Source organism: Rattus norvegicus, chromosome 16, assembly GCF_021556685.1.
Source record: "Rattus norvegicus strain SHRSP/BbbUtx chromosome 16, alternate assembly SHRSP_T2T, whole genome shotgun sequence".
NCBI classification, from domain to species: Eukaryota; Metazoa; Chordata; class Mammalia; order Rodentia; family Muridae; genus Rattus; species Rattus norvegicus.
This window is the reverse complement of record NC_141549.1, coordinates 15,958,562-16,030,650: the sequence shown is the minus strand read 5'-3', so window position 1 is coordinate 16,030,650 and position 72,089 is coordinate 15,958,562. Positions and strand designations below refer to the sequence as shown.

At 37.8% G+C, this 72,089-nt stretch overlaps 1 long non-coding RNA gene across 1 annotated transcript; it reads right to left on the bottom strand.

Annotated features, from left to right (window-relative positions):
- Positions 1 to 29,108: 29,108 nt before the first annotated feature.
- LOC120097391 (uncharacterized) lies at positions 29,109 to 64,840 on the bottom strand. The gene is made up of 5 exons (XR_015639712.1): positions 64,674 to 64,840; positions 63,491 to 63,581; positions 42,994 to 43,062; positions 30,666 to 30,759; positions 29,109 to 29,576 (listed from the first exon to the last, which is right to left on the bottom strand). It is a non-coding gene; the product is annotated as an uncharacterized LOC120097391 (long non-coding RNA).
- Positions 64,841 to 72,089: the final 7,249 nt, after the last annotated feature.

The window sequence follows — 72,089 nt, the reverse complement described above, 5'->3', positions numbered from 1 at the left end:
GGGAGATCTTTCCATCTTCTGAGGTCTTCTTCAATTTCTTTCTTCAGTGTCTTGAAGTTCTTATTGTACAGATCTTTTACTTGCTTGGTTAAAGTCACACCGAGGTACTTTATATTATTTGGGTCTATTATGAAGGGTGTCGTTTCCCTAATTTCTTTCTCGGCTTGTTTCTCTTTTGTATAGAGGAAGGCAACTGATTTATTTGAGTTAATTTTATACCCAGCCACTTTGCTGAAGTTGTTTATCAGCTTTAGTAGTTCTCTGGTGGAACTTTTGGGATCACTTAAATATACTATCATATCATCTGCAAATAGTGATATTTTGACCTCTTCTTTTCCGATCTGTATCCCTTTGATCTCCTTTTGTTGTCTGATTGCTCTGGCTAGAACTTCAAGAACTATATTGAATAAGTAGGGAGAGAGTGGGCAGCCTTGTCTAGTCCCTGATTTTAGTGGGATTGCTTCAAGTTTCTCTCCATTTATTTTAATGTTAGCAACTGGTTTGCTGTATATGGCTTTTACTATGTTTAGGTATGGGCCTTGAATTCCTATTCTTTCCAGGACTTTTATCATGAAGGGGTGTTGAATTTTGTCAAATGCTTTCTCAGCATCTAATGAAATGATCATGTGGTTCTGTTCTTTCAGTTTGTTTATATAATGGATCACGTTGATGGTTTTCCGTATATTAAACCATCCCTGCATGCCTGGGATGAAGCCTACTTGATCATGGTGGATGATTGTTTTGATGTGCTCTTGAATTCGGTTTGCCAGAATTTTATTGAGTATTTTTGCGTCGATATTCATAAGGGAAATTGGTCTGAAGTTCTCTTTCTTTGTTGTGTCTTTGTGTGGTTTAGGTATAAGAGTAATTGTAGATTCGTAGAAGGAATTCGGTAGGGCTCCATCTGTTTCAATTTTGTGGAATAGTTTGGATAATATTGGTATGAGGTCTTCTATGAAGGTTTGATAGAATTCTGCACTAAACCCATCTGGACCTGGGCTCTTTTTGGTTGGGAGACCTTTAATGACTGCTTCTATTTCCTTAGGAGTTATGGGGTTGTTTAACTGGTTTATCTGTTCCTGATTTAACTTTGATACCTGGTATCTGTCTAGGAAATAGTCCATTTCCTGAAGATTTTCAAATTTTGTTGAATATAGGTTTTTATAGTAAGATCTGATGATTTTTTGAATTTCCTCTGAATCTGTAGTTATGTCTCCCTTTTCATTTCTGATTTTGTTAATTTGGATGCACTCTCTGTGTCCTCTCGTTAGTCTGGCTAAGGGTTTATCTATCTTGTTGATTTTCTCAAAGAACCAACTTTTGGTCCTGTTGATTCTTTCTATGGTCCTTTTTGTTTCTACTTGGTTGATTTCAGCTCTGAGTTTGATTATTTCCTGCCTTGTACTCCTCCTGGGTGTATTTGCTTCTTTTTGTTCTAGAGCTTTTAGGTGTGCTGTCAAGCTGCTGACATATGCTCTTTCCTGTTTCTTTCTGCAGGCACTCAGCGCTATGAGTTTTCCTCTTAGCACAGCTTTCATTGTGTCCCATAAGTTTGAGTATGTTGTATCTTCATTTTCATTAAATTCTAAAAAGTTTTTAATTTCTTTCTTTATTTCTTCCTTGACCAGGTTATCATTGAGTAGAGCATTGTTCAATTTCCACGTATATGTGGGCATTCTTCCCTTATTGTTATTGAAGACCAGTTTTAGGCCGTGGTGGTCCGATAGCACGCATGGGATTATTTCTATCTTTCTGTACCTGTTGAGGCCCGTTTTTTGACCAATTATATGGTCAATTTTGGAGAAAGTACCATGAGGAGCTGAGAAGAAGGTATATCCTTTTGCTTTAGGATAGAATGTTCTATAAATATCCGTTAAGTCCATTTGGCTCATGACTTCTCTTAGTCTGTCGACATCACTGTTTAATTTCTGTTTCCATGATCTGTCCATTGATGAGAGTGGGGTTTTGAAATCTCCCACTATTATTGTGTGAGGTGCAATGTGTGTTTTGAGCTTTAGTAAGGTTTCTTTTACGTATGTAGGTGCCCTTGTATTTGGGGCATAGATATTTAGGATTGAGAGTTCATCTTGGTGGATTTTTCCTTTGATGAATATGAAGTGTCCTTCCTTATCTTTTTTGATGACTTTTAGTTGGAAATTGATTTTATTTGATATTAGAATGGCTACTCCAGCTTGCTTCTTCTGACCATTTGCTTGGAAAGTTGTTTTCCAGCCTTTCACTCTGAGGTAGTGTCTGTCTTTGTCTCTGAGGTGTGTTTCCTGTAGGCAGCAGAAAGCAGGGTCCTCGTTGCGTATCCAGTTTGTTAATCTATGTCTTTTTATTGGGGAGTTGAGGCCATTGATATTGAGAGATATTAAGGAATAGTGATTATTGTTTCCCTTTATATTCATATTTGGATGTGAGGTTATGTTTGTGTGCTTTCATTCTCTTTGTTTTGTTGCCAAGACGATTAGTTTCTTGCTTCTTCTAGGGTATAGCTTGCCTCCTTATGTTGGGCTTTACCATTTATTATCCTTTGTAGTGCTGGATTTGTAGAAAGATATTGTGTAAATTTGGTTTTGTCATGGAATATCTTGGTTTCTCCATCAATGTTAATTGAGAGTTTTGCTGGATACAGTAACCTGGGCTGGCATTTGTGTTCTCTTAGGGTCTGTATGACATCAGTCCAGGATCTTCTGGCCTTCATAGTTTCTGGCGAGAAGTCTGGTGTGATTCTGATAGGTCTCCCTTTATATGTTACTTGACCTTTTTCCCTTACTGCTTTTAATATTCTTTCTTTATTTTGTGCGTTTGGTGTTTTGACAATTATGTGACGGGAGGTGTTTCTTTTCTGGTCCAATCTATTTGGAGTTCTGTAGGCTTCTTGTATGCCTATGGGTATCTCTTTTTTTAGGTTAGGGAAGTTTTCTTCTATGATTTTGTTGAAGATATTTACTGGTCCTTTGAGCTGGGAGTCTTCACTCTCTTCTATACCTATTATCCTTAGGTTTGATCTTCTCATTGAGTCCTGGATTTCCTGTATGTTTTGGACCAGTAGCTTTTTCCGCTTTACATTATCTTTGACAGTTGAGTCAATGATTTCTATGGAATCTTCTGCTCCCGAGATTCTCTCTTCCATCTCTTGAATTCTGTTGGTGAAGCTTGTATCTACAGCTCCTTGTCTTTTCTTTTGATTTTCTATGTCCAGGGTTGTTTCCATGTGTTCTTTCTTGATTGCTTCTATTTCCATTTTTAATTCCTTCATCTGTTTGATTGTGTTTTCCTGGAATTCTTTCAGGGATTTTTGCCATTCCTCTCTGTAGGCCTCTACTTGTTTATTAATGATTTCCTGTGTTTCCCTAAGTGTGTTCATGTCTTTCTTGAAGTCCTCCAGCATCATGATCAAATATGATTTTGAAACTAGATCTTGCTTTTCTGGTGTGTTTGGATATTCCATGTTTGTTTTGGCGGGAGAATTGGGCTCCGATGATGGCATGCAGTCTTGGTTTCTGTTGCTTGGGTTCCTGCGCTTGCCTCTCGCCATCAGATTATCTCTAGTGTTACTTTGTTCTGCTATTTCTGACAGTGGCTAGACTGACCTATAAGCCTGTGTGTCAGGAGTGCTGTAGACCTGTTTTCCTCTCTTTCAGTCAGTTATGGGGACAGTGTGTTCTGCTTTCCGGCGTGTAGTTTTTCCTCTCTACAGGTCTTCAGCTGTTCTTGTGGGCCTGTGTCTTGAGTTCACCAGGCAGCTTTCTTGCAGCAGAAAATTTGGTCTTACCTGTGGTCCCGAGGCTCAGGTTCGCTCGTGGGGTGCTGCCCAGGGGCTCTCTGCAGCGGCAGCAACCAGGAAGACCTGTGCCGCCCCTTCCGGGAGCTTCAGTGCACCAGGGTTCCAGATGGTCTTTGGCTTTTTCCTCTGGCGTCCGAGATGTGTGTGCAGGGAGCAGTCTCTTCTGGTTTCCCAGGCCTGTCTGCCTCTCTGAAAGTTTAGCTCTCCCTCCCACGGGATTTGGGTGCAGAGAACTGTTTATCCGGTCTGTTTCTTTCAGGTTCCGGCGGTGTCTCAGGCGCAGAAGTCCTGCCGCTCCTGCGCCCTCCCCCACGGGAGCCCAGAGGCCTTATACAGTTTCCTCTTGGGCCAGGGATGTGGGCAGGGGTGAGCAGTGTTGGTGGTCTCTTCCGCTCTGCAGCCTCAGGAGTGCCCACCTGACCAGGCGGTTGGGTCTCTCTCTCACCGGGTCTGGGAGCAGAGAGCTGCTGCGGGCCGGGATCCGCGGGTGTGGGACTTCCGGTAAACACAGACCGTGCCTCCTAGAGAAATTCTGCTTCCGTGTCCCAAGCTCACCAGGCAGCTTTCTTGCAGCAGAAAATTTGGTCTTACCTGTGGTCCCGAGGCTCAGGTTCGCTCGTGGGGTGCTGCCCAGGGGCTCTCTGCAGCGGCAGCAACCAGGGAGACCTGTGCCGCCGATCCTGTAGCTTTATAACACATTACTGGAAGCAGAAATTGTTTTCTATTTGGTGGTAAACAACTTTATGATAAATAATCCTCCATTTTCCTAAATGCATTTCGGTGAGGTCAATAAAATTTGAGCTGCTGGCAATAGCTGTGTATAGAAGATAAGGTGTAAACTAATTAGAGTGACAAACCTATCAAGAACAGTGACTTTCCAGCTGTGCTGCGGCACTCTCTGCTCACTGGACACACCACATCCATTTTCCAAGTCCTACTTCAAAGTGATGCAGCCCGTGATCTAAAATCTCCTAATCACTCCCCTCTGTTTTTCTTTTCTAAGTGTCCTATAGGCTAAGGGAGTACTACAGCGGCAGAGTGCTTACCTATCATACACTACAAAAAATAATATTTTATTATGTGTATTTAAGGCAGGAGATATGGTAATTTAATATGTGTATGCACAGTAAAGTGATTCTTAATGTCATAAAAGTCAAACTCCACTATCTCAGAACTGCTTTTCTTTTCTACTTTAAAGAGAACCTAAAATCTACTCTCATCTCATTTATACTGTAAAATGTAGTGTTTGATGTTACTATCTATAATGCCAGTGTCTATGTTTACTATGTAAACATACTGACTTCAGGTACCACACTTGTGCTTTTTTATTACAACACAGAAACCGCAATGAAAAGTTGTATTACATATAGGAATGTTTATAACATACATACAAAATTATGGAGAAAATTATAAATCTCTACTGTGTAATCTTAAATTTTCAACATCTTTCTTTATATGAGACTTCCCTACTCTTAAAGACAGAATAAGACCCCACATATGATTCATTTGACTCTGGAGTCCAGGAAGATATGTTTATAGTCAACAACTCCTGTATAGTACAAAATAAAACCATGGAGGGGGAGGGGAATTCATTGATTTTTGACTCCCAAACCTTTCTCTAGAAGGGAATGGGATGAAAAGAAGACAACATGTGCTTCAGTTTGCTCACTTTATGCAAATACCAACAGATAAATCTTAGGAGACAGACCTCAAGTTTTTACACAGAGTGAGTGGTATGTGAAAAGATACAGAGTGATATAGGCCTAGTGGTGAAAGGTCTAAGATTAATACCATATCATATTTTAATTCTGAAATGTTTCATGACAATGACCATGATAAGGATTATCATAATACTATGCTGTTATGAACATCATTCTTATTTGTTTGTTGGATGAGATTTTTGACAGTATATTTAAAGATGTAACAACTGAACAATTCTAAATAGTATGTAAGCATAACTATTTGACAGGTGTAAAACAGGCACTACACATAGTGTATACAGAAGCAAGGTCCTGTACATAACCAACCACGTATATCACAAAATAGCTACTCTATAAAATATTTAAAATGGTAAAAATCAATATAACATATTATGTTGGTATTTTGAATATACAAACATAACAAGGAAACAAAAAAGCACACTGAATATACAATGCCATGCTCATCAGTATTTAAATTAAACGATTCAAAATAATAGACAGTTGGTTAAATGGTAAGAATACAAATTAGATTCTCAAATAACGTTCAGAATCATATTGTTTAACTCATCAGAAAAATTTTTGTTGTGATCAGAAAAAGGTTTACACAGAAATTCTAGTAGGGTATTAAAGTTTATGTCTTATGATAGGTTATTGTTCAGACATGTTCATTGTAATACTTTTTCTAAAGTAGTTTGCATATATTAACACTAGAAAAAGAAATATATTTTATCTTTAAACTTTCATCCAGAATCAATGTCATAATTCTAACACTTTGTCAGAACTTTGGGATTGTTTCTGCTATCTTCTCTGTAATGATAGTAGTGCTTTTTGTTCTTACTGTATTTCAAACTCTAAACCTCTTATTTTTTCATTTTCTGTAATAGCTTGCTACATGGATAATAGTATTAGACAAGCCTGTCTATTCCTGATATTAATAAAAATGTCCATTCTATCTTTCACCACGGGTTATGAGATGTATTTCAGTTTAATGTGGAAAATACTTACTCTAGAATTATATCATGCAATTTTATAAAATGTATATGTTAATTTCAGCAAATAGATACAGAGATATATAGTAAAAAAGGTACCCTGACCAATGATGAGGACAAAATAACCATCTTTCTATTCGTGTAAATTTAGCACTCAAGATTCTTCTAACATTGAAATGTTTTTCCTTATCTATGTAGTTTTTACAATTAGACATATTATTAGATGTTCTTAAATTTTGTAAGTAAGATGAATCAATAGTATTCAAATTATACCTTTTAAGTTAGGCATAAGCTTCCTACTAACATTATACTTTTTTCCAGTACAATTTTTTTTTGTTCATTGAAAGAGCATGCACCCATAGCAATTATTTATACTTTAATTTACTCAGATTTGTGCATAAAGCCATCTAGTGGTCTCAGGGCTATGTCTCATGCAAATATTACAACTTTTGATTTTCCAATTTTTGGAAAATCCAGTGTGAGTTTCCAATTTTTGAGTTTGTTTTAATGACATGTCTTTAAAGTGGATTGGCAAAAACTTCTCTTATCATCTCATCTGTCTGTACTCATGTACCTTGAATTGATGAAATATTTCTCTGTCATTTTATTCTATCAAAAGCTTTGTTGAATGTGGACTTGGAGGTAGAAGTCAGAGACATGGATTGGTTCAAAGAATAATTCTTTTGGCTTTATTCACCTCTCTATCTCTCTTCCTGTTTCTCTCTTGATTTTTGATTTCTTGGGCTTGTTATGCCATTCTTTGTATAAAATTTTCTATTAAGTCATATATTTTAAAATCTTAAAATTGCTTTTCTGTACTTCACCTGCTGCTGTCTTTACACTCTGTGCTTTCTGTATTCAGGGTGATAATTGGCACTATTACTTTGCTTATATACTTCAATGTTCTATTTTTTTCTTCTTGTATATAGACACCTCTGTGTCCAATGCTAGGCTTGCCTTAACTTCTTTACTGTTCATGAGAAGTCTATTGACAGTTACTTGCAATGATTTGGTAATTAACTCTATTGTTCTTAACTCCTTTTTGCATTTGTGGGTCATTATACTCGCAGTTTTTCTGAAACTTGGATAAGAGATGGAATTACTATTTTTTCAAGTTTTGTTGGTTTTCAATGACAACTTGTAATAAAAAAAATGAATGACTTTAAGTCTTTTTTAAAAAAAATTTCAAATTTTTCTCTTTACACATTACTTTTCCATTATTTTCTATATTATGTTTTGACAGAAATTTGTAAATATTTAATTGAGCTTTTTGCTGCATATCCATAACGCTATCACTACTAAAACAAAACAAGAAAACTTTTCTCTCATTTTTGTTGTATTATGATAGCTCAGCTTCTCTTAAAATAAGGTTGCCTAAATGTAAAATTAGAAAAGTAATAGCAAAGTCCATGTTTCAAATAAATGACTCTGTCAGACTTCTCAATTTTCTCATTTCCCTAAAAGTATTGCTATAGGAATAAAGCCAGAAAATAATAAGAATATCTGATGGGCAAACAGAATGATACTAACTTCAGCTCAACCATATCAGGAAAAGTAAAACAATGCCTGGTTTGGAATAAACTAGGAGATGCTAAACAATTTTTCAGTGAAATTAACTTTTTTTTCTGTATTCCTGTGTAGCAAAAGATAGGGTTGTGAAACATTAGGCACTTACTTTCAGGAAACTAATTGTTCATATGATGGTTTTAAAAGTTAACTGTCAACAACTTAGAATATCCCATATACCTTATCCTGTTCTTTTTCCAATTCGTGGCCTTTTTTCCCCACTAACACGAATATATGTATATATGTATATTTGCATGTATATATGTGCATATATGTGTATAAAAGTGTATATTCATATGTGTGATGGATATTTGTATGCTTGATATGATGTATATATTTGTGTATTGTATATATGTAAACATATTTGATGTATATATTTATATATGCTGTATTTATGTAGCTATGTGTGTATGTATATATATAACCTGTTCAGTCTTTATAATGTCACTGGTATGCCAACGTAGCAGCTGATCATTTGCTACTGGACAAACGATCATGTTCTCTTCTCTGCAGTAATTCTAGAATGCTTAATTATGTTTGGAAATGAAATGATAATGATTTTCATTGAATATAGTAGGACTATGCTCAGGGAAAGTAAATTTAAAAAAGGGAATAAGTATTTGTAAGGAAAGTATTGAAACTTTTGATTAAGGAATATAATCTGTAGAGAGCCACCAGTGCAGAAAGATGTGGTATAATTAATGAGTGGATGAGATTAATGGGGCTAAAAATGGTACGGTATCATGGAATTTGAAATGTTGGAAAAAAGTTACTAGAGTCAGAGAAGATTGTTCGAGTCTAAACCTCCAAAAATGTATATGTTTTAGCAAATGCAAATTTAGTTTAGAGTAAGGTGTGGCAATATAAATTCTCAAATGTCTGTGGAAGTAAAGATGTCAGCAGTGGAAAGACAATGAGTAGACAGAGTAGGAAATGCAGAAAGTTTTGGTAACATGTCAGGGTTTCCAAATAAAGGTTATTAATTTTTTCCATGTAAATGTTTTAAGAGCTCTGGTTGCAGTCTTGGCTTTCTGATCTGCCAGTATATGAGTGACCAAAAGTAACAAGTTGTTGCTACCTCAGACATGGTCGTGCCTTACTGCCATGTTTTTCTGCCATGTTGGCCTAACCTGCTAAACTTCTTCCCCATTACATCCTTCTATACTAGGACTTGTGAGAGAATATACTAAAAGTGGAAGACACCAGTTAACACACTAAAAGCAAAGCAGGGACTAAAAAAAGGTGTAGCTGGACAGATTTGAACTTAGAGAAACATAGAAGAAAGGCCGTTATATCATTATACAAATGGTTATTAAGTTCTACAATATTTCATACATATAATATATGTACATTTAGTTAAATGTAACTAAAGAAAATATAAGTTGTTTCTAATAGGGAATAAATATAATTCAATTTAAATGTAACAGAAATTCAATAGTGTTTCTTGCCAAAAATATGATATGATCAATAAATTTTAATGATAATTTCAGACAAGCAATCAAGGACAGAATGATCAATCAATTTTGTTTCATGTAGCATGAGAAAATGGAAAAGACATATTGGAGATATCTGGGGATAAGTGATTTCTTCGAGACAAACAAGAAGGTGGTAAAAGGACCACCAAATCAAGTGTAATTTGAATAGAAAAGATCTTCAAAGAAGGGTGAAAAGAACTCAAAAAGCATGATGTTGACGTAGAGGGTAGAGATTTGCTATTCATACAAGTCATGCAGCCTAGAAATGAAGAGCCTGGGGTGGTCTCTGTATTGGACTGAGCCCAAGGACCTCAATGGAAAACCTAGGGGAAGGACTGAAGAAGACGAAGGGGATTGCAACCCCATCAGAAGAACAACATCAACTCACTGGACAATCCAGGGCTCCTAGAGAGTAAACCAACAACCAAAGAGTATTCATGGAGGGAGCCAGACTCCAGATACATAGATAGCAGAGGATGGTCTTAACTGACATTAATGGGAGGGGAGGGAGGCTTTGATGCCTCACCGTAAGGGGATGCTAGAGGGTTGAGGCAGGTGTGGGTGAATGGGTGGAGGAGCACCCTCATAGAGGCATAGGGGAGGGGGATGAGAGGAGATGGGCTGGGGGTGTTGGTGGAGGGGTAACTTGGAAGGAGGATATAATTTAAAATGTAAATGAATAAAATGATTAATAATAATAATAATAATAATAGAAGAAAAGAAATGAAGAGTCTGTCAGATGTCCCCAACAGGTAAGATGTGGGGTAAAAGATTAGCAGTCAGTATGAACTCCACACATTTATCGACATTGTAATTCCTACAGCCAGGCTTTTTTTTTTTTTTTAAAGACTTTAAATAGGTCATATGATTTTTTGGGAAAAACCTAAGTTATAGGTAAGTGGAGATGCATCATGATCTGAAAAGTTTATGAAGAAGGTAGAAGTGGTTAATAATATCTCATTCTTAAGATATTCTAAAACATCTATGTCAAGTGAGACCCTGTATAAGTAGCCGCAATAAAATCATAAATGAAACCAAAAGGAAATAACTGTGGGGTGTTTTATCCACAGAGGAAAGAATCAAAATATATTATGAAATTGATATAAAGATTGAATTGTGTTCTATTAAAAATAACAAAGAAAGGAATGGATGGATTTCTTGAAAACTCAGTATGTTTTATGATGGGCTCAGGAGAACATGTCCCCAACTTTGATCTCTCACCATCATGTGTATGCCCAGAAACACAAAGAGAGTTGTAAAATAAATGAGAGTTATCTCTCAATGATACAGAGAAGCATGGAAAATGGCAAGTTCCACTTTCTGCAAGTCTAAAAACGGACAAAGTATTTATTTATTTATTTATTTATTTATTTATTTATTTATTTATTTATTTATTTTTTCCATCTTTATTAACTTGAGTATTTCTTATTTACATTTCGATTGTTATTCCCCTTCCCGGTTTCCGGGCCAACATCCCCCTAGACCCTCCCCCTCCTGTGGTGTTCCCCTCCCCATCCTCCCCCAATTACTGCCCTCCCCCCAACAATCACGTTCACTGGGGGTTCAGTCTTAGCAGGACCCAGGGCTTCCCCTTCCACTGGTGCTCTTACTAGCCTATTCATTGCTACCTATGGGGTCAGAGTCCAGGGTCAGTCCATGTATAGTCTTTGGGTAGTGGCTTAGTCCCTGGAAGGTCTGGTTGCTTGGCATTGTTGTACATATGGGGTCTCGAGCCCCTTCAAGCTCTTCCAGTTCTTTCTCTGATTCCTTCAACGGGGGTCCTGTTCTCAGTTCAGTGGTTTGCTGCTGGCATTCGCTTATGTATTTGTTGTATTCTGTGTCTCTCAGGAGAGATCTACGTCCGGTTCCTGTCGGCCTGCACTTCTTTGCTTCATCCATCTTATCTAGTTTGGTGGCTGTATATGTATGGGCCACATGTGGGGCAGGCTCTGAATGGGTGTTCCTTCTATTTATGAACTGAGTCCTGTGTAGTCGACACAGAGTGAAGGGACAGTTAGGAACTGACATCAGAGAAGGCCAATAATAAAGGATGTTAGAACTATATAGGTGCTTCAGCTTCACCCCTGGGGTATTTTGATAAGGCTAATGACCCTTTTGTCATGGAGGTGCTGGTCTCAGGGGACTTTGGATTTGGAGAGGAAAGGCAAGAAATAGACAATAATATTTATAAAGATGTGAGATAGTGGGCACATACCAAGGTGGAATAGTGACGTTGATAGAAGTAGAAACGCCTGTGAGCTATGAAGGTAAGCCTGTAGAATATGCTGAGTAAATACAGAGGAAGAAAACAGAGGACATGAGGAATAACTTCACTCGAAGACTTTGCCCTAAGCAACTGTACAAAATGCTAACAGTATGTGAGACATGGAATCTTTTCTGTGTAGATTTGTGTGGGTTGAAATGCGCATTATTTTGTTTTGTGTTGTGTTTTCTTTTTCTTTTGGGATGACTTCTGTTTTCATATTGACCTGGATTTCCTTAGCACTAAGGAGTCATTGTTCATTATCTTCATTTTCATTAAAAACAATTATTACTAAAAGAAAGAATTTTTTTTATTTAGCTCGTAAAAGAAAACTCAATTTGAGGAAGAGTTTGTTTTGGGTTAATGATTTAAATTCTTTGAAGATTTAAAGATTAGATGCAATGCTTTCATTTCACTAGCAGGGGATTATAAGCGATGAAATTACTGGTAAAGACATGTTGCTGGTACCAAGCACAGCTGTTACAATCGTGATGTCGTGTGCTATTTTTAGCCCCATGAGCCTTCCTTCACATTTTTCTTCATGTGCTATAGAACACTGTTTTACTAAAGCTACAGCCATTTTCAAACTGCGTATTTTTTTTAATTCATTTTCCCCATCGACTTGTTCTCTCTATTGCTTATATAAAGACTAGAGTTGACAGACTTATAAGACAAGAATTTAAAGTTTTCAAGGAATTTTGTCATCTGATCCCAGTCTTTGACTCTAGATCTTCATACCTTCTCAATATCATGAAGAGCTTTCACAAATCTAAAAGATGACTTGATGGGTCACTTTATTGAAAGTTGATCGCTCCTGAGAGACACAGCCAGAATACAGCAAATACAGAGGCGAATGCCAGCAGCAAACCACTGAACTGAGAATAGGACCCCCATTGAAGGAATCAGAGAAAGAACTGGAAGAGCTTGAAGGGGCTTGAGACCCCATATGAACAACAATGCCAAGCAACCAGAGCTTCCAGGGACTAAGCCACTACCTAAAGACTATACATGGACTGACCCTGGACTCTGACCTCATAGGTAGCAATGAATATCCTAGTAAGAGCACCAGTGGAAGGGGAAGCCCTGGGTCCTGCTAAGACTGAACCCCCAGTGAACTAGATTGTTGGAGGGAGGGCGGAAATGGGGGGAGGATGGGGAGGGGAACACCCATAAAGGAGGGGAGGGGGAGGGATTAGGGGGATGTTTGCCCGGAAACCGGGAAGGGAATAGCACTCGAAATGTAAATAAGAAATACTCAAGTTAATAAAAAAAAAATAAAAAAAAAAGAAAGTTATCACATGTTGTTGTGGCTGAACAATGTCAACAATGATTGTCAAAAGGCATTGGTCCTCAGTCACCTATGCTAACAGGTGCTCTGAAGTGTTTCTCAGTATTCAAGAATTAAAGGAATTCTGTATATTTTAATGAGCAAACATCGGGATTTTAGGTAAAACTGCCTCATTTTCTCTGACTCATAATTTAAATCGGCGCCAAATGCTGGAGACTTACATCTTCCTGGGAACTTTGAGAACCAGCAGGGGGAAATACTATGTCAGAGTCAACTCTTCTGGGTCATAGCTAGGAATTCCTTTTAGCCGTGAATAGCTTTAGAGGCTATGAGAAAAGAAAAAGATCAGAGTTCCTAGCTGCTGCATGGCTCTGAGACACTGCCACCTTGCTAGGATTAGTCCAGGCAAAATAATTTGCAAATGAGCCTGTCTGTTTCCCTTCTGGCATTTCTCTCTTATTTAATATAATGGTTCAAAGTCCCCAAATACTTTTGTCAGAACTGTGGTTACGATGGCATTTTGATTTTCACTCAGCTCAGTGAACTTTGATTGGCAAAGCAAACATACACAAGTCACACATGCACTCATGCACACACACACACACACACACACACAGATTCACATATACACATACACATGCACATACATTCACGTAGCACTCACACCCACTCAATACACACACACAAAGGCATATAATACATACTGATTTGCTATATGTATATAGCTAAGTGATTATCAAATTAAGCCAATCAACACAGGTATCCTAGCTAGCATTAACTATCACACTTGACAACCTGGAATCATCTGCTAGGACAGCCTTGATTAAGAATTATTTAAATCTGATTGTCCCATGGATATGTCTTTATGAGATGCTCCTGCTTATTAATTAGTGCAGCAGGACCCATCCCTCTGTGGGTGGCACCGGTCTTGACTTTTGCTTTATAAGGATAACTAGGCCTGAGCCTGTGGATTACCTAAACCAAGTCAGTGAGCAGTGTTCCTCCATGGTTTCTATTTCTTTTCTACTTTACTGCCCTACATTAGTGGTGAGCTGTGACCTGGAAGTACAAGTCAAATAACCTTCTTTCTCCTAAGCTGCTTTTAGTCAGTGTAATTTTTTTTATAATTGGATATTTTGTTTATTTACATTTCAAATGTTATCCCCTTTCCTGGTTTCCCCTCTGCAAACCCCCTATCCCATCCCCCCTTACCCTTCTTCTATGAGGGCGCTCCCCTACCCACCCACCCACTCCCACCTCACTGCCCTAGCATTCTTCTACACGGAGGCATCAAGCCTTCATAGGACCAAGGGCCTCCCTTTCCATTGATGCCAGATAAGGCCCCTTTAGCTCCTTCAGTCTATCCCCTAACTCCTCCATTGGGATCCCTGTGATCAGTCCGATGGTTGTCTTTGAGCATGCGCATCTGTTTTGGTCAGGGTCTGGCAGAGCCTCTCAGAAGACAGCTGTATCGGGCTCCTGTCAGCCAGCACTTCTTGGCATCAGCAATAGTGTCTTGGTTTGGTGTCTGCATGTGGGATGGATCCCCAGGTGTGCCAGTCTCTGGATGGCCTTTCCTTCAGTTTCTGCTCCACAATTTTTCCCTCTACTTCCTTTAGAGAGGAGCAATTCTGGGTTAAAATTTTGGAGATGGGTGCATGGCCCCATGCCTCAACCAGGGGCGGGGGTATGCCTAACCTCCAGATATGGTCTCAACAGGTTCTAGCTCCCCTTTGTGAGGAGTTTCAGCTATTCATCCCCGTGAGATCCTGGGAAGCTTTGCTTTCCTGGCATCTGGGACTTTGTGGCTGCTACCCCCAGGTCCCCATCCCCCATTGCTACACACCTCTGTTAATTTCCTGACCCTCTGTACATTTCCTCCGCTCCTCCCATACCTGATTCTGCCTCTCTTTTCCTCCTCCCCTCCTCATTTCCTCCCAAATCCCTCTCACTCACCTTGATTATTTTGTTCCACTTTCCAAGTAGGACTGAAGCATCCACTCTTTGGTCTTCCTTCCTCTTAAGCTTCATATGATATGTGAGTTGCATGGTGGGTATTCCAAGCTCTTTGCCTAATACCTACTTATTAGTGAGTGCATAAAATGTATGTTCTTTTGTGACTAAGTTACCTCACTTATGAAGATATTTTCTAGTTCCATCCATTTGCCTGCAAATTTCATGAAGTCATTGTTTTTAATAGCTGAGTAGTATTCCATTGTGTAAATGTATCACATTTTCTGTATCCATTCCTCTGTTGAAGGACATTTGGGTTCTTTCTAGCCTCTGGCTATTATAAATAAGGCTGCTATGAACATAGTGGAGCATGTGACCTGGAAATATGTTGGAATACCTTTTAGATATATGATCAGGAGTGGTATAGCTGGGCTCTCAGGTCATACTATGTCCAATTTTCTGAGGAACCTCCAGACTGATTTCCAGAATGGTTGTACCAGTCTGCAATCCCACCAGCAATGGAGGAGTGTTCCTCTTTCTCCACATCCTCGCCAGCATCTGCTGTCCCCTGAGTTTTTGATCTTAGACATTCTGAGTGGTGTGAGGTGGAATCTCAGGGTCATTTTGATTTACATTTCCTGTTGACTAAGGATGTTGAACTTTTTTTAGGTGTTTCTCGGCCATTTGAGTTTCTTCAGTTGAGAATTCTCTGTTTATCTCTCTTCCCCATTTTTAATAGGGTTATTTGGTTCTTTGGAATCTAACTTCTTGAGTTCTTTGTATATATCAAATATGAGCCTTCTATTTGATGTAGGATTAGAAAAGGTCTTTTCCAAATCTGTTGGTTGCTGTTTTGCCCTATTGACAGTGACCTTTGCCTTACAGAAGCTTTGCAATTTTATGAGGTCTCATTTGTTGATTCTTTATTTTAAGTCATAACAATTGGTGTTCTGTTCAGGAAATTTTCCCCTACACCCCTGTGTTTGAGGATTTTCCCCACTTTCTCTTCTGTTATATTCAGTATGTGTATATGGTTTCATGTGGAGGTCTTTGATCCACTTGAACTTGAGCTCTGTACAGAGATATAAGAATGGGTCAATTTGCATTCTTCTACATGCTGACAGAAAGTTGAACCAGCACCAGCAGCATTTGAAAATGCTGGTTTTTTTCCCACTACGTGGTTTTAGCTACTTTGTCAAACAAGTGACCAAAGGTGTATGAGTTCACTTTTGGGTCTTCCATTCTATTCCATTGGTCTATCTGTCTAGCTCTGTACCGATACCATATAGTTTTTATGAATATTGCTCTGTAGTACAGCTTGAGGCCAAGGATGGTGATTTCCCCAGATAAACTTTTATTGTTGAAAATAGTTTTCACTCTCCTGGGTTTTTGTTATTCTAAATGAATTTGAGAATTTCTCTTTCTAACGCTATGAAGAATTGAGTTGGAATTTTGATGGGCATTGCATTGAATGTATAGATTGTTTTCGGCAAGATGACCATTTTTACTATATTAATCCTGTCAATCCATGAGCCTGGAAGATCTTTCCATCTTCTGAGGTCTTCTTCTATTTCTTTCCTCAGAGACTTGAAGTTCTTGTCATACAGATCTTTCACTTGTTTGGTTAAAGTCACCCCAAGGTATTTTATATTATTTTAGATTATTTGTGACTATTGTGTTGTTTCCCTATTTTCATTCTCAACTTGTTTATCCTTTGAGTAGAGGAAGACTACTGATTTGTTTGAGTTAATTTTATATCCAGTCATGTTGCTGAAGTTGTTTATCAGCTGTAGGAGTACTCTGGTAGAAATTTTTGAGGTTACTTAAGTGTATTATCATATCATCTGCAAATAGTGATATTTTGACTTCTTTCTTTCCAATTTGTATCCCCTTGACTTCCTTTTATTGTCTAATTGCCCTAACTATAACTTCAAATTCTATATTGAATAGATAGAGAAAGAGTCTATCTATTCTTTAGCATTGTCTAGTCCCTGATATTAGTGGGATTGCTTCAAGTTTCTCTCCATTTAGTTTGATGTTGGCTAGTGTATTTCACCAAAGCAACAGAGAGTAAACTAAAGAGCCATTGCTCACAGAAAAGTTGGATGATGTTGTAATGATCATGACTTAGGGTTTTTTTGTTTGTTTGTTTGTTTTTTATGCCTTTGTACTGTTGGGTTCCATACTGTGGAAGGTTTTGGAATTTCATAATTTGGAAAATGGTTGTGTGCTTAGAGCTTAATGAGCTGCTACAATAGAGGCTTGGAAGAAGAGAAAGCTGCAAGAAATGTCGAGGATAGAGGCCTGAATTGTGAGGCTTCATAGAGATGCAAAAACTTAAATCAGGTTATTGATATGATATTTTGGATTAAGGTTTCTGTTCAGCTGGAGCTGAATAATCAGCTGTGAGTAATATGTGATCAGTCTTGTTGATGTAAAAAGTCCTTGCCTTTTTGGGACTATTGAAATATTTCCTCTGTGTCCGCACTAAGGACAGAGGACATGATACTGTTGGGAAGGCATAGGGGTTCAAGATTGAGGGAGTTGCAGAGATCAACTGAGATCAGAGTCCCTTTAGAGACACAAGAGAGGCCATTAGGAAAGGTGAGCTTCAGATGCCCTGGGGATTCTAGGATTTGGAGATGCCAGCAGTCTTAAGTCTGCTAAAAACAGCAAAGGTTTGGAAGGGAGACAGCTTGAGTCTGAGGCAAGATGCATATGCTATGGATGGTAGACATAGAGAACTGGGACTGTCTGAACCATCAGTCAGACTCCTAAATATCACTCACTGAATTATTTACCTTGTTGACTTTGGGGTTTTACTTTTATCTCAACTCAATGCCCCATTGTCTCATTCTTTCAATTTTAAATAGCAAAGTGTTTTACTTTATTTCCATTACTATTATGTAAGAACCTGGAGTCAAGAGACTTAGGTCTTTAATACGACTTTGGACTTTTAAAGTGTTGAAATTTTATAAAAGATGATGGGTATTTAAAAACTTCCGTTTTTGCATTATGATATTAACATATGATCTTGGGAATGAGTAATGAAATGTTATGGTTTAAATTTAAGTGTTTTGTGTCAAGCTGACAAAGAGTGGGTTGTCCTAGTTAACACCAACTTGGATTTGACACAGCATAGTGTCATCTGAGAAGAAAGTCTTGGGTGAGGAGTTGCCTGGATCAGATTGGTCTGTCAACATGACACTTGGAGATTCTTCTGATCATTAACTGATACAGGATGGCCCAGTTCATCATCTGATGCACCCCTAGGCAGAGGACTCTCAGCTCTAGAAGTGTAACTAAGCATGAGACTATTACTAAGCCTGACAGTGTACCATCAAGCAACATTTCTCCATGAAAATTCTTTAAGCTCCTGCCTTGAGTTACTGTTTGGAGTTTAGACCTGGAAGTATAGGCTAAACAAATCCTTTCTTCATTTAAGTTGCTTGTGGTCATGGCGTTTGTTGTGACAGCAGAAAATATGTTATACTAATATAATCTCAGAAGTTAACATTTGTGTATTGAGATGAGAACACTGCAGTTCTACCCCAAGTAAATTTTAAGCATAAAGCTTATTATGAATAATTCTACCCCCTATATTTTATTAGGTCTTGAAAACTGATTTACATAATAATTGAAAATTTGTCCTCCTTGACCAGCACCTTCTGTTTTACATTAAATTGGCCACTAAACCTATGGCATGTAACACCTGAAGGATACACACTACATGTGCTTTTCTAAAGTTAAAGGGAAATGGATTTTGTAGAATATTGTTGAAACACTATGTGGTTTTTCAGAACATATACTTAATACTACATTAGAGTATAGCTTCTATTTATATGAAAAATATTTATTGAGTCATCTATATTTATATTTTGTTATAATGAATTATAACAGGTAAACACACACATGCATTTATAGACACATACACACTCTGTTTTTAAAACATGGTTTACAATTTCGTTCTTATACCATATTAATTACAACAAAATAACTAAATCTCATTGATTAGTTATTTAATTACCTACTACATTATCTTAATTTTTTGACTACTTCATTAAGAACCTTTTCCTCATGATAAAATTGTGTGTTGTCCTTTCATTTTATTATTAAAAATTAGTAATAGTGGCTGAGCTGAATGGAATCGGTAACCAACCTGGAAACATTCATATGCCATCATCTCCAAATTCCAAACGCTTTGTAACATGAATGTTCTTGGAGAACTCTAAAGAGAGTTGACCTCTTTTCCTGATAAATTACTGTATTTTGTAATATTTTTCCTATATTTTAATATCAAAGTACTATAACCCAACTAAGACATTTATGGTCCACAGCTTAATAATTTTTAGGGACAAGTACTATGTTGATTTATTGCATCACTTAATTCTTTTAATTTTTCTTTTATGTTTTACTTTTATGTTTTGTGTTTGAGCTGTAGGATTCTTCTGAAATTTGATAGTCCTGAGCTCTCACACTTTGTGTGTTGTCTCCTCACTGGTCTCAGTTGCTACTGACTTTTATAGTCATTTTGAGTATTACATCATTTTTTATTACTATAATTCAGTTTTCAATGGGATCTCTCCAGAATGAGAAGGAGGAGATGGCTCAGTGTGTAAAGCATTTGCCATGCAAGCATGAGGACCTGAGTTTTAACCCCCAGAAGTCACATAAAGGATAGACACAGTAGTAAGTGTCTATAACTTCAGTGATCCTACATGTAGATTAGGGTCAGAGAGAAGAGGATTCCGGGATGCTCTGGAGATACTCAAGCAGGTGTACCCAGTGGGAAACAAGAATCATTACGTCAAAGAAGGTACAAGGCAAGAACAAATACCTAACACTGCTCTCTGACCTGCACCTGGGTACCATAGCACATACTCTCCTACACAGCTTGACACAAGTAATACCTACACTTGAGACATATAAACTAATTAAATAATACCACCATAATTATCTTTTTTGTTCATTATTTCTGTATAATTTTTTCTTCCTATGTTTTGAAACTTTTTCAATGATTTTCTTTTTATTGGTTCTCATTTTTTCTTGTTCTGGTCCTTTTTGTTTTGGGATTATTCATTTTTTAAATGACCTTTTCGTGCTACCTTTTATGTAGGCACCTAAGCCTCACAGAAGAAAATCTTTCTCTCCTTTTATATAAAGCTAGTTTTAGCCAGATACCAGGCACCCTATAACTACCACTCTTCATGCTCAGACTGCTTTCCAGTGTCTGCCATGACAGGAGTGATCATAGTACAGCAGTCACCCCTACCTTCCCCACCCCTTGCCTTGACATTATTAAAAATAAACCACTTAATTCAGTGACTTGTTTCCCAAATGACTTGAGCACCATAACTACGTAGTACTGTTTGTGTTCATAATTATTGCCTTAGATTCCACATCAGTATAAGAAAATGTACAATTTATTGTTTGAGTTGATGTATTTTTATGTCAACCTGCTAAAAACTGAAGTCTGAGAGAATGGAACCTTAGCTGAAAAACTAATGCATATACAAAATTGGAATTGGGCTATAAGCAAGCCTTTCGAACTTTTTTAAAATTAGTTATTGATGTAGGAGGATATAGGTCATAGGAGGTGGGGATACCCTTAGGACCTTAGGTCCTGAGTTCTCTAAAAATATAATCTGAGCAAGTCTTAAGTAGAAAGCCAATAATGAGTATTCCTCTATGATATTTGTGTCAGCTTGTGCTTCTAGGTTTCTTCTCTATTTGAGCTCCTGCCCTACTTGCCTTAGATAATGAACTATGATAGAGAAATACAAATGAAATAAACCCTTTCCTTTCCAAGTTGTTTTTGTTCAGGGTATTTTATAACAATAGTAGACATTTTAAGTCCGAGTTGTATTCATGAAGCCTTTTCATCACGGCGACCAACATAGCAGAGGACAACTTAAAAGAGGAGCGATTTATTTAACTTATAATTTCAGGCTGTTCAGTTTGTTTCTTGGCCCTGCTAGCTTGCACAGAATGTCCTGGTACTAGGGGCTTGTGGGTGAAGGGATTGCTTACTTCAGAGAGACAGAAAGTTGTATGAGGAATGGACTGGCAATAGAAGGATACCTATACATGGAAGGATATCTTAAAATTACAATATTGTCTGAGTTAGGGTTTTACTGCTGTGAACAGACACTATGACCAAGACAAGTCTTATAAAGGACAACATTTGGTTGGGGCTGGCTTACAGGTTCCGAGGTTCAGTCCAGTATCATCAAGGCAGGAACATGACAGAATCCAGGCAGGCATGGTACAGGAGGAGCTGAGAGTTCTATCTCTTCATCTGAAGGCTGCTAGCAGAATACTGACTTCCAGGCAGTTAGGAATAGGGTGTTACAGTCCATGCCCACAGTGACATACCTACTCTAACAAGGTCATACCTTCTAACCGCGCCACTCCCTCGCCAAAGCATATACAAACCATCACAAATATATATTTTTCAAGTTATTGTTTTACAGCAACCAAATATAGGTGAGTATAGATAATTAATATTATAAAACTATAAACCTGACAAACTTCTTAATTTTAATATTTTTTTCAAATAAAATTTATCTAAAATTTATCACAAACCTAAAGGACATAATGAGTCAATAGCTTTAAATTTTATCTAGAATAATGAAAATGCAAAATAAAACTTAGGAAAGTTCTTAGGAGATTTTCCCAGGCAAATGAAAAGTGAATATTTTAAAGGTAAAGCATGGGGCTGAAGAGATGGCTCAGTGGTTAAGAGCACTGACTGCTCTTCCAGAGGTCCTGAGTTCAATTCCAAGCAACCACATGGTGGCTCACAACCATCTGTAATGGGATCTGATGCCCTCTCCTGGTGTGTCTGAAGACAGCTACAGCATAGTTATAGATAATAAATAAATAAATCATTAAAAAATAAAAAGAGATGTAAATCACGACAATTAAAAGTGGCGATATAACTAAGGCTCTCTCTCTTTCTCTCTCATCAGTCTTGTAACTGATGTAACTGTAACACCTATAGTCAAATATATGTAGCAGAAAAATTAATTTGTATCCTGGGGAAAAAATATAAGTAAGTCTCACAAACACAGTACATATAAGACATAAGAATGTTTGCCTCACATGTCTAAAGTTCAATTTTTTCACTTAAAAATAAAAATAAAAATGGAAAGAAATATTACAAACAAAATGACACACACAGGAAAAACTTGAGATGATACATAGAAAATGTTTTAATAAAATATGAATATCTTAATAAATTTAATAGTATTTACATTAAATTTTTCTAAAAAGGGGGAATAAAGGGTATTTGGAAATTATGACTTAACTGGCAATAGCTTGCCTAACAGGTACAATGTCCTGGGTTTGAATCCCAGGAAGCCCTTACCCAAAACGAAATAAAAATAGCTACTTAACATAAAGTCTACAATGTAGAGGGTGGTTCCGATTTTAAGGTCCTCTTCCCCAAATAGTTCATGATTGATCAATAAAGATGCTATGGGCTGATTACTGGGACAAAGGAAAGAGGTGGACTTCTGGGTCCCCAGAGGCAATGATAAACGGAAGAGAAAGAGAAATTTTGCCATGCTTCAAAGGGAGAAAAGGTGTCCAGTGAGATCTTGAGTGAGTGACCATAGGCCAGTTCCCCAGGTGGGAGATTAGGAACATAATTGAACGGAGGGCAGATTTAGAGGCTGAACAAGAAGAAGGTAACTGAGCAGCTAAACCTGAGGGCAGATTTAGGTGCTGAGCTAGAGTGGTGGGAAAGGCACTCTAAGGGCAGGAGATTAGAAGTGTCCAGCAGTTGAGGCAATAAGGCAGATTGAAAAATAAACTAATGTGTATGTCTTTCATCTTGGGATCTGAGGAAACTTGGGCAGGGCTAGTAGTAGCATGGCCTGCCCAGAGCTTAAAGCAGTGGAGAAAAAACTACACACTACAGACGGCAAACAAAGTGTAAGAGGAGAATAGACTATTGTTTTAGAAATTATCAGATGGATCATACACACACAATGACATAGTTTAATGGGAAGGGGAGACCTGAATGTGAGAAAACTAAAAGGAATACAGCCACCAGCAGTGACAGAGATTAAGCAAAGAGCTGGGAACTCCTGCTGTTCAGTCAGGCTGCTACTAGGAGAAAGGCAGTGAAAGACAAACCATGAATGCTGCCTAAATCCTATAAGCAGGTAAGCAAAGGATAGATTTTTAAAATTTGATTTAATTGTTTTGAAGAAGAGAAGAGAATATGGATTTTGCCCAAGCCATGTGGGGGATTCCTTTCTGGGATTCAGAAAAGATACAAAAAGCTTAAGATGAGAGGCAGAGAGCCAGTTGTTAGACACAGTAAATATTAAGGTCCACAAAATATTTATAGAATAGAGAAGTCAGGGAAAATAAATATACAAATTCCTTAAAGGGATGTAAAAAGTCTTGCCAGGACAATTTCTCAGGATCTTTGAACATGGTCTACTCATTGGATTTCTGGGATTTCTTTGCTTGGTAAAACATAAAGAGAACCTGGAAATAGGGTCATGTACAAAGTAGATAGAAATTTAAATAAATATTTTAGGCTTTGATCTCATGAAGGTCATAAGACAGGAGAAGCACTGTCTCAGTGGTTGATATTTGCTTAGATTGTTTTATTCAATTTGAATTGTTTTATTTATTGTGTGGTTTTGAGGTTGGTGGTCATATTAAAATTCCTCTGGGAAAGAGGTCAAGCTAAACATTTAATGATTTCTGGTTACTGGACAAAGGACTTGTTGCTTTTAAAGAGTGGCTCTGTATTTGTGTTGACAGAAAAGGAAAGGAGGGTTTGGACCCCATCCAGAGTCATATGGATCAGATATGACAGGGGCATACACTCTGAAGAACTAGACAAAATCAGCAGAATCAAACAGGACAGGTAAAGTTTCATCATGCCATCCTTCACATGGCATGAATGAAGACTTATTACAAGTGGTTGTTGATAAAATGAATTCATAAAAAGACAGTGGTCTTTTACCTACTCAAAAGAAGAGAAGATTTTCATCCTTAACTGATCTGTGCACCCTGCAAAATCCATACAAAAATCTTAATAGTGCTAAAATTTTGGTTGTGAGATTCATATATAGCTCTGACCAGACTCATCCACTGGGATGCTGAACTGACCTGCTGTTCCAGACCCCTGATTTTTTGATGCTGTTCAAAGACTTGCTTCCAGAACAGCTTTAGGATTTCTGCTGATTCCAAGCCTTCCAAATATTCACAGACTGGATGCTAAAGCTAGTTTTCTTAAGTCAACTCAGTTTTTCTAATTTTCCTTTCCCTCTACACCCCTTTAGAAAATTTTTTCATTACCCATACTCAGCAAGAAATAGCTATCGAGAGTTGTCAGCCCAACTCCCTAGATTTGGATGTCTGGTTATGGTTATTTTACAAATTATAAATAGGTTGTCACTTTAAGGGATAATTTGGAAATGGGAGAAAATAGGTGGGATGCATTACTAAAGTTTGTTCTTTAATAAATCATTGTGGAGACATAATCTTAGTTGATAGAAATCTTTATAATTGATACAAATTGAAGTTGTAATTTCTTTCATTGGTACAGAAATTATATTCATACAGATTTAAGATTTTCATTAGTATGAATTTCTTCTATTGATACAAAACTTGAAATTAATATTATTACTCTTAGATAGGCATTGTGCCTATGCAACTCATTTAAGAATATGAAACTCAGACCCAGTCCTTCTAATAGTTGCTTTATAAACTCATGGTTAAGTAATACAAGTTAAGGACCAGATAACAAACTCATGGTTATGTTAGATTCTGATTAAATTATAATAAAGTTCCTTCAATTTATTCAAATAGAAATGGCTAAATTTGCTAAGGATTAACAGTTCAAGATACTTAGGTATTCTTTAAAAGTATCAGAAATCCACAGAATGTGACATTTAATGTTATTTCATTATTAAGAATCCTTTGACAATGAGACACGTCTGCTCCAGACAGTTCTCCATTCTCCTTCAAAGAAAAATTGAGCATCTTCATCTCCGGGCAAGGTTACTCATTGTGCCAAGGTAGCTACAGGGCAGAAATTGCCTCATTCATCTGCAGACAATATAACGTCCAGGAAAAGGACACACTGTGCAGAATAGTCAACTGATATCTCTGCCAGTACAGGGTAAAGAGTACTTTATAATCCTGCTTTGCAAAGATCTGTTAGATGTTCCTGGGCCAAAAGGCGGAAGACAAATATTCCAATGTTAAAATGTTCCAATGTTAACAGAAATTAGGGTGCTGTCAAGCTAGTCAGCTGTCTCTATAATTGTTTAAGTTTGAGAAGCTGTGTTTGGTGCTTCCTATATACCCAGGTAATGTTTAAATCATTCTCAGATTTCTGACAGGGTTAAAAACTAGTTATGGTATCATAATCAAATTCAAGTTGTTTAACATTGAGAGAGAGGTTATAGAGTAGAAGACATGGCTTTCAGGTTAAAATCTAAACAAAATCCAGGGATAGAATCATAATTCTTCTAGTTAGGAATATGATGGTAGAGTACTGTAATTGACAAATATGATGGACTGTATGTTAGTTATACATCATACTTTGTAATGTACATGATTGTTATGGTTTTGTTCAATTTATGTCTGGGAGAAGAGTTTTTTCTTTATTGGACAGAAAAGGTGAGATGTGGAGGATGGTTCTGATGCTAAGGTTCTGCTCCCCATTTGGTTTGTGATCAATCAATAAATATACCAGGAAGTAATTGCTAGGCAAAAGGAAAGAGTCAATACTTCTGTGTCCCTGGCTAGACAGAGGAAGAGAAAGGGAAATTTCCCCATGCTTTGGAGGGAGAAAAGGTAACCAGCAAGGTGAGATCTCAGGCAGAGTGGCCATAGGAGAGTTCTCTAGGTGGGACATTAGAAACATAATTAAGTTGAGGGCAGATTTAGAGGCTTGAACAAGGAGACTTTCTAACTGAGCAACTAAACCTGAGAGTAGACTTAGGTGCTGAGCTAAGAGTGTTGGGAAAGGCACACTAGGGGCAGGAGATCAGAAATGCCCAGCAGTTGAGGCGATAAGGCAGACTGAAAAATGATAATGTGTGTGTGTCTTTCATCTGTGCATCCAAGGGTACCTGGACAGAGCTAGTAGCAGGGTCTACACAGAGCTTAAAGCAGGGTAGGAAGAACAACATGCTTACCTTACAATTCAGTGGTAACCTTGGAGTTGTTTCTATGCGTATTATCTGAGCACTTGTGACATGGAGGCAGTAGGATCACCATGAGTTCAATACTACCTCAGCAATCTGTCAATTCTGAACCTATCTTTAGCTGCATAAAACTCTGCCACAAAATGGGGGAACAACACCAGCAATAAATGTAATGAGAAGGAACAATTTTTCTTCTAAAATTAGCAAATAATGACAATATGCAGTGGCGATTTGAATATGAATGAACTAGTGGGGATAGATTCTGCCAAATGTTATGTAAATGTCTAGGAAAAATTAGTTCGTCTCCAAAGTTTAATTATGAAAAAATTGAACTGATATCTCACTTATTCCAGAAGTTTCCCAATCAGTAATTAAGAACCCAAATATGCGTGTTCATGCATGTTTGCATGCGAGAAAAAGAAAGACATACACACACACACACACACACACACAGAGAGAGAGAGAGAGAGAGAGAGAGAGAGAGAGAGAGAGAGAGAGAGAAAGTGTGTGTTCATGGAGCATGACTTACGTGTGGCACGATCTGATGATGAAACTCAGATTCTTACAGTCTTGGGGGCAAATGCCTTTATATAGTTATTCAGAATAAAGTTTAATATATTGCTTTAAATGACTGTTAACAGCCCCATGCTATATTTATATTTGCAAAATAACAGACTCATAAATTTATATTCCTAACTCAGTTGTGGTGCTAGACTCTGACCTACACTCAGTTTTAATTTGTACGGAAGGATATTTTCTTTTCAATAACAAAAAGAAAAGGTGATTTCATGCTCCATTTTTTTTCAACTCAAATTTTGGGCTTTCAAAATATTCTTCTGATATAACTTAGATAGTGTTCATCTGTGTCTCTCTTGGAATACAGGCTTTTGCACATGGGCTTATTTGGCGTTTAACACCACATCTGTCAATATGACAATTCACTAAATTTATTGCTCCACTATTCTCTGAAATAGACTGAAATAAAATCATATCAGTGGTAATAATTGGAATGATGGGGTTCTAAGACAACTTCATGTTTTTATACAGGTTAAGATTTGGATTATTTGATTTGTTTTGCAGTGTATTTGTTAGGTAGCTGTGTCGAGCAGACACCATTTTTCTGCTGCAGTTTTTCATGTTAAGGGTGCAGACAAAATTAGTCTGGAGCACTTTGCAACAATCTTCCTTAAGCAGCTGCTTTCCAGGCTCCTCAGTCTCCATTAATACCCTCTGTCTCATCAGAAGCAAACCATTTTCCTTTTGTCGCTTAATATTTTTTTTCTAAATACACACTAACATTATGCCACAAAAGCGTTTTGTAATGAATAGCTCATGTTTTACAAGGTTTAGCATTTTTCTTCTGTTGTGTGTTTACAATGGCCACAGTCATTTATAAAGATTCCTCCAAGACATCTGTGGGAAACTGCTTTGCGATGTATACCCACACTGCCAGCAATTAACTTGCTATTAAGGCAGCATTGTTGGGAACACGTGTTAGAGGTTGGCGCTGCGGTCAACTCACTCACTTGGGGAGGAAAATACTTACCATGACTGTGAGTCCAGAATGAAAGAAGGACTCCAATTGGCCTCTATAGGAAAAATAGCTTACAGTTTGTTCTTTTTTTTTAAGTTAAGAGAATTCTACTAAACCGTTTCCTGAAGCGGCTACTTGCTTTTCTAATACCGCCAGCAATGCCAGTGTGTTCAACTTCTTTACATCTTCTCTGACATTCAGTGCCTTTTGTTTTTATTTTGCTCTTTTTCTTAGGGTAGATTGCAAATGCAGTCCCCAATTACCACAAACTACATAGTCAAATATCCTCGAATTTGGGGAAATTGCAGGGCTCAGTTACATTCGGAGTGCAGGAACTAAGCCTCCCGTGAGAAAACCACCTTCAGGGTCATGGCACCTATCTCCCCTGCATGGCTTCTGGATTAGGCACGCTTAGGAGGTTTCTTATCCAACTAAAAACATTATACCCAGCTCCCACATTCTTAGCCACTTATCACAGAGAATTAGAAGTGTGAAACCCCATAGCATCTGATCATGAACGTGCACAGCAGCTTTCTCTGTGAGAGACAAAGCCAGCATCAACCCAGATATCCTCAACTGGTAATGACTGCTCTGATGCACGCTGTGCACGGGAGCAGTACTTCCAATAAGCCTCAACTTCTTTGCGTCCTTCCTTTATATTATTCCTGTCCCCCACCCCTCTCATTCTGTTTTCACCCCAGCTTTCCTTTTAACCATTTTCTCTGTTCTTCCACTTCTCCCTTCTATCCCTGTTTTTCAGTGCTGGAGCTCTTACCCAGGGCCTCACACATGCCTAGAGTATATGCTCTACAATTGTGCTACACTTAACATTCCTTAGAAGAGTTAGCTGCCAACAGGATCATGTCTTCATTATTACATTTAAAGAAGGCTTTGAAATGACAACAGTATTATTAGAGATAACAGATTAGTTGTTGCCAGAGTTTCTGAATGAGATGGGCATGGGCAAGAAAGAGATAACAGCATGAAAAAGAAATCAGAAATTTACTCCATGGCGATGCCACTTGACTGTGTTATTTGTTAGATATATGAAGTAGCATAGGTAATGAACTGTCTTAGAACTAAATGCTTGTGCATATCTATATCTATATCTATATCTATATCTATATCTATATCTATATCTATATCTATATCTATATATATATATTTGCCACACAAAATCAAGAGCTGTGCTAATACCCATATCCTGATTATACTTCTGGTCTACAATACAATAAGCTAGTATAGTTAGGAGAGACTAGATAAAATGTAGGTTAAATCTATATTGCCTTGCAACCTTACAAAACTCTGTAGTTCTACACAAACAATTCAGTTATTCAAAAGTCAAGAAGATGACACGGGCAACTATGAGGAGGTAGCTCATCTATTCTTTAATGGCTGGTAGAGTGGGTGACAAAGCATGTGACAAAGTGGGTGACTCACACATGATTGTGAGAGTCAGTGTTACAAGAATGGTCCACCTGAATTCTCAAAAAGCTAAAGGTAAAATAGATCCTTGAGTCCTTCTTCAGTTTACTCCTTTTCTTACTTAGCAGCAAGCATGTTTGCTTCTTAGTTTTATGTTCCTATATTAGCCAATATCCAATTTGGAAAAAATGTTCTGGATTTTTTTTTAATTAAGAAGATGAATTTATTTCCAGTTGATGATATCACTGGAAAAGGCCAGAAGTACCTGAGAAGAAACGAAAATGGAAACCAAATTGCTGATACCTAAAGATGAGGCTGTCTTTCAGAGAGTAGATGGAGAGATGTTATAGGCCGGGCACGGCATGGTAGTGTTCTTGCTAGCATGCAGCAACTCCCAAGATTTAACCCTACACAGAAAATATCAAAGTAAATTCTGAGAAAACAAGGAGGATGGAGATGGCGTTCAAATGCACTTGTCATCTGGTTCTAGTTCTAGGATTGATGGAGTGGAGGATCCCATAGGTTTCAGTCATACAGAAGTGCAACCACTTTGTTTATTTGTTTTGTTTTCAATATATATCAAACACAAATTCCCTGCCCTCCAAAACTTCCATTCCCTATCCTTTCTGGAGAGGAAACTGGGAAAGGGGATAGATAACATTTGAAATGTAAATTTAAAAAGTATCCAATAAAAGAAAAAATGTATATCACAAAACAAGTAAATTTATAAATGAAGGAATAATTTATTCCTGCACATTCATTCTACAAATTTGTAAGTTTCACTTTGGTACCCTTTCCTGGGTGACAAAATTTTTAATTTTTTTAGATGAAACTTTTAGATATTTATTATTTATTTATTTGAATGACATTATTTTTATATTTATTATTTGGATGAAAGTTTTTAATTCACTTCAAATTCTTGGTCAAATATATGTTTGAATTATTTCAAAGTACTTTCTACATTAATAAAAAATGTATCAAGATATTATTATAAAAGACACATTTAAAAACATGGAATTGGTGAGAGATCTGAGATTGTAGAGTGCTTACTGAGTAAGCATGAGTATGGATCACATCATACCCCATGTGAAAATCATGATTGTGCTTACCTGTAGCCCCAGCACTGTAGCACCAAAGAAAGAAGGATCCCTAAAGCTTACAAGTTTTGCCAAGCAGTGAGTTTCAGGTTCAGTGAGAGATCCTGTCTCCAAAACTAAGATGAAGGGCAACTGAGGAAGACACTCAATGTTCACTTCTGGCCTCCGTGTGTGTGTGTGTGTGTGTGTGTGTGTGTGTGTGTGTGTGTGTGTGTATGTATGTGTGTGTGTGTGTTTGTACCTGCCAAGATTTAAACATATATACCCTACAATACACACGTGTGCATACACATGCACACATGTGTGTGCACTCACACAACACACACACACACAATTAAAAATTTAATCACTATTGATACACTTCACCAAGGCCCATACTAATGACATCAACTTACTGACCTTTTAACTAATTCATGCAAATAAGTTTCTAGCATGAAAACATCCAGCATTTCAGAGCACTTCACACATGCCATCTGGAATCGATCACCTGTTGCTTTGGAACAAATTTACATATTTTTAGGATTAAGTTACAAAGGGCTTTTAGTGTGATAAGCACATTATTCCAATCATAAAACATACAATGTAATTATTATTAGATACCACACCTTAGTATTACCATTTTTGTTTGTTTCTTTGTTAGCATTTGATAAAAACACTTCTAAATTCCAAAATATTGAACTTGGCAGAAAGTACAAAATTCCAATTTTATATGGTTATGCTGTATTAAATTTCACCAAATTTAATATTATTTATGAAGTCACTGAAGATAAAATAATGTCTTCTGTTAAATCTTGCCTAAGCCATGTTGTATAAATTTTAGGAACTGAGAAAATGATTGCTTTCTAATGGTGACAAATATTTCTGTAAGATTTGAAATCGGTAATATATTGCTTTCTACAAATCTACAACCACAGTAGTCAGTAGTCAGAGAATATGTAATTATCTGCAAATTGTACAATTTTTTCAATCACTGATCATTCTTTAATGTGGCTGATGATTCAGAAGAAGTTATGAAAATTTAGTAACATTTTTGCCTTATGCTATCTAAATCTAACCATGATTACAAAATTTCAGTTAAAATGTATTTTGACAAGACAAAAATAATGAAATGGAGTTGAGATACTTTTTTATTTTCAAATAATGTATTATCACAAAAAATAGTTATTGACTATGATCCTTTGGTATTTTAGGGAATTTTCGATTTTAAAATACTTTGTTGAGGGCTGGAGAGATGGGTTAGGGTTAAGCATGCTACTGGCTTTCCCAAAGGACCCACGATCTGTTCCCAAAACCCATATTATCCCGTACAACTGTCGGAAACTCTAGTTGTTAGGGATCTAATATCCACCTCTGGTCTCATCAGACAGCACACATGTAGTTTGCATACATACACAAAGGCAAAATGCTCACCTACATAAAAATAAATTGTCAAAATATCTTGCTGGAGAGGGTTTCTTGTTGTGGTAAGAATTTTACATAATGGAAACACAATATAGATTCCTGTGGCAAGATCATCTAAGCAGGTAGTTTAGCAGAATCATAGTTTTTGTGTGTTCATTATTATTTTAATCCTGTTACTTATTACTATAACTATAAATAGTGGGTAGCTGTATGCGTTTGGTCTCCGTAATTGTTCCCACTGTTTTCTGAAGCAATCACCCCATTTTACATTTCTACAACAAACGTATGATATATTCTCTTACTGAACATTGTCATTCGAGCATATCTTCTTTCTGGATATATAGCCATACTAGTGGGTATAATGTTGTTTCTTATTTTTGATATAATGCAGTTACTCTGATACCTAATGATATTGATAATGATATTGAATACATTTTTATGTGCCCATTGCCCTTTTTTATAGGGCTTTTTGTGGGATAACTTGTCTATTTTTCCCAGTTAAATTATGTTTGTCTTTCTACTATTAAACAGAATTTCTTAAATATTCTGGAGAAAATTTTATCAATTTGCAATGTTTTTTCCTACTATATGTAGTGTTTAGCTTATGGAAGTACAAGCCCCTTCAGCTCCTTCAACCCTTTCTCTAACCCCTCCAATGGGGATCCCATTCTCAGTTCAATGTTTTGCTGCTAGCATTTGCCTCTGTATTTGTCATGCTCTGGTTGAGCCTCTCGGGAGACAGCTACATCAGGCTCCTATCAGCATGCATCTCTTGGCTTCATCAATATTTTCTAGGTTTTGTGACTGTATATATATAGACTTGATCCCTAGGTGGGGCAGGCTCTGAATGGCCATTCCTTCAGTCTCTGCTCCAAACTTTGTCTCCATATCTCCTCCTATGAATATTTTTGTTCCCCCTTTTAAGAAGGCCTGGAGAATCTATAAATTGGTCACCTTCTTCTTGAGCTTCATGTGGTCTGTGGTTTATATCTTGGGTAATTTGAGCTTTTGGGCTAATATTCACTTATCAGTGAGTGATACCGTGTGTTTGTTTGTGACTGGGTCACCTCACTCAGGATGACATTTTCTAATTCCATCCATTTGCTTTTTTGGTTGTGAGACTTTTAATAGCTGCTTCTATTTCTTTAGATGTTATGAGACTGTTTAGATGGTTTATCTGATCATGGTATAATTTTGGTACCTAGGATCTATCTAGAAAATTGTCCATTTCCTCTAGATTTTCAAGTTTTGTTGAGTATAGGCTTTTATAGTAGGATTTGATAATTTTTTTTAATTTCTTCCTTTTCATTTCTGATTTTGTTAATTTGGATACTCTCTCTGTGGAAAGGGTTGCTCATACCATACAAGAAGAGTACAGAACCCCAAATAGATTAGACAAGAAAAGAAATTCCTTCTGTCAGATAATAATAAAAACACCAAATGCACAAAACAAAGAAATTTAAAGAATATTAAAAGCAATCAAGTTGCTTATAAAGAGAGACCTATCAGAATTACACCAGAATTCTCAACAGTCTCTAAAAGTCAAAAGATCCTGGATAGATGTCATACAGACCCTAAGAAAATACAGTGCCAGCCCAGACTATTATATCCAGCAAAACCCTCAATTACCATAGATGGAGAAACCAAGATATTCCTTGAAAAAGCCAATTAAAACAATATCTTTCCACCAACTCAGCCCTAAACAGGATAATAGAAGGAAAACTCCAAAACAAGAAGGCAAATTACACCCCAGTAAAGCAATAAACCAATCTTATAACAAACCTAAATGAAGAGAACTCCAAAAGCATAAGCCCAACTCTAAATACAGAAATAATAGCAAGGAACAATAATCCGTCCTTAATATCTGAGGAAATTAAATTATCATTAGATCTACTACAGAAGCCTATATTCAACAAAACTGTAAAATCTGGAGGAAATAGAAAATTTTCTAGACAGGTCTCAGATACCAAAATTAAATCATGATCAGGTAAAATATCTAAACAATCCTATAACTCCTGAAGAAATTATTAAAAGTCTCACATAAAAAAAAAAAGCCCAGGACCAGATGGGTTCAGTAGAGAAATCTATCAGACTTTCATAGAAGACCTTTTAAAAATACTGCCCAACTATTAGCTTATACCTAAACCACACAAAGAACCAAAATGAAAGAGTACATCAGACCAATTTCCCTTATGAATACTGACACAAAAATACTCAATAAAAATTCTCACAAACCAATTCCAAGAACTCATTGAACTTATCTTCCATCATGATCAAGTAGGCTTCATTCCAGGGATGCAGGGATGGTTCAATATATGGAAATCCATCAACATAATTCTCTATATAAACAAACACAAAGAACAAAACCACATTATCATCTCATTAGATGCTGAGAAAGCATTTGACAAAATTCAACACCACATTATGTTAAAAGTTTTGGAAGGATTAGGAATTCAAGGCCCATTTAAAAACATAATAAAGGCAATATACAGCAAACCATTAGCCAACATCAAACTAAACAGAAAGAAACCTGAAGCAATTCCACTAAAATCAGGGACTAGAGAAGGTTGCCTACTCTCTTCCTCCTTATTCAATATATTACTTGAAGTACTAGCCAGACCAATCAGACAACAAAAGGAGGTCAAAAAGAATACAAATTGGAAAGGAAGAAGTCAAAATATCGCTATTTGCAGATGATATGATAGTATACTTAAGTGACCCCAAAAGTTCCACCAGTGAACTCCTAAGCCTGATAAACAACTTCAACAAAGTGGTTGGATATAAAATTAATTCAAACAAATCAGTAGCCTTCCTCTGATGACGCCTGTGTCATCAGGACACTGAGAACTGGGCGTAGGCCTGCAAGATTTAAGAAGAAACATGAACTCTGGTCATTCATGTTAAAAGAATGCCGTCCAGACTTTCCTGAGATCTCCTTCCTGAGATCAGATACCAGAGGCCAAAGCCATGGAAAAGCAACAAAACAGGTGAAAATCTCCAAACAGGAAAACAAGAGAAGAGGAAAAATCTGTGTCGTGGAAAGTCCCGGGCCCAAATCAGGGGCATAAACAATTTCTTTCTTTCTTTCTTTCTTTCTTTCTTTCTTTCTTTCTTTCTTTCTTTCTTTCTTTCTTTCTCTCTCTCTCTCTCTCTCTCTCTCTCTTTCTTTCCTTCTTTCTTTCTTTTTCTTTCTTTCTTTCTTTCTTTCTTTCTTTCTTTCTTTCTTTCTTTCTTCTTTTCTTTTTCTTTTTCTTTTTCTTTTTTTTTGTGACAAAGGCGTCTTGTTTATTCTTATCAGCATCCCTGACTCTCAGGGTTCACATTTCCCAGCACCGCTCCTCTCTGTACAGTAGTTAATATGCAATGTCACTTGTGGGCCTGGGGAGGGTGGGGGCTTGGCTCTGGGTGGGGAGGACATTGGCATTTCACATGGGCCAGTGGGTGATGGCTTGTCCCCATGAGAGGCATGGATAGGCGGGAGGGAGGTTAACCACTGGGTTTGCCCCTACTTGTCTTTCCTGCTAAGTGTGTCTCTTTTTCACTCTCCTGGGTGCTTAGGGTAGGGGCCATGCAGCTCTTAGGAGGGCAGGGCAAGCAGCTGACTGCCAGAGGAGGGGCGCAGGAATGGCTCCTGAGGTAAGGCACAACCCTGTCTTTGGCTCTCCTAGTGAGTACTTTTCTCCCCTGCACCCTGGCTATATACTTCTCTCACCTCAAGCCTCTTGAGTGAGTCAGGGCTACCTCCTGAGGTGCTTGGAACCAATGGGCTCTGCTGCCCAGATTCTCAGTTCCATGGAGCTGCCCCCTTACTCAGCCTGGGCAGGAGCACAGCCTGCTCTTACCATGGACAGGCTCAGCAGCTTCCACACAGACACCACCCCCCAGCAGAGGTCCTCCAGTACCTGTCCAGGACCCTCCCATGGATGTCACACTCCCCCACTGTCTGTCCCTCCCCAGAACCTGCAGGGCTGTCTGTCCCTCCCCAGAACCTGCAGGGGGTGCTGCATGCTCCCAGCCCCTCTGCCTCCCTGTCATCCCACGCCTTATCCCAAAAGTAAGCTGGGCGGGGTCAAGAAAGGACAGGCATCAGGTGGGACCTGTGACCTTCCTCAACACTCATGGGGAGCCCTGGTTCCCCTTCCTCTTAGGCATTTCCCAGCACCAGGCCCGGCTAGGGGACGGGGACGGGCAGGACTCAGAAGAGCTTGCCCCTCACTGTGCCTGCTTGGGACTCCACAGGCCCAGGGGTTCTTTGGACCCCTCCCACCATCCTCCAGTGCTTCCATGTCTCCAAAAGCGCCTTCCTGTCCCTCTCATCTGTCCCTGCACCTTGGGGCTGGGGTAGGTGAGGCCAAGAGGGACTGTCCACTTTACGAACTGAGGAAACAAGTCCAAAAGGCTTAGGGAAGCTCTAGAACTGACCCTCTGTGACAGCCTTCAGCATACCCTCTTGTCCCACCGTGCTCTGCCTCTGTGGGTCCCCTCAGTCCAAGAGGTCATTCCAAGAGAGCAGTGCTCCTGTGGGCAGGTGAGGGTCTCAGGACTGGTTTCCAGTCTGGCAGAATTTGTGGGTGTGCATGTGTGTGTGCGTGCGTGCCTGCGTAGAATGTTTGCTTTTCAAAACATGAAAATCAAGAGGCAGCAAGACCAGGGTTGGAACCAGGGAGCAGGCTGGGAGACTGCTGCCCTCCTCCCATCCGACCCTGGGCAGGGCTCCCAGCCCCCACCCCCTGTACATAACTTTTTGAAACATTTTTTTTAGCGAGTGAAATACTGAAGGTAAGATTCCCTTTTATTTTTCAAATCAATGGAAATGTGTCTGAGGTTCCCTGGGTCCCTGGGCTGTGGAAGGCAGGATGCAGGGAAAACTGAATGTGTGTGTGTGGGATGTGGGTGCATGTTTCCACAGGGGCCCAGTCCCACTGCCCCAGGACTCCTGTGGATCCAATCAGCTTCCTCTCCCCCAGGACTACAGTTTTAGGGTGTTCACAGGTCCCAGTTGGCTGAGCCCACTCCTGGGGGATGGATGAGGCAGGGCAGGGTCCACATCCATTGTTGCTGGTTTGTGGAGCTGTCTCTGGTCGCACTCCTTTCCACTCTGCCTCTCCAGGAGCAATCTTTCAGGTGTCTGAGTTTGATATGTGAGCACAGGGTTTCTATTACTCCCCTCCTTTTCCCTCCTTTTCCCTCCTTTCACCACCTCACTGGTTCTGTTCTAGCCCTGACCTCCCTCCCTCTCCCCAACTCTGCATTCTAGCTGCCTTTTCAGAGGCAGGGGGTTGCAGGATTGGAGAAGGTGGGATGGAGCCTTCTGAGTCAGATCTGGAGACCTGTCTCCAGGCCAGCAGCACCCTCTAATCTGCTGGGATCCCTCGTAACATCTGGTGGTGAGGTTGGGGTGTTGGGTCTGACTTGGCCCCCAGTACCTTACCCTGGGTGTCCAAGTGGAGGGGAGAAGACACCCCTAGCTAAAGCACAAGTACTTTAGTCATACCCCCTCCCTCCAACCCTGCCCTGGCCTGTTACCCCCCCAGCCCCCAGCAAAGATCCCAAAACAATTTCTTAATAACAACAAGCTGAAAGGCTCGTCGAGGGAAAAGGGTGCCATGGAAAGTCCTGGGCTCAAATCAGGGCCAAGAGCAGCTGCCAAGGGTGTAAACAACTTCTTACTATAGCAAGCTCAAAGGCTCAGCGAGGGGGATGGGAAACACCCCACGGTAGGGCCCAATATTCCTCTACTCAAAGGATAAACAAGCTGAGAAAGAAATTAGGGAAAAGACACCCTTTACAATAGCCACACATAATATAAAATACCTCTGTGTGATTCTAACTGAGCAAGTGAAAGATCTGTATGACAGGAACTTCAAGTCTCTAAAGAAAGAAAATGAAGAAGATCTCGGAAGATGGAAAGATTTCCCAATCTCATGGATTGCCAGGATTAATACAGTAAAAATGGCCACCTTGCCAAAAAGCAATCTACAGATTCAAGGTAATCCCAATCTAAATTTCAACTCAATTTTTCAAAGAGTTAGAAGGAGCAATTTGCAAATTCATTTGGAATAACAAAAATACCCAGGATAGCTAAAACTTACCTCAACAATAAAAGAACTTCTGGGGGAATCACCATCCCTGGCCTAAAGCAGTATTACAGAGCAACAGTGATAAAAACTGTTGTATTGCTACAGAGACAGGTAGGTAGATCAGTGGAATCGAATTGAAGACCCAGAAATGAACCCACATACCTATAGCCACTTGATCTTTGACAAAGGAGCTAAAATGATCTAGTGGAAAAAAGATAGCATTTTCAACAAATGGTTTTGGTTCAACAGGAGGAAAGCATGTAGAAGAATGCAAATTGATCCATTCTTATTGCAATGTACAAAGCTTAAGTTTAAGTGGATCAAAGACGTCACATCAAACCAGATACACTCAAACTAATAGAAGAAAAGGTGGGAAAGATTCTCGATCACCTGAGCGCTTGGGAAAATTTCCTGAACAGAGCACCAGTGGCTTATATTCTAAGATCAAGAATCAACAAATGGGACCTCATAAAACCTCAAAGCTTCTGTAGGGCAAAGGACACTGTCATTAGGACAAAACGGCAACATACAGATTGGGAAATATCTTTGCCAATCATACATCTGATAGAGGGTTAGTATTCAATATATACAATAAACTCAAGAAATTAGACCCCAGAATATTAAATAACACCATAACAAAAATGGGGTACTGGGCTTGAGAGATGCCTCTGCTGTTAAGAGCACTGACTGTTTTTCCAGAGTTCCTGAGTTCAATTCCTGGCCACCACATGGTGGTTTACAAGCATCTTTATGATATCTCATGCCTTCTTCTGGTGTGTCTGAGTGTACTCAGATACATTAAATAAATAAATACATCTTTTAAAAAATGGAGTAAAGAGCTAAACAAAAAATCCTCAGCTGAGAACTATCAAATGTCTGAGAAGCCCCTAAAGAAATGTTCAACATCTTTAGTCATAAGGGAAATGCAAATTAAAACAACCCTGATATTCCACCTCACACCAGTCAGAATGGCTAAGATCAAAAACTCATATCACAGCAGATGCTGTGAGGATGTAGAGAAAGAGGAACACTCTTCCATTTTTGGTGGGATTGCAAGCTGGTACAAGTACTCTGGAAATCAATCTGGAGGTTCCTCAGAAAGTTTGACATAGTACTCCCTGAGGATCCAGCTACTCCACTCTGGGGCATATACCCAAAAGATGCTCCAACGTATAACAAGGGCACATACTCCACTACGTTCTTAGCAGCATTTTTTATAATAGCAAGAAATTGGAAAGAATCCAGATGTCCTTCAACAGAAGAATGGGTACAGAAATTCATAAGCAAATGGATAAAACTAAAAAACATCATCCTGAGTGAGGTAACCCAATCACACACACAGAAAAAAAAACAAAAACAAACAAAACAAAACAATAAAACAAAACAAAACAAAAAAAATGTCATGCACGCACTGATATGTGGATATTATCCCAAAAGCTCGGATTATCCAAGATACAATCTACAGACCACATGAAGCTCAAGAAGTAGGACAACCAACACGCAGATGCTTCAGTCCTTATTCGAAGAGGGAACAAATATATTCTGAGGAGGAGATAGACTGCCCAAACTGGGAATCTAGCCCATATGCATACAACCACCAACCCGGACAATATTGTTGTTGCTTAGAAGTCCATGCTGACAGGAGCCTGATATAGCTTTCTCCTGAGAGGCTCTGCTAGAGCATTGCAAATACAGAGGTGGATGTTCACACCCAATCATTGAACTGAGAATGTGGTCCCCATTAGAGGACTTAGAGAAAGGATTGAAGGAGCTAAAGGGGTTTGCAATCTCTTAAGGACAACAATACCAACCCACCAGGGCTCTCAGGGACTGAACCATTACCCAAAGACTATACATGGAGAGACCCACAGCTCCAGGTACTTATGTAGCAGAGGATGGCCTCGTTGGGCACCAATGGGAGGAGAAACCCTTAGTGGGGGACACCCCCCCCATTGTAGGGGAATGTCAGTGCGGGAAGTCGGGAAGGGGTTGGTGGTTGAGTTGGGGAACATCCTCATAGAATAGTGGAGAGGGGAGATGGGATAGGGGGTTTATAGATAAGAAACTTGGAAAAGGGATGACGTGTGAAATGTAAATAAAAGAATAATCCAATAAAGAAAACAAAATATTTTTGAAAATTAGCATAGAGCATTAGAGAGAAGGGTGACATAAAAGCATTTCCCAATCTTTCAGAAGACAGAAGTTTGTTTCACAGTACATATATTAGACAGTTCATACACTACAATTGGTCCAGTACTCTTTCCTCTCATCTATGAACACACACACACACACACACACACACACACACACACAAATAAATAAGTGAAATCTTTAAAAGATTCCGTTGAGGTTTAGTGTGATAAACAAAGTTCAAACTACATATATCTATGTCATTAGCACCTAAAAGCAGGAAAACCTGACAATTGGGCTCACCAGCCAATACCTGAGGGAGCCTTTCCCTGGAAACCTCTGGCTACACTGGTCATAAAGAGAGGTAGGCAAATTTTACTGTCCTTCCCATCCTCCAGTTCCATTTTCATTCCCCACTTCTTATCGCCAACTATGTAGCAGGCCACCTGATGCACCCTCTCCTTCCTCTCTGCCCCCAATCCGAGGGACAGACTAAGCAGATGCTCTCCTGCAGCCTTCCTCCCCCACCTCATTTGTCCCACCAACAACTCCAGACACTCCCTGAAAACCTGGTGTGTAAACTGGCCAAAGGAATCAAGCGGAAAGATCATTGCCCAACCATTTTTATGAGGCCAGTTACCCTGATACCCGAGCCACAAAAGTACCCAACAAACAATGGTGATTACATATGGCATAGGCTGAGTGCCTCCACTAGTGGCCCTGGTCCACATTATGAGGTGACATTCAGACATCACTTGTGTGCTGTCATACATGCTGAAACACTAGGAATGCTTATTTTGGCCTAGAAATTTGGGATTTGGAAAAAGTTATTTATTGTAGATACCTTTTGAAAGCTATCCTCTACTAAAATAATACTATGTCTAGACTGAATTAATTTAGGATACTTAAAAATATTGAATTTTGATGAAATAAGTTGTAAATATCTCATGAGAGAGATGACTGACCTATTTCATAGCTAGGGGAAATATTTATCAGCATTTAGCCCATAGTACTGATAATAGTAATAAAACAATAACATTGAAACAGCTCGCTAATAATTTTCGAAAAATACAAAGTAAAAAACATATATATATATATATTTGAGTCAACAATGTTTTGGTTCTTCTATTTTAGATTTATTTTTTATTTGATTGTGTGTGCACATTCATGAGTATGTGAATCTGTGTATGTGTGTACGTGTGTGTGTGCACGCCATATATGTGTGGGTGCATGTGGAGGCCAGGTGAGTGCAGTGGATTCTTTGGATCTGGGGTCACAGGTAGTTGTGAGTCTTCTGACAGAAAACTGCTGAGCCATCTCTCCAGCCCCTGCTCCTTCCTTTTTATAAACAAATTATTTTATCTTTGTATTAATTAAGTAATAATGAGATAACGCAGTCAGTAAAACCATCTCAAATCATAATTATCATTTTCTCTCCATAATTACACAATTTTACTCTTATTTTCTTTATATTACACAAGAAGGACGAAACCATCATGTGACTTTGCCGGTTTTGCATGGCTGCTAGGTATAGTAGCTCCATTAAATCAATGACCCAGTGGGAAATAGTTTATTTGCTTGGTAATTTAAGATGAAGACATTCATATGTTTGGAACGCCACTGCCTGTTTTAAAATCCCTGCGCTGCTATGACAGACAGCCACCAGCTTATTTTGTTTTACAATTATTAATTTTACAATATCTGCATCCCTGGCAGTTTTGCATATATGCACATAGCACGCCTGAAATATCAGTCCCGTTTTCCTCTCTCATCAGACCCTTCTCAACCCTAGTTCATTCGCTCTTTCAAGAATTCCCCTTTCAACTTAGGTTTATTTTCCTCCTGATTCCACATATGAAAACATTTTATAATATAAATTTATAATAAGTATAATCCATGTGTACCTAAAGTATATCTATAAACTCCCTTCTATAAAAATGACCTAAAACCATATTTTCTTAGTTTTATATACCATATCTCTTAACTTTTGTTTTTTGTGTATTTCATTTATCTTGCCTTAATAACTTTAAATATATTTAAATACATATATTTATTTTTAGTACTAAGTGTAGCTATTTTTATGTGTGTATGCCGTGACTCATGTGTGGAGGTAAGAGTACATTTTTCTCTTCCATCATATGGGTTGAAGATTCAATTAAGGTCCTTCAGCTCAGCAGAGAATGAATGCCCTTACTGTAAGTCTGAGCCTCTTCACGATCCTAAATGTATGGTTATTTGTTAGTATGATCTATCATATTATTCAACTTTTCCCACTCTTTAGTATGAACATCAATCATTATTTTTGTTCCCCCCATATACCTCAGCATCTAGCATAACACTTAAATTGCTACCAAGCTATGGTGTGCAACATGTAAACTCTGTCAAATGTTATCATTATGGCTTTCAGAGCCTTGTCTGAAAAAGGAGACAAAAAGTACACATTATTTGTGTCCATGATTCCCACACGTGTTCTTTTTCTGAATCCTTAAAATTCATTTTAGAGTACTGGATAATTGGATAAGGCTTTATCCCTGGGTAGGACTCTATATTTCTTTTTTTTTTAAAGATTTATTCATTTATTATATATAAGTACACTGTAGCTGTCTTCAGATACACCAGAAGAGGGCACCGGATCTCTTTACAGATGGTTGTGAGCCACCATGTGGTTGCTGGGAATTGAACTCAGGACCTCTGGAAGAGCAGTCGGGTGCTCTTAACCGCTGAGCCATCTCTCCAGCCCTATATTTCTTATTCTCAACGTTTTGTCTTTGCCTGTAGTTCCTTGTTAGGGTCGGGGCTTTATGAGATTGCCTACTCCCATGCTAGTTTGTACTGATATTGTCATTGTTCAGGTCTTTTTAGGTAGTCGTATTTTTTGATTTCCTGGCATTTCTAGATGACACAATCTCACAGCAGAATCCTCTGTTTTGTTTTTAAATCTTTCTGCCCCCCTCTTCTAGTATGTTACCAGAGCCTCTGGTGAAGCAGATCTATCAATTAGGAAGAGACTATTCTGGATCACTATTCTCTGTGCTTTGACCAAATTTGACTTCTTGCAATGGTCTCTATCTTGGGCAAAGAGGATATTCTGTGATGAGGGGGTAAACCAAACTTACCTGTTGAAGTGGAAGTGCCTGGATATGTCAGATGTTGCAGACTCACATGGTGTTTTGCTGAGTCAAGACCTGTGGGAAGACATGTGATGTTTGGAGAGAGCATAAATAGGACTCAGTGGAAAGTGACAGCATTGCAAAGCTAGATATAGTCTTGTGTTTTGTCTTGCCTTGTCTTGTGTTCACTGATCTTCAGTTCGTTGAGAGAAGCATGCCAGAAAACGTCTCCTGGTGTCCAGGCTGGTCCTGGCGGCTCCCACTGACTTGTACCAATTCAATGAAAGCCTCCCTGTTTCTGTTGGATCATACCACTGCTGCTGATTCATGTGTGGTATTCTGAAACTACTGTGCTGGGCTGCTGTGTCCTGATAATAGAGATTGAACTCACCCCAAAGAACTACTTCTAAACAGGTCCACACCCCCTTGTCTTATTTACTACCTTTTCTCCCCTACATTTAGGTGGTGGACTAGAAGGAGGGGCAAAGCATTTGAAATCTGTTATTAAAAGGAGGTTTTGAAAAAAAATCTATGTCTATACCTATAGATAAAAATCTAGATAGGCATCTAGAATGCAGTTAGGAATTGGGCTGGTTTAGTAAAGTGGAGGTAGGTGGTTACTAAAGCATAGGCTATTTAGTTCACAAGTGTTCATAGTTGAGGGGACAGCATTGTGAAATAAACTGGCCTTCTTCATAATTTGAACTGCTTTTCCACATAAAACTCTGTAATGATGTCTCTGGCCAGGAGCATCAGGTCAGTGTGATTCCCGTTACTATTATTTTTAATAAGGCATATTGTGTCTGTAATTTGAATTTATTTTTATGTATGAGTCAATATTTTATAATTTATACCAATCTCAAAACTAATTCATTGCATCATTTTACCTCACAGAGGCTTCTTATTTCTCCTCTTTCTTTATATGAACAGTTTTCCTTATTTAGATGTGCTGAATTCTTGCTTCAATTCTGCACATCTGTATTTTATAGGCTCCCATGTCTGTGACTGTTCTTTTGTTTCTGATGGGTCCTGTTTGCATAATTCCTAAAAAATAGCGTGCAGACTACTACTATCAGATATACTTGTATTTTTCTTATATAAATCGTGTTATAGATTTAATTATTTTCTTTAGAAAATTTTAGATTTCTAGTTCCATCTTTTTTTTTTTTAGAAAATTTCTTATTTTTAATGACTTGGGAAAATGTACCAAGTTCCATTTGTCCTTTCACCTTTCACTTATTGATATCATAGTCACTGATTGTACAACATTTCTACTGTAAACTATGCCAAGGTAAACACATACACACACATATCTCTTTATATAATTCCTACCTGAATTCTTTGGGGAATACACACTGAATTGAATCATATGTTTTATATTTGAATTTTTCTGAACCTCCTTATTGATTTCTTCAATAGTAGGATTAAATTACAGTGCTTCCAGGAGTAGAGAGGCCATATTTTCTATTACTTGTGCTCTGTTTTATTGTTTTCTGTACTTAGGATAGACTTATGGCTGGGATAAGATAAAATCTCAGTGTAGATTTGATTTGTGTTTCCATGATTCGTAAGGTTGTTGAGCATTTTCCAGATGTTTACCGAAATCAGAAAGTCACACAGAAATATATGCTTTCTCTTTTTATGTAGGCTACAAAGAGAGGAAAATAGATGGATTTAGAAAAAGAACTGTGGGTAAGAAATGGGGGAGTGACATGGATAAGTGGATATTAGCCCAAGTGCTCGAATTGCCCTAGATGCACAGAACACATGAAACTCAAGAAGGATGAACAAAATGTGAATGCTTCACTCCTTTAAAAGGGGAACAAGAATACCCTTAGGAGGGGATAAGAAGGCAAAGTTTAGGACAGAGGCAGAAGGAACACCCATTCAGAGCCTGCCCCACATGTGGCCCACACATATACAGCCACTAAACTAGATAAGATGGATGAAGCAAAGAAGTGCAGGCCGACAGGAACTGGATGTAGATCTCTCCTGAGAGACACAGCCAGAATACAGCAAATACAGAGGCGAATGCCATCATTAATCCACTGAACTGAGAATGGGACCCCTTGAAGGAATCTTAGAAAGGACTGAAAGAGCTTGAAGGGACTTGAGACTCCATATGAACAACAATGCCAAGCAACCAGAGCTTCCAGGGACTAAGCCACTACCTAAAGACTATACATGGACTGACCCTGGGCTCCAACATCATAGGCAGCAATGAATGGCCTAGTAAGATCACCAGTGGAAGGGGAAGCCCTTGGTCCTGCCAAGGCTTGACCCTCCAGTGAACGGGATTGTTGGGGGAAGGGCAGTAGTGGGGGGAGGATGGGGAGGGGAGCAACCATATAGAAGGGGAGGGGAGGGGCTAGGGGGATGTTGGCCTGGAAACCGGGAAAGGGAATAACATTTGAAATGTAAATAAGAAATACCCAATTTAATAAAGATGAAAAAATGGAAAAAAAAAAGATACCAAAAAAAGAAAAAAAAAAGAAAAAAGAAATGGGGGGAGTGAATACAGCCTGTGTTCATTAAATAAATGAATGAAAACATTTCAATAAAAACCCTTATTTTGTTCAATCAATATATAATAAAAATGGAACAGGAGTAGAGGACAATCATTGAGGTAGTGTAAAGAATTCTCATATCCTCTCCCAGAATTATCACACCTTACATAAAGGGCACATTCCTTCTAAGAAATTGATGTCTTTAGGCTGGGTATGGTGTTATATAACTGGAAGCAAGAAGATCATGAGTCTGTTGCCAGAGTAGGGTACAGAGTGAGACCTGGTTATAAAAAGAAGGGCACAGAGAAGAAGGGAGGGAGGGACACACACACACACACACACACACACACACACACACAAACACACAAACACACACACAAACACACAAACACACAAACACTCATGGGGGGGAACAGAGAAACAGAGAGACAGAGACAGAAACAGAGACATAGATAGACAAAGAGAAGCAGGGAGAGACAGACAGAGAGACAGAGACAGAGAGAAGAAGATCAGGCTACACTTTGATTTTCACCAGTTTTTCGTAATGTCCTTTCTCCCATTTTACTACTCAATCCAGGCCGTTAGGTTCATACTGTTCTTTTAGGGTCTTATTATTCATGACAGTTCTACAATTTATTAAAAGTTTTTGGTTGACTAGGAAAATCATATTATGGTATGCAATATTATCTCTTTTATATCTGTATATAGGTTGTAAAATTATTAACTAACTATATATGGCATTAAATTACTTTAATGATGAACATATTTTAAATGAAATCTTTAGCTATTTTAAAGAGCTTAGAACACTGTTATTAACTAAATTCCTCATGCTGTAAAACTTTTCAATATTTTTATCTTTCAAAACCTTGATATTGAGTCCTGAGATTCTCTTATTTCCTAGGTCTCTGGCCCATTCTGGAGGGTTCTCTCAACCTCCTCCCTCCTGAGGCCAACTGTTTCCATTCTTTCTGCTTGCCCTTAGGGCTTCAGTACTTTTCCCCAACCCAATACCAGATTATATTCCCCTCTCTCCGTACCTCCATCCCCTTTTCCTCCCCTGTCCCTCCCTCCCCTCTTGTGGTTGCTTTCTTCTCCCTCCCAAGTGGAACTGAGGCATCCTCACTTAGGCACTTCAGCTTGTTTGACCTTTTTGAGCTCTGTGGAATGTATCTTGGGTATACTGTACTTTTTTTGGGTTAATATCGACTTATTAATAAGAACATATCATGCATGTCCTTTTGTGTCTGAGTTACCTCACTCAGGATGATATGTTCTAGTTCCATTTGTTTGCTTGCAAAACTCAGGATATCCTTGTTCATAATAGCTGAGTAGTATTCCATTGTGTAAATGAACATTTTCTCTATTCATTCTTCTGTCTTAGGACATCTGGCTTGTTTCCACCTTCTGGCTATCACATATAAGGCCTCCTCTATGAAATAGAGGAACATGTGCCCCTGTGATATGACGGGGCATCTTTTGGATATATTGCCAAGAGTGGTATTTCTGGGTCTTAGGTAGGTCTATTTTCAATTTTCTGAGAAACTTCTGAATTGATTACCAGAGTGGTTGTACCAGTTTGCAGTCCCATCAGCAATGAAAGAGTGTTCCTTCTTCTCCACATCCTCACCAGCATGTGTTATCACCTGAGGTTTTGATCTTAGCCATTCTCACTGGTGTAAGGTAGAATCTCAGGGTCATTTTAATTTGTATTTCTCTGATCACCAAGGACTTTGAACATGTCTTCAGGTGTTTCTCAGCTATCTGAGATTCCTCTGTTGTGAATTCTCAGTTTAGTTCTATATCCCATTTTTGATTGGATTATTTTATTATATTATTATTATTATTATTATTATTATTATTATTATTTTGGTGGTTAGCTTTTTGAGTTCCTTATATATTTTGGATATTAACCATCTATCAGATGTAGGATTAGTGAAGTTTTTTTCCAATCTGTAAGTTGCTGATTTGTCTTATTGACTATGTCCTTTGTCTTACAGAAGCTTTCCAGTTTCATGAGGTCCCACTTATCAATTCTTGGTCTTAAGAGTATGAGTCACTGGAGTTCCTTTCAGGAAATTTCTAATGTGCCAATGAATTCAAGGCTCTTTTCCACTTTTTCTTCTATTAGATTGAGTATATCTGGTTTTATGTTGAGGTCCTTGATCCACTTGTACTTGAATTTTGTGCCTGGTGACAAATAGGGGTCTATTTTCATTTTTCTACATACAGACAGCCAGTTAGACCAGCACCATTTATTGAAGATGCTTTCTTTTTTCCATTGTATATTTTTGGATTCTTTGTCAAAGATTAAGTGTGTGTATGTGTGTGGTTTTATTTCTGGGACTTCAATTCTATTCGTTTGATCAACCTGTTTGTCTCTGTACCAATACCATGCACTTATTATCACTATTGCTCTATAACAGAGCCTGAGATCAGGGATGGTCATTCCCCCAGCCATTCTTTAATGTTAAGAATTGCTATTCTGGGTTAGTTGCCTTTCCGATGAATTTGAGAATTGCTTTTTCCATGTTTTTGAAGAATTGTGTTGGGATTTCGATGGGGATTGCATTGAATCCGTAGATTGCCTTTGGTAGGGTGGTCATGGTTACTCTGTTAATTCTGACTATCCATGAGCATGGAATCTCTTCATTTTCTGAGATCTTTAATTTCTTTCTTGAGAAACTCTAAGTTCTAATGCTCTCCAGAGAGGAGAGGGAACTTATTGAGCCCAGCCCCAGCAGAAAGACAAGTTATCAAGTGAAAGATGGGGTTGCTATCCTACAGTCAAAACTATGATCCATAATTCTTCCTGTCTAAAAGAAATACAGGGAGAAAAAAGGAGAAGAGCCTGAGGAAAAGAAGGTCCAGCAACAGGCCAAAGTGGGGTCCAGCTCAAGCAGAGGCCCCAAGAGTTGACTCCATTACTGAAACTATTGGGTGCTCACAAAAAAGGACCTATCATGATTTTCCTTCAAAAGATCCAACAAACAGGTGAAAGAGTCAAATGCAGATATGTGTATCCAACCAATGAACAGAAGGTGCTGACCTCTCTGGTTGAATTAGGGAAAGCCTGGAGGAAGCTGAATAAGAGGGCAACCCTGTAAGAGGACCAGCAGTCTCCATTAACCTCAACCCGTGAGATCTCTCAGATACTAAATCACCAACCGGGCAGCATACAACAAGTGATATGAGGGCTCCAACACATATACAGCAGAGGAGGCCGGGTCTGTGTTCAATCAGAGAAGATACACCTAACCCTCAAAAGACTGGAGGCCCCGGAAGTTTAGAGGTCTGGTAGTGTAGGGGCTGGAGGCAGGGATGTCCTCTTGGAGAGACGAGGTGGGGAGAGGTATGGGATGTGGAACAGTTGGAGTGTGGACTGGGAAGGGAATAAAATCTGGAGTATAAAAATAAGTAAATAAAATTTTGAAAAAGGATAACAAAGACCATGACAACTTTTTAAAATTGCAATCAAACATTGTGCATAATTCCCTCAGGGTACTTTATCTGCTGTATTGTCATGTTTAGATTTGAGTTATAAATTTGAAGGGAGACCACAATGGACATGAAATGTTATTCTGATTTCACTATGCAAACTAGTATATAATAAAACAGTATTTTTAGTAAACGTTCCTAATTCCAGTGGGGCCTCCTCTTTAAATTTTGGATTTTCTCTTTCCGTATTTTATCCTAAGCTTGGAAACTGCCACAGCCTCCATTTGAGCTGAGAGGCACTAAGTATTTGTTATATTTATTGAAGCTGAAAATATTCATTATATGTTTTAGACCTTTTATTTGATAAGATTTGATAAGGCAAGTAGAACTTCATTTTATTTTAATCCCTGTTCCTTGGTTAAAATTAAGATTATCATTCTTTCATAAACCAAAAAGACAATTCTATTTCCCAGTACAACGTATGTGATAGATTGAGGCACTATTCTAATGATATATATTATTTTAATGTATTTGAAATTTTAATTATTATAAGATATGCCACATATATTTGTGGCATATATTCTGGTTGTTTTGAATCATTTGATCCATTTTATACTAACTACTTTAAAAATATATTAACATGGTAAAAATAAAAGCATTCTTTTGAGCTATATATTAGACACCCACTTCTTACCACAGTGTGTTTGGCTTTATTTTGTAAAGTAAGTTAGAGATCTAAAATGTATGTTTGCCAAATTATTCTAAACAGTAAATTTTTACTGAACTTCTGGGTTAATTTCTTTATGCCATTTATAAAATTATAACATTTGCTCATTGGAACTTGAAGTATAACACACACACACACACACACACACACACACACACACATTTCATTTTGTGGAATATCTAGAAGTGAATGTTACAATAGAATTTCCAGGAATGACCCTAAGCTTCCATGTGTCTAATTCCTTGAAAGTCTGTCTACCTTGTCATAAGACATTGTGGTCATGATTGCATGATATGCCACATGTGTCTCTACAAATTTCATGTTATGCATATGTTAAAAGAAGAGCTGCCTGTCCATGCAATCTGATAGCAGAAGAGAAATGTGAAGAGGAGGAAGATAGGGGAAAAAGGAGTATGACTACTGAATAAAAAAATGGAGAAACTTGAAGTATCATTATTGAATGAGAAAGGGTCATGAATGGTCCAGAGTAGCAAAGAGCATATACCCAGGTCAACAGTGTACACAGAAGCATGGAAATTTCAAATTCAGTTACATTTTGGCAGAGCTGAATTATGTAAACAATTCATTTCTTTGTTTGGAAATGTTTTTTTTTTTTAACTGAAGAAAAATAAATCTGGCATTTTGTAAGTCTGGCCAGAGAACATCCAGAGGAGGCGTTGTGACTTCTGATCCATGAAATGTGCTACTTCTTGTCAACTTCATAGAAAATGTTCAGAAATAAGGCAACATAATTAATATAACATATTATAAAACAATCATTGCAGTGAAGATAATTAATGTAAACATCACATTGTATTGTCACTTTTTGATGTGTGTGGTGATGAAAATTTCAAGTTTATGATCCAGTTGGTTAACAGTGGTCCTTATGCTGTGCATTAGAGCCTTGGAGATCATTCAACCTTCAACACTGAAAATCCGCCCAAGGTATTCCCATTTCCCTCACCCTTGGCAGCCAGTCTTTCAATTCTCTGTCCCTGAAAGTACTACTTTTAATCACACATATGACTTAAATTACCCAGTGTTGTCCTTGCTATATCTGATTTACTTTACTTTGAACAATGTTTTCCAGATTTATCTGTGTGATCAGAAATTACAGATTTCCCTCCGTTATAGGGTTCTATCACACCCCCCTGTTTACACACCTTCTCTAGTCATAGTCATATGTCAACATACTTTTATATTCATTCGATGTCTGAGTTATTTCGAATGATGCTATAAACAGTATAGGAGGAGAGCTATTCCTTTGTAATCAATATCTTATTTTCATTGGCTATTAGTTTAAAAGTGGGATTACTTTGTTAGTTATTTTTATAGCTTTTGAAGAATATCAATGTTTTGGCAAGACAAAATAAATATTAAGAGTTTTTAAAAATATTTTTCTCTGTGTTATAAATCAGTGTACACTAAATTGTTGATGTAGATAGAGATGGGAAACTCCTTCTACATGATGTGTTCCTCAGCATTCAGGCACTACTCTTTTTCAGGTAGTTTGGTTAGCTGGCAATTCCAACGTGCATATCTCATGTTCAATATCACTCAACATCTTATTCTCACTGACCAAGTGCTTCTAACAGTATGTGTGATCTTTGTCTCTTTACTCTGAGGGACAGTGTTATAGAGAAATTTATCATTTATTTATTTTTTGGCAGCTTCTTTTTCCTTTGGAAGTTAAACTGTATTTTCTTTTTTGTAACTCTAACTACATCTTTCTTTCTAGTAATGCTAATGGTTTAAGAGAAATAAAGAATGTCTTCTATTAATCATTTCCCATGACAATTTAATGGGGTCAAAAGTCATGTTTATGAAATTATGAAATATTCCTTTATTGAGAACACATATGCCATGATTTCTGCATATATTCATGTTTACAGAAATATGCCTACACATTTAATATGGAAAAATAACTGCTAGTTAAAAGAAGATAATTCCAAATTTCAAAGAAGAAACCATAACCAAGTGCTTCAAAATATATGCAGAGTATAAATGTGCATAAAGTATTTTCCATGCATCTTATTTCTGTCTATGTCTATTTTGAATGTTCCATGAACTTCTTGTGTTCATAATAAAGGTCCTTCAGATTGTTCTTATCTGCTTGAATCACTCTGAACGACCTGTTCTTTATACCTGTTGTGAAGCTATTTCTGGTTATATAACATTACATAACTACAGAAATAAGTGCATTTCCCCTTAGATATAATATTTTGTTTCTCATTAGACATGTTGGATTTATTGGCTTGTATACTAAGAAATTTCAGGTAAAAATTCTGAGACTTCACATGCTGCAAACACCTTTTTGCAACCCAACCATAAATTGTATGTTTGGCTAAGCAATAAATATTACTTTCTTAAATATTTTATTTTTGAGTATTAATTTTTCAAATTAATGATTTCTAGCAAATGTGTATGGTAAAAAATTAAAAACTCTTTTAGGTACATGGTAACCTGGTATTCACATAAAATACAGTGATTTATTATTGGATGGGGAAAGAAACAAAGGAGATCTAAAAACATCTAAGTATTATTGTGGGAAATTTCTAACATTAGAATCTTGGGGCATTCAAATAGTTAGGAAGGGCTGATGTAGTTGGCTGACACTTGGGATTCTTTGGTTCTGATTTCAAAAAATTAATAACCTCTGGAAAAAGATTTTCGGCTAAATCCTGGGGTATTGCCATGTGTTAAATATATTTGTACAAAGATGAATCAAATCAGAGAAAAGAAGCTGTGTTTATTGGTGCCAACAGAGGTAAGATTTAGACCTCTTCCTGAAATAAGGTCTGACATATTACATCTAATATAGGACAGATGGAGTCACAAACATACACTATTAAAGATAACTGAATTAATTTAAAAGAAAAATAGCTTCAGAGAGGGAAAACAAATTTATTAAAATTTGAAAACAACTGATGGATTTTTGCTTTTAGATGTGAAAGATACTGTGTTCACATAGACAATAAAAATTTGAAAGGCCAATTTGTATCCCATTGACCTCCTTTTGTTGTCTTATTGCTCTATCTAGAACTTTGGGTAACTATATTGAGTAGATAATGGGACAGTGAGCATCCTTGTCTTGTCACTGATTTTAGTGGGATTGCTTCAAGTTAATTCTCCACTTGATTTCATATTGGCTGTTGTTTTGCTGTATACTGTTTTTATTGTGTTGTGATATGGGCCTTAAATTCATTAACGTCTGTTGTATTTTGTCAATTTTTTTTTAGCATCTAATGAGATGATCATGTAGTTTTTATCTTGAGTTTGTATATGTAGTGGATTACCTTGATGGATTTTCATATATTGAATAATCCCTGCATTCCTGGGATGAAGTCTACTTGATCATGCTCGATGATCATTTTGATGTGTTCTTGGATTCTGTTTGCAATAATTTTATTGATTATTTTTGCATCGATAATCATAAGTAAAATTTGTCTGAAGTTCTATTTTTTTGTTGGGCCTTGTGTACTTTAGTTGTCAGAGTAATTGTGACTTCATAGAATGAATTAAGTATGTTCCTTTGTTTTTGTTTTATTGAATTGTTTGAGGAGTGTTGGTGTTAGCTCTTTTTTTTTTTTTTTTTTTTTTTGGTTCTTTTTTTCGGAGCTGGGGACCGAACCCAGGGCCTTGCGCTTCCTAGGCAAGTGCTCTACCACTGAGCTAAATCCCCAACCCCTAGCTCTTCTTTTAAAGTCTGGTAGAATTCTGCACTAAAGCCATCTGGTCCTGGGTGGTTTTGAGTTGGGAGGTTTTTAATGACTTCTAGCTAGAGTAATAAGATAACCAAAGGAGATCTAGAGGATACAAATTGGTAAAAAAGAAACCAAGGTATCACTATTGGCAGATGATATGATAGTATACATAAGTAACCTCCAAAAGTCTACTAGAGAATTTCTACAGCTGATAAACAACTTCAGCAAAGTCGGTGGATATAAAATGAACTCAAATAAATCAGTAGACTTTGTATAAATGATAATCTAGCTGAGAAAGAAATTAGAGAAACAGCACACTTCACAATTGTCACAAGTAATATAAAATATCGTAGGGTAATTCTAACCAGATAAGTGAAAGAACTGTATGGCAAGAACTTCAGTTCTCTCAAGAAAGAAGTGGAAGAAGACAGCAGAAAATGGAGAGATCACCCATGCTCATGGATTGGTAGAATTAAGGTAATAAAAATGGGCTTTCTACCAAAATGAAATCTACAGATTCAATGCAATCCCCATCAAACTTCAAAACAATTCTTCAAAAATATGGAAAGAGCCATTCTCAGTTTCATATGGAAAAACAAAAACACAGGATAGCGAAAAAAATTTTAAACAGTAAAAGAACTTTTGTGAGAATCACCATCCCTAATCTCAAACTGTACTGCAGAGAAATGGTGCCAAAAACCACATGCTATTGATACAGAGATAAATAGGTTGATCAACGGATTATAACTGAAGATCCAGAAATAAAACCACATACTTATGGACACTTGATCTTTGACAAAGAAGCCACAAATATACAATGGACAAAAGAAAGTGTCATCAATAAATGGTGTTGGTCTAACTGGTAGTTGATGTGTAGAAACATAAAAATAAATCCATATTTGCTACCTTGATCAAAGCTCAAGTCTAAGTAGAACAAGGACCTCAACATAAAATCATATACAATGAATCTAATAGAAGAGAAAGTGGGAAAGACCCTTGAACTCATTGGCCTGGTGGGAAATTTCCTAAACAGAATTCCAATGGCTTAGACTTTAAGATCAAGAATTGATAAATGGGACCCCATGAAACTGAAAAGCTTCTGTAAGGCAAAGGATATAGTCAATAGGAAAAATTGGCAACCCACAGGCTGGGAAAAAAATCTTCACTTGCCCCACATCTGATAGAGGGATAATAACCAAAGTATATAAAGAACTGAAGAAGTTATCCTCCAAAAAACCCAAACAGCTAAGATAAAAACTCGGGTGTCCACAACCCATATTGGAAAGAATATGGACAACCACTCTGGAAATCAATCTGGAGGTTCCCTTAGAAAATTGGAAATAGATCTACTTGAAGACCTAGCTATACCACTATTGAACATATACCCAAAAGATGTCCCACCATATCACAGGGGAACATGCACTATGTTCAGAGCAACCTAATCTATGATAACTAGAAGCTGGAGACAACCCAGATGTCCCACAAATGCTAGAACAAATCCAGAAAATGTGGTTCATTTACACAATGGAATACTATTCAGCTATTAAGAGTGAGGACTTAATGAGTTTTGAGGATGAAAGGATGAACTACAAAATATCATCCTTAGTGAGGACATGCATGATATGTGCTCACTAATAAGTTGATATTAACCAAGAAAGTACAGAATACCTAAGATACAATACACAGAACTTAAGACTGTTAACAAGCTGAAGGGCCCAAGCAAAGATGTTTCAATTCCACTTGGGAGGGAGAAGAAAGTAATCATGGGGAGCAAAGGGAAGGAAGGATCTGTGTTGGAGAAGGGACAGGGAGAGAAAAAGGGCAACATGATCAGGTATTGGTGGTGGTGGTGGGGAACAGAAGTGGAGCCCTGAATGCCAGCAAAAAGAACGAAAATAGGCAACCTCAGGAGGTAGAGGGTGCTGCTCTATGGTGCACCAGAGACCTGGAAGGTGAGAGATGCTCAGGATTCTTTGGAGGGACCTTAAATGGAATGACCTACAGTGGGGAGAAAGCACTTGTAGATTTTATCTCCAGAGAATGAGAGCATCAAGTGGAAGGATGGGGTTTCCATCCCACAGTCAAAAACTCTGACCCAGAATTGTTCTTGTCTAAAAGAATTGCATGGGCAAAAATGGAGAAGAGACTGAGGAAAAGGAAGTTCAGGAACTGGCCCAAAATGCAGTCCAGCTCAATGGGATGCTCAAGGGCCTGGCACTATTACTGTTGCTATGGTGTGCTTACAGACAGGAGCCTAGATGTCTGCCCTCCAAGAGCCCCAGCATGCAGTTGAAAGAGTCAGATGCAAATACTTATACCCAACCAATGGACAGTAGCTGGGGATCCCTGTCGTTCAATTAGGGAAAGGCTGGAAGAAGCTGAGGAAGAGGGTGAACCCATTGGAAGGCCAGTAGTCACAAATTACCTGGACCCCCGAGATGCCTCAGACACTGAGCCACCAACCAGGCAGCATACAGGAGCTGATATGAGGCCCCCTGATGCATACATACCAGAGGACTTCCTGGTTTAGCCTCAATGAAAGAAGATGCACCTAATCCTGGAGAGATTTGAGGCCTCAAGAAGTGGGTAGGTCTGGTGAGGTGGGGAGGCATCTTGGGGAGAGGGAAGGAAGAATTATATGAGGGACTGTCGGAAGGTGGACCATAGACTTGGAGGGTAATAATGACTGGAGTTTAAAAAAGGTTAATAATAATAATAATAATGATAATAATAATAATAATAATAATAAATTTGAAAGGAATAAAATATTACTATTTTTAAAAGCCATTTAGTCTTTTCTTAGATTTTTGAACAATAATGTGTTTTTCTGTATTGTAACTGAATTTATGACAAATAGTGCTGATTTGATGTGTGATATCAATGCTCAGAATGGGATTCTGCCTTGAAAATGGCAGACAATAATACATGACTTTATCTTATGTTCCAAAATGATATTCTTGTTGACCACATTCAAGGATCAAGGAGATGTAAGCATCAAAGATCATTCTAAGATTTGTTTTTCCTTTTGTCATACTTTGGCATAAATAAAAAGACATTCTCAGAACTAGGTTTTAGTCACCCAAGGCATTACAGAAATTTGATAAGAAATTTTGTCTCAAAAAGGATGCTTACCTCATAGAATAAATAAACATGGATTATTTTCTATACTATAATTAAAACCAAATTATGGATAATTATAGATTTCCATATAGCCCCATACCCACAGATAAGTATAGGACTCATTGTTTATCACAGAAGCTTCTTATTGCAGGAAACTGTTACAGAAGGCCGCAGCCAATCAAAATATAGAGAACATCTGACCTCCCAATTGGTTATCTAATATTGATACACAGTATCCAACCTTAGAATCACAGAAATGGGGAGTGATTTCAGCAGGTTATATGATTATTTTATTTTATTATATGTACATATAACAAGAATTGTTAAAGAATTATGCTGTATATTATGGTTTCTGATTTTGAGTTTTTAGGGGTTTTGTGGTTTTGTGTGCTACCTGTTTGTGTATGCTTTGAAAAAATTGTTTTGCTTTGTTTTTCTCTGTTCTTTTTCTAAAAGGAGAATGTAAGTGGAATTGCATGGGTTGGTGGTCTGGACGATTTAGAAAGGGTTGGGGGAGGGGAAATTGTGATCAGAATCAATTGCATGCAAAAAGTATTTTAAAGCAATGGTTTCTTAACCTGTTAATTGAGACCTCTTGAAAGTCAAATGACCTTTTCACAGGGGTCTCTTAAAAGCATGAGAAAAATGTGAATATTTACATTAGCGTTCATAACAGCAAAATTAAAGTTATGAAACATCAGTGAAAATAATTTTATTGAAGAGGTTAACCACAGCATGGGAATTGTATTAAAAGGTCGCTGTGTTAGTAAGGTTAAGAGCCATGTTTTAAGGGTAAGGAAGCTGTGAATTTGGAGTGGGAATGGAAGGGACATAGAAGGGGCAGGGAGAACAGAGACAGAGAGTGAAATTACACAATTATATTTTAATTAAGTAAAAATGAAATCTAAATTCTGGCACTTATCAAAGGCAACAAAGGAATTATTGATGACATTCAGTTCCAGATGGTTTATAAATAGGATTTAAAATACTCTACCTGTACGTCAAATTTAAAACTATAATTTAGACTCACTTGAAATGAAAAAAAAAAACTTTGGCTATTAAAATATACTATTATGAAACTAGGCAAAATATAAATGAGCAGAATATGTTTGAAATATGGATCTGTGTGTATAAAAGAATGAATGAAAACAAAAGGCATAGAACACAGTTATAAAACAGGGGAGGGACTTTTGATGTCCATAAATACACCAGTACGCAGTTAAGTAGAAAGTCTTATGAAGTTAATCGGGACCTACAGGCCAGTCAGCATGTTTAGATCATTCAGTGAATCACTCAGGGATTAAGTGATGTTGTGAAGAGAAGTTAGGCACCAAGTGCTGTGCTGTTCCTTGTCATCTGCTTTATTCCCCTTCTTCTTCATTGCTACGGAGTTGCTAGTACTAATGTATACCTGAGACATGTTAATGAGCATGACTCACCTGCTACCAATGTTTTCTTATACTTTCTGTAGAGCCATAAAATCCAATTACATCATCATGATCATGTTTATCTAGATATATTTTTAATGAACATTTATTTAGCAAAGGCCAGACTTCCTATTTTATAATCCACTTTTTTAAAAAACATCCGTGTTGAGAATTCATGCCTCACTAAATAGAAATACAGAAGGAAACATCATACAAAAGAAAATACCAAATCAAGTAAATTTAGCTTTAAAAGTTGACTTTACCAATAACTTTCTTTTAAAATAATATAACAGATGTTATACCATACTATTCTGTTACTTAATAATGAGTTTCGAAATGAATTTATTTTAAATTTTAAAGGTTATGAACTACTTTTCTTCTAATTATTTTGTGAACTTCCACTACATGAGCTATATTGAGCATTTCCTCTGTCACTTGGAATCATCACTTCAGGTTTCCCTCTGCTCACTGCCCTAGGTGCTTGATAGTTGAATGTCACTCAAAAGATGCTGCTAGGTGTTTAAAACGTGAAAGTTCCGGGCATTTGTTTCCCCAGTTCTTATCATTACTGGATGGCTCAGGCTGGCCAGCATCTCTGGCAGATCTTCAGATTACTGCCCTGCAAATCCCCTGTGCCTTCACGCCTCACACTCCAGGCACTGCATGCTCCCACCTATGGTGTCAAACAACCCTAGTACATGTAACAAACTCCCATTCTTACTTGTACAATACTGCCATGCTTTTGTAAATATAGATTTTTTTTGTAAAAAAAAAAAAAAACCACAATATATAAGGGTTTCTTCTCTCCCCTGCCGAATTGTTAGCATTTCCATCTTGACAGATATTACCGATTAGATTGTGTCCATAAAAGGTAAATTTGAAACTCTAGCTCTTCGGCACCTATGAATGACATAGTATTCATTGATGTAATCAAGTTGAAAGAGGTCATGCGAGAGATATAAGTCTGTATGATTGTTGTCCGTATTAGAAGAAAGTATGTCTACAGAAAGAGACACAAGGGAGCATACATTGTGATAACTGAGCAGTAATTACAGCAAGAGCGTTGGAAACCAGGAACGTCCCATGGCTAACATTCCGGGGTCCATAGCTAAAGGGACAAGAAGAGATCCTACACAGCCTCCGAGGAAGCATGGTCATGTCTGTTTAGACAAACCATTTTGTTCACTTTACTGTTACTGCAGCTATAGGGCATCAATACAAGCAGTGCCCACAGGATAGAACAGTAGCTATACTGTGCGACGTCATAATACACAAATCACTATGATAAAGAATATTGAGTTCAAGTTCTTGGCGAAGCCAAGAAATGGAGGCATTTGGCTGTAGCAATTATTATAATATTTCTAAAACTTGCATGTAAATTAATAGAGAAGTTTATGGGTGTGGCTTTTACACATGGAGCAGAGTTTTTCAAAGTCATTTATTCCATGTAATTACTGGAAATTATTACACAAGATACGAACTTGATAGTAAGGTACGTATCATTTCAATGGCAGCCTTTTACTAAGCTAAAAGTAGTTGATAAAAACAGTGAGAATCCAAGAGGTGAAAAGTGATGTTTGACTTCTGGAAGCTTCCTTTTTGTTGAATACTGTTATGTTTAAGGTTATAATTTAAGTAACAAAAACAAGCCTGGAAGGAGAGAACTTGGAGTTATGATTTGCTTTCTTATATAACATTGAAAAGGGGGATGTGCTTTCTTAAAGTTTATCAGATTATAAACTTTAGAGGAAACATAAAAACAGCTACTTACAATGTTTATCCAAATGTAATACTGACAGCCTTGAGAGCTCAGTGTTTCATTGCATGGTGAATGTGGTGGCTCATGTAATCCCAGCATTTGTGAGACTGACACAGAAGTTCCATGAGTTTGAGAGAAGTGTGTATTACAATGTTCTGGGTCAGCTTAAGAAATATTAGACGCTGTAAGACTCTGTCTTTGTTTTTTTAAGATTTATTGATTTATTTTTATATGAGCATTACAGATGGTTGTGAGCCACCATGTGGTTGCTGGGATTTGAACTCAGGACCTCTGGAAGAGCAGTCAGTGCTCTTAACCACTGAGCCATCTCTCCAGCCCCCAAGACTCTGTCTTAATAAATAAAACTCATTGTCAGTCTATCCTAGTGGCTTAAAACTCTTTCTTGTAGGTAAGCATGAAACCCACTCTCCGTAACTCTGGGCACTTATAACTCTTATGGATATTACAGAAACCAATTCTGTCATCATAGTCACCAATGTGATTTTCAACATAAAGAGAACAAGCACCATAAACAGTGGGAAAGTGTGGTGTCTTATAAAACCCCCAACTGAATGTGTCCCTCCGAAATTACATGAGCAATGTCTCCAATCAACCAGACCCACACAATTGCAAATTCCCAGATGACCAGTTGCCTTGCTACAAGCTCATCAGTGTGACTAATAAGAAGATAAGCACAAATCCAAGTAGACATTTGTCACTTGTGAAGCAGCACTCAGGGTGAGTTTTTCATGTACTGTGGCGCTCACTCCTTGAATACTTCATCCCCATGGGTCTGGCTGGGGTGACAGTGGCACAGGGGGACTTCGTATACACAGTGAATCTCTGTCACACCTTCAGTGGCATAGACTTACAAAGCTAAGACTTTAAGGCCTTTGGTAGCAACCTTAACAAATCTTTTTACCCCTGAGGAAAGCAATTCCTTTTTTTTTTTTAGCCTGAAACAAATCTACCCTTCAAACCACAGAAGAGACACTTTCAGCAACTTAGGCACATGGGAGGAGAAAATGTCTCCAGTAAACAATGGAACCTGCTCTGTGGCATAGATGAAATTAGTATGAATGGTGAGAAATCACACTAGGGATTAGCCTCCGTATCAAGTTTAGTCAGTGGATGTAACATTGCTCAGCATGGAATCTAAAGAATATAAAACACACATAGGTTTCCCTGCCCAATCATCTTGATAGTAGCAGCAATGTGGTAGAGTAAATGTCTAATCCAACAGTGACACAGCTTTCAGAGAGATTCCTGACTCCATGGCTCTCAGATTAGGGAGACAGTAGAACCCTCCAAGAGAAGGAAGAGCCACGTATCAGACCTGCATCGTGACCATCTGTAGTACTGAAGAAAACTGAAGTCAAGCCTTAGTAATTTGTGTATATATATATGATGTTATATGAGGTGGAATAACCCAAATATAGAAAGACATGTTTGCATGTTCTCTCACACGTGGAAACTTTGAGAAGTGGACTAGCATTTGGGGATGACTAGTGAATTCACATGGTTTCAAAAGTTATGTGGGTTGTATGAATAAAGGAAGGCATGAAGTATAAGTATATGCTATTTTCATTTATCTAAATCCACACAGAGTTTTATTAATATATGCAATTGATACAGGTCAATTTAATATAAAGGAAGTTACAGTCTCTATGACGTCTTATCTACAGTTCTTGATACAGAGTCAGGAAAGCCTCTGGCCACATTTCTAAACATGTTTCCAAATATTTATTAATTTCTTTTGTTTTTCTAAAATGAGGATAGAAGGTCTGGAGCATTTCTTGTTCAGGAACCTAGCATCAAAATATACAGAAAAATACAGCCTAAAGAAAGCGTTTCTTAAAAATGTTTTTTTGCCCTCTGTGAACATTTCTTATCACTGAAATCTATCAAATGTGGTTTTTAATCATTCATGCTATACAAATAGGAACAGGATCCAGTTATTGTAGGTAGAGTTAAGAATACTGGTAGATTTTTGTTTTGTGTTTTGCACAGAAGCAGCATTCAGAATATCACAACCTATGCTTTCACTGAGGAGCTGAGGGTTATGAAGATTGTGCTCAGCTAATATTGTCCATTAACCTTTCCTTGAACTTTTGTTTTCTAACTATTCTGTTATCTAGGGGCAAATCATTACATCATTGAGAAAGCCAACACTGCTTTAGCTTTGGATGCACAGTCATGAAGAAGAAAAATGAAAGTACACATTTTAAAACTCTTAATTACCAAAATAATCCGCTGTTGGCAAAATGCAAATAAGCAGAAGATATTGTTATTGAGACCTCAACAATATCATTCATTCCTTAATAAAGATTGTTTGACTTTAATTCTTAACTTTTCGATTATTTTGATTTTTTTCTTCAGTGAAAAGAAATATAACATTATTTTACACATGAAATTATCTTACGAGTTTTTTTTTCTTTTACAGTTTATTATTTGTCTTATTTCTTTTGGTAACCTGGAAGATTCCAAGCTTGGCAAAGTTTATATATAATTGGGTCACAAAGAGTGTTGCAATCTAATTGAAAAGTCGTTGAGGTAAAGAAAATCCCAATGATTGGAGGGCCACCAATTAAACCCATAAATTATAACATGGAAACGACAAGGAGCAATGAACCTGAAACAACAGTGGGAAGATAACTCATGAAAACCCAAAGGTGAATCCCTAGTAAATTGAGAGAGGGACACAGTCTTTCAAGCCAAGGAAATTACAAGTTTGGGGCTATGGGAACTAGAAGTGACATAAGTGCTCAGAACCATAAGTACTGAATAAAAAGTCTACGTAATACATTCTGGAGAATTCACTGAGAGTATTTAAAATGTAGGAAACAATCCTGAGACAAAGAGGCCAAAAATCTACCATACATGTGGCTTTATGTTTTTATCTTGACAGGCAGAAATAACCAAAGAAGTAAGTAAGTTTGTGTTTGGGATTTAGACATTCCTGTCAGCTGTTTGTTTGGGTTTGAAATGACGTTGGCAAATACTGCAATTTTGTTTTTTCTTACCGTCTTGTAAAATATGTACGGAAATGTATTTACTGAAATTATTACGATCTAATAAAAAATAAACACAGTAACCACCTTAATCGAAATTGAAAAGTATTTTTCTCTAAAATTCCTCAAGTCCCTTGTTGCTCAGTGTTAAGAAGTACTCCGTGTCGTCAGGGTCAATGACTCCGTCTCTTTCACTGTTTGCCTTACTCTAAGAGCATTTCCCAGAGTCATCTTCCGCCATGACATCAACTGTCTGGTCATCTTTCAAACAACTAGGAAAATCCAAGGAAGCAAAACACTGGTCCCTCAAATACTTTTCTACACGGCTATGCAGGTCTCAGAAGGCAGCCATTGATAATGGGACCAGCGGCAGCTAGAAAGAGGGGTGTAGTTAGACAGGTGTTACTCTGAACACCATAGTGGATATCTAATGAATACTGAAATTCCATTGCCTTCAAGGAAAACAAGCTTAAGATACAAGAGAGGAGAAAATAATCTCAACCCATTTAAGATTATTTTAAGGAAGTACTTACTAAGGCCTGGTTAGCTCAGTGTTAACCTTGAGCACTGAAGGAAAAGTTCTTTAGAACCCATCTTTCCTTGTGTGGTGATAGGTCCTGCTAATTTACGCTGATCAAAGAATATTTATGGAAATAAAGTGACATACATTCATCAAACTAAACCTGGAAAAACAGTTTGAGTTAGAAATGAGGAAGATGGTGAGTAGGCATAGGGTTCTCTCGAGGTAGATATGTGAGAACAATATTTCCACTTAAACCACTCCCAAAACTAGACGGTGTTATGAGGGCTCACTTATCTTCCTCTGCATTCTCAGGTGACCTCTTCTCACTCGCACATACAATGCATCCAGGCGATGGTCTGCAGGTTCCACTCACTGAGATTGCTAACGACAACAGAGATTATTTTAGTACATCATTTTCTCCTTTCGCCGGTAATATCTTCAACAAATTTACATCTTATGTTAAATGTAAACCCTATATTATAAGCGCTATTTTGTTGGAGGACATTTTAAATTTTAAAGTCTTTTATCAGTCAAAGGTAATTTTTTTCATCTGATTTGCCAAAAGATTTACTTGTTTGTGAGTCAAACTTCTTCATCTCATGTTATGAACATGAAATGTTTAATTCTCTTGTGTGTGTGTGTGTGTGTGTGTGTGTGTGTGTGTGTGTGTGTGTGTGTAGGAAGGGGTTCTTTGGTCTTCATGAAATAAATCTAAAATATGTCCTGACTCCTTTATAATAAATAGAAATTAATTGCTGTACCTTGGAGAGATTATTTTATAGTTCCTATTTATCAGAAACATCACAATTATGCTGATGAGTTAGTGTTTATTTATTTGTATCCACTTTTGAAGTGACAAGAGTAAGATCACATCATGGGTCCTTTGTCTCAATGATTCATAAAGAAAACAGATAAATTGGGGCCATGATGACTTTAATTATATGGTCCCCTACAATGCTGTGGTGACATGGCTGGATTTGGGTCTTCCCTGATGAGTCACTGTGGCTTATATATGGCATGAAATAATTTTTACTTTACCAACATAAAGGATTTCTAAAAAACGACTTTAAAAAATTCCTCAAGAATCTGTAATATTTCTGCACACGATGTATTTTGATTCTCTGTGGTTAAAATGTAAGCATATGGAATATATGAAAGGTGCATTTTCATAGCCCAGAAAGACAGAAGAGAACTGATGGCAGAATTCCTCATTCAATCAAAAGTCATGAAAAAAATACCTCAGCAAGCAGAAATTGCAGGGAAGATGGGAAGCCTCTCTGCAGTGAGCACAATTTTATGTGATCAACTGACAAGTCCTTTTCAAGATGGAAAAGGCCATTGTTCAGGAATTGGGAAAACAATCTGACAGATTATACTGAGTGTGCAGACATCAGATTTCAATGTGTATCACAGTTCTACTGCTCTAGGGCTTCTTCAGACAGGAATTGCTGTGGTCTACCCGCAATTTCTTACCTGACCAGTCTGCTGTACAGCCCACAACAGATGCTGCGAAGGGGTTTCTTGATAAGGCTGGCCCTCTTGGTAAGTGTCTGAGGCACGAGAGTTTCTTTATCATCAGCCCCTGGTAAAATGTACACAATACAAGCAACTTCTCCAGACAGGGTTTGATTTCTTTATTTCTGTGAATACCAATTTATGGTAATATATAATTTTTGATACTACATCATCCTTCCTATTTAAATTTACAATGAAAACCCTTCCCTTGGTGTATTCTCTGAGACAAAACCTCTGGAGATGTTATTTTAATCTTGGGCAATTTAATTGCGACAATTTTTAAAATTCAGATTAAAATGAATAATATTAAATACTATATGGAAATTTAAAAACTACCATTTTAGCTTTTAAATAAGTACCTATGTGAGGTAACTGTCCCTTGTGGTACAGGATGTGATTAGCTGGTACAAACCCTCTGCTAAAAACCTAAGCATGATAAAAAATAAAATGAAATTTAATTATTTTTCGACTTATTGAATAAGTTTGGGTTTCCTTCTTTACTATTCATTTTTTTTCTTGTTTCGAAGTTTCTGTTGTTAAAAGAAAATGTCCCTCTTCTAATTCTTATGATGATAAATTTCAATCTTATTATGAATATGTATTCGTAAAGGAATCTGGGCATCCTGAGACTGGGCTGCTCACAGCCACAAACATTTCTTTGAGTTCTGAATCCACAATTCCCAAAGCACAATTACACATTGAAGAAAATCAGGTGTAAGTGAAAAGTCTGATTTTTTTTGTCTACTTCTCAATACTGCATTCAAAAGATTCAAAAAAGCTGCATTCAAAGATAACAGATGTAGTAATGATACTAAATGATACTACTTATATAAATCTGCCTTTAAGTAATTTAATATATGTTGACTTGCTACAACACAATTTAAATCAAACTAGAAGACGATAGAAAATGCCAATATTAGATGTTACCATTGATTATGTACCACTGCACACTTAATTATGATATGTCTTGGATAAGTTAGTATACATAGATATCTTTAGAAATCACAGCAAGGAATTAAATAAATAAAATAATGTTTGCTCTGCCAGAGACAGAAACTCCATTCTAAGCATATTGGAATTTATTTTCTTTGTTTAAGCACAGCAACAACAGGAAAGATGGTTTTCACTCATCCAGACCAAATATTTAATGAGCACCTATATTAGTCCACCATTTTCCTAAGTACCAGATTTTAGACAACAAAATCTTGAAGGCACAATTCTCACGAGCGTTTGTTCTAATACGTTATTGAAAGGTGGTGAAGAAAGATGTGCTAGAAGAAAATAGCAATAGTGCAAATGCTGCTTGTAACAAAACTGGGTGAAAAGCAGGAGAATGAAGCCCCATGGGGAATGGTACATTTCTTCTGTTGTAAAGAGCCAAACCACAGGGTAGGCAAGTGCAGAAACTGGAGAAGCACCTCATAGTTGGAAGCCTTGCTGAACTCATGCAGATGTGTCCCGAAAGTCTAGGGCACAGTAGACATTAAAACTACTTGGGACTTGAAGGTAAGATAATAGACATTAAGTCACTCACAGCACAGTGAGTTACAAACTGATTGGGCTTTATTAAAACCGCAAAGTGGCTAGAATTTTCCTTTAAATGAAATATATAGGCTAAGATTTAGTTGTTCAGTAGTAATTCTGATCATCCCAAAAGGGGTTCAGAAAAACCATGCAACCAGTTTATTAAGAAAAGCTGTTGTACAACTTGTCTGGCACAATTAATGTGATATAATGGAAAAATAAAAATATGTAAAATGAAGTCTTTCAAAATGAAGCATTATTAACTGATTTTGATAAGCCAGAATTCAATGCAGATAATATTCTAGCAATTATCATTAGGCTAATACTAATTATGTTCATTACTTTTTACACGTATTGTGTTTGACTCTGGGAGCAGCAACTAATTGCAGTTTGTGAAAAGAGGATTCTGACTTCATGTCAGGAAATTCTTATTATAATTTACTTCTGTTTAAGCAGTATTCAATGCAAGGCAGTACAATTATACACATGTTGACATAACTTTTTATATTTTCACAATTTATTGAAGACATCTTTCCTTGTAAGTACAATGAACCCTGAACAATTTGGCAACATTTTCTAATTAATTATTAAAAAGCTCACTAGCTGATTAATGATCAATAAACTAATCTCAGCTTAAACCCATCTGTAACATTTAATGATCCTTAGCCATATTTTACAGAACTTCCAAAATGAAATAAAGACCCCTATTAGAAAGTTGATTTAGGCCTTGTCTATCCTAAACTCACCAATGAAAAATGACGGTGAGACACGTTGTTCTCCCTGTTTATCTGAGAACCAGAATAAAAAGTGCATTCCTAAACAAGAATGAGTTATGGGATCTAATTCTAGCACTGGCAATGATTCATTGGGTAACCTTGGGAAAGTTACTTCAACACTCTCTTGTGGTTTTCTAGCTGTCGATGGGGATATTAAACATTTGCCATGACACTCCTAAGCTTAGCTTAGGGGAAATTATGAATTATTAATTATTATGATGAATTTTAAAATCCGATTGCAAACATCATACTAAGCTAGGTGGGGTGTCATAAATATAAACAAGCATACTGGTATTCTAGTTATATAATATAACTGAAAATATTTAAAAGTCTAGTTGTAGTGACGGGGTAATAAGAATGTAGCAAAATGAGCAAAACATTGTTGAACTCCAGTGTATGATTTCAAACCAATGAGATAAGTCCGCATAAAAAATAAACTTATTGGATAGCATGCAATACAAACACTGGACACTAGACTATAAGAATCGAAAACTCAAACCCCATCTGCTGGTTCAGTAAATTCAACCCACAGTGACCCAATAACTTTTCTGGGTACATTGTTCTTTCACTGTTCGTTTACTAGCTAAGTCTTCATGAATGGTTTTCATGTGCCTAGAACAGTTCCAAGAAAAGTTATTAAAGTTTTAGTTAGCTTTATGTTCTTCTGACAGATGAACAATTTAAAAATATCATGCATTTTGGTTTCACAGGTTTGCAGATTCCAATTCATAATCTTTATCTGTCTTGCTTTGGGCTAAGTGCACTTAAAGCATTTAATAAAATAGCGTTGAAATTTATGATGGCAGCTGCTTTCCTAGTGAAGTGTTTATGGAAAGTTTATCAACTAAAGAGTAATTCTGAGTGTAAAAAGACATGGCAGGATAAGATGATGGCAACGGCAAAGTGATGGAGGTAGAAAAACACCTTATATTTATTTAAGAAACAACAAACTTACAGCATTTGACCAGAGTGAAATTTTGTCAAAATGTAATGGGAAAAATATTATAGTGCTTTTACTAAGGCAGAGTGGTATGATCTGACTCACATAATTAAAATAAATATCACTATGAGTTGTCTCAGTGCAGAATCCATTTGAGTCTTAATAGAGGAGGACCCTTTTTGAGCAATCAGGCAAGGGACCTGGAATTTCTTGTAGATATCACTGAGAGGTCACAAGTGTTCAAGTCTGTCATGTATATTTGAAACATATCTTGAAGCGATAGGTAGTAAGATTCATTAGAGATTACATATGGGGTACCCTGAAGAATGATGAGTTCTGTATGTAAACCATATGACTGTGTTCTGGGTGTTAGGATGGACAGATTGTCATATAGAAAGAATCAGATTAAGGCAAAGTATTCCAGTGGAGAATAGTTAATATTGCCTATCGACTTAGTGAGATCTTGAATCATAGAGAAGACACCACTCTGGGCATAAATATGGGAGATTATTTTAAATAGATTAGTCTCTGACCATTGATAAGTAGAATTTTCTTGGTTTGATTAATAGAGGCAATAAGACTAGATGTAAAAGTGGTGCCACAATTCCCCGAATTTTGGTTCTGGACTGCATCAGAAGGAAAAGTTAGCATAGCATAAGGAGAGCATTTATCAATCTCTCCTCCCTGACTGTGCCTAAGACTCTGCCTCAAGCTTCTGCCACCTTGGCCATGATAGACTGTCCTAGAATTGTGAGCCAAAATACACTCCCCTCAAGTTGCTTTTGTCAGAGTGTTTACCACAGAAAAGACAGAAGTAAGGCAGTAGATCAGGGACCAGAGCTGACCGTGAAATGTGGAGGGTCCTTGGTTCTGTTTCAATTGTTGAACCTGATCTGTCAGTAGGATATGGTGCTTGGAGTTAGGAAGAAAAACTAGACACAGATTAATGAGAGAAGAGAAACCAGAACCCTCAATGTGTTTTTTTGTTTCTAGTCCTGAGGTTTATTATAGGGTGATGGTAACTGCTGATTTAGGTTGTTTGGACTGACAGGATTGGGCAAGAGAGCACTACCGTTACTGTTGGATCAGCCCATCCCTTCCAACATGTTGTAATTCATCAACAACTTTCATCTAAAATATTGTAAAAGTTTTGCAATTTATCACCCAGGTTCTTCCTTTCCTTAGCATAGATGTAATCCCACACAGCATAGGGATGAAGAAATGATTTAAATTTAAATCGTTTATTTCTGTCTTCAGTTTCTGAATTGCTTTTCTTTTCCCTAGAATTAAATGAAAATAACTCTTAAAAGAGCTCATGTGCCTTTTCAGCATTCGGTTTCCTGCTCCCTCAATCTTACCTAATTTTCCTCCCTCCTCTCTCTAACACACACACACACACACACACACACACACACACACACACACACACACACACCCCTCTACCTCTGACTTCCTTAGTTTTCGGGTAAAAGCCCAGTTTTCTTAAGATAGCCACAGCCCTCCTCCTGACCTTGCATTGGCTCATTTTTTGTTCATGACCCTGCAAGTCATTCCATAGCACCATCTGAATTGGGACAGATGCCATCGTCTTTGCTGTTGGTTTGGCTTGTTTTTTGTTTTTGAGATAGGGTCTCTGTATTGAGTAGCATTGGCTGTCCAGGTTGGTTTCTAACTCACAGAGATTCACTCACTTCTGCTCTCCACATGCTGGGATTGAAGGAATGTGCCACTGTACCCAGCACATATCAGCACTTTTATGTGTAGTGCAGTGGTATACTTACCCTCTGCCACTCTATCTACCTATACCTACCTTATGGGCACTTAATACATAAAACTTGAACTTCCAAGGTGTGTTTAAACCACACACTTACTAATTTTTTCCTCTTTTTTTCCTCCATCTTTATTAAATTGGGTATTTCTTATTTACATTTCAATTGTTATTCCCTTTCCCAGTTTCCAGGCCAACATCCCCTTAGCCTTTCCCCCTCCCCTTCTATATATGTGTTCCCCTCCCCATCCTCCCCCCAACAATCACATTCACTGGGGGTTCAGTCTTGGCAGGACCAAGGGCTTCCCCTTCCACTGGTGCTCTTACCAAGCTATTCATTGCTACCTATGAGGTTGGAGCCCAAGGTCAGTCCATGTATAGTCTTTAGGTAGTGGCTTAGTCCCTGGAAGCTCAGGTTGGTTGGCATTGTTGTTCATATGGGGTCTCAAGCCCCTTCAAGCTCTTCCAGTCCTTTCTCTGAATCCTTCAACGGGGGTCCCGTTCTCAATTCAGTGGTTTGCTGCTGGCATTCGCCTATGTATTTGCTGTATTCTGGCTGTGTCTCTCAGGAGAGATCTACATCTGGTTCCTGTCAGCCTGCACTTCTTTGCTTCATCCATCTTATCTAGTTTGGTGGCTGTATATGTATGGGCCACAGGTGGGACAGGTTCTGAATGGGTATTCCTTCAGCCTCTTTTCTAAACTTTGCCTCCCTTTTTTTCCTCTTTTGAAATGCAGTCTATGTTTCCCAGGTTTGTCTCAAGGACATAACTTCAAGGAACTACTTGTTTCAGCCTTCTGAGCAGCAAGGACTCTGGGTATGCTTTGCATGTCAAATTGGCCAGCATGGGTATACAGCCTTCTTCAGCTTGACAAAGGGACAAAGAAGCATACATAGTGCCAGGCTGGACTTACTAGAAAGTAAATAAAGATACAGACATGCCTGCAAAGTGAGGCTTGAAATAATAAAGTTAGAGAAATGCAGGACTGTCTACTTTGAATAATGTTAGAAGCATGAGTCTAACTCTGGTGCTATGAATAGAAGTCCTGGAAGAAACTACTAGTCTTAGAGAATGAATAAAAAGAAGAGAATGTGTAGGATGCTGGAATAGTTTAAACTGGATGCTGTATTGAGTACACTAAATAGTTCTAGCATTTACCATTATGGTTGTTTTTGGGAGTAGAGGATCATATTGAAAACAGAGAAGCAGAGATCGAATTTAAAGCCTCCCCTAAAAGTTCACAGCTTTGGACACTTGGTTCCTAGTCAGGGGATGTTTGAACATGAGGTTTAGCTGGCAGATGTAGGACCATGATGGGGATACTGCCTTGGAGATAAAGTGGAACCTTAGTTCTAGTTGTGCTCTAGACCTTCTGCTTCCTGATCCATCCGAGTCTATCAGATCCCACCTCCAGAGACGGTATCGGAGCTAACCTGTCTCCTTACCATGAAACAGTGAGATAAATTAAATAGCGCCTCACCTAAGTAGCTTCTATTAGCTATTTTGCTTATGGAATGACAGAAACAACTAATAAGAGATCTAAGAATCCAGAAAGTTGCATTAAGTATATGTCTTATCGAATGTAAATTGTATGTATCCTAGAGAAAAGATATTGGTATCAGGAGGTGATGGTGTTTATGAGCAAAGCTATCGGGTATGAGAGAGATCTGGAAGAAAACAGAAGGTATGAAGCAGAGTATCAGGCTCTGAAAGATTATAAAACTAATGATATGTTTATAGAAGTGTTTGAGTTGCCAGGGAGGACTTGCTGATAAACAGATTCATCTCCAGCTTATGATATGAAAGCCATGAGGTAGTGAGCAGAACAGACGGACTGGAGGACTAGCGGTCTCTAGTTACCATGACTAGCCTTGCCAAGGTTTGTGCTCTCTCCCCACCCCTTGAAAGACCACCGAGGTGGGGAAGACCCCCACTCAAATCTCGAGACAACGCAACCCCCAAGAACTCACGAGAAACCAGTCTTGATGTAATAAACAAGAGGTGTATTTGAGGAACCAGAGCTCTGGGGACGACACGTATCTCACACAGGAGACAGAGGAGTCGACCCCGATCCCAATTAGGGGAAAAGATTTATAGGGAAAATTACATAGGCAGTTGGCAACAGTCACACAAAGCAATTTCATTGGTTTGTAACTTGGGCTCAGTTCAACTCTAGGCCGCCCTGCTTCTGGGGCAAGCTGACCCTAATTCTCATTTTTCTCAGGACTGTTGAGTCAGGCCTTATTGAGGCCAGATGGTTTGTGGTGGCTATAGCCAGGTTACATCCCCAAAATATGTTATGTTATTCTTTGCTGTGAGGTGCACTTGTCCTCACAGCAGGGTCAGTGGGGGATGGTTTAAAAT